This window comes from Cervus canadensis, chromosome 26 (assembly GCF_019320065.1).
Source record: "Cervus canadensis isolate Bull #8, Minnesota chromosome 26, ASM1932006v1, whole genome shotgun sequence".
Lineage (NCBI taxonomy): Eukaryota > Metazoa > Chordata > Mammalia > Artiodactyla > Cervidae > Cervus > Cervus canadensis.
Window position 1 is genome coordinate 22,830,350 of NC_057411.1, and position 72,089 is coordinate 22,902,438.

General features: G+C 37.9%; 1 protein-coding gene and 1 long non-coding RNA gene across 2 annotated transcripts; one reads left to right on the plus strand and one right to left on the minus strand.

The window, feature by feature from the left end:
* Nucleotides 1-4,645: 4,645 nt before the first annotated feature.
* Nucleotides 4,646-40,690, minus strand: LOC122428110. The gene is made up of 5 exons (XR_006265640.1): nt 40,587-40,690; nt 38,932-39,093; nt 38,732-38,814; nt 20,109-20,160; nt 4,646-4,770 (listed from the first exon to the last, which is right to left on the minus strand). It is a non-coding gene; the product is annotated as an uncharacterized LOC122428110 (long non-coding RNA).
* Nucleotides 40,691-41,210: 520 nt separating this feature from the next.
* Nucleotides 41,211-42,538, plus strand: CABS1 (calcium binding protein, spermatid associated 1). Its single transcript, XM_043447863.1, has one exon. It carries the CDS (start codon nt 41,270-41,272, stop codon nt 42,434-42,436), a length of 1,167 nt encoding a protein of 388 aa, XP_043303798.1. The 5' UTR covers nt 41,211-41,269; the 3' UTR covers nt 42,437-42,538.
* The last annotated feature ends 29,551 nt before the right edge of the window (nt 42,539-72,089 follow it).

A 72,089-nucleotide genomic window follows, 5' to 3' on the forward strand; every position in this document is an offset into this window, starting at 1 on the left:
AGATTTCCCCCCAAATTCTGGAAGGTATACCTGGTTTTCTCTCCCTGCTTATGATAATACACAAGGAACAAGAAATAAATCATCAAGTGAGGATAGACTGCGAAAAGGATTTGATTGTTTTGCAAAAACTCTCTACCTCTCCAGACAGCAAGATACTCCAAACTTATGAAATGGCTTCCAAACAAAGTTCAAATTCAAGGAACTGTCAAAAGATATGGTTGAGATTAAAAAGCCAAGGATGCAACTTTTTTGTTAAGACCTCAGGAGGCACAAAAGTACTGCAAGGCACTATTAATTCACACAGTTGTTGTGCAGTTGCTCAGTTGTGTCCAACTCTTTGAGACCCCATGAACTGTACACGCCAGGCTTCCCTGTCCTTCACTATTTCCCAGAGTTTCCTCAAACTCATGTCCACTGGGTCAGTAATGCCACCCAACCATCTCGTCCTCTGTCATCCCCTTCTCCTCCTGCCTTCAATCTTTCCCAGCATCAGGGTCTTTCCCAATGAGTTAGTTCTTCACATCAGGTGTCCAAAGTCTTGGAGTTTCAGCTTCAGCATCAGTCCTTCCAATGAATATTCAGGATTGATTTCCTTTAGGATGAACTGATTGAATCTCCTTGTAGTCCAAGGGACTCTCAAGAATCTTCTCCAGCACCAGAGACTGAAGGCATCAATTCTCCGATGCTCAGCTTTTTTTATTGTACAGTTCTCACATCTGTACATGACTACTGGAAAAAATCATAGCTTTGACTCTACAGACTTTTGTTGGCAAAGTGATGTCTCTGCTTTTTAATACTCTGCCTAGATTTGTCATAGCTTTTCTCCCTAGGAGTAAGCATCTTTTAATTTCATGTCTGCAGTCACTATTTGCAGTGGTTTTGGAGCCAAAAAAAACAAAATCTGTCACTGTGTCCATTGCTTCCTTATCCATCTGTCATGAAGTGATGGGACCGGATGCCATGATCTTAGAATTTTGAATGTTGAGTTTTAAGCCAGCTTTTTCACTCTCCTCTTTCACCTTCATCAAGAGGCTCTTTAGTTCCTCTTCACTTACTACCATAAGGGTGGTGTTATCTGCATATCTGAGGTTATTGATATTTCTCCCCACAATCTTGAATTCAGCTTGAGCTTCATCCAGTCTGGCATTCCACATGATGTGAACTGCATACATAGGGCTTCTCTGCTGGCTCAAAGGGTAAAAACTCTGCCTGCAATGCAGGAGACCGGGGTTAAATTCTTGGGTCAAGAAGATCCCCTGGATAAGGAAATGGCAACCCATTCCAGTACTTTTGCCTGGAGAATTCCATAGACAGAGAAGCCTGGCAGGCTACAGTCCATGGGATCACAAAAATTAACTTTCTTTTTTCACTCTGCATATAAGTTAAATAAGCAGGGTGACAATATATGGCCTTGATGTACTCCTTTCCCAATTTGGAACCAGTCCTTGTTCCATGTCCGGTTCTAACTGTTGCTTCTTGACCTGCATACAGGTTTTGCAGGAGGCAGGTAAGGTGGTCTGGTATTGCCACCTCTTTAAGAAATTTTCCACAGTTTGTAGTGATCCACACAGTCAAAGACTTTAGCATAGTCAATGAAGCAGAAGTAGATGTTTTTTCTGAAATTCTCTAGCTTTTTCTATGATTCAGTGGATGTTGACAATTTGATCTCTGGTTCCCCTGCCTTTTCTAAATCCAACTTGAACATCTGGAAGTTCTCAGTTCATATACTATTGAAGCCTAGCTTGGAGGATTTTGAGCATTACCTTGCTAGCATGTGAAATCAGTGGAATTGTGCTGTAGTTTGAACATTCTTTGGCATTGCCCTTCTTTGGGATTGGAATGAAAACTGACCTTATCCACTCGTGTGGCCACTGCTGTAGTCACCCTTTAAAAGATTAAGCCTATGCCTCACAGATCTTCTCAATCAGGTAGTAAGCCCTCTAGGAAGCTTAAGGGTGTGGTTCCTCAGTGATCTCAGCAGGAAATCAAAAAAGATTGGAGGCAACCTTAAAGAGATGTGAGTATGCTTTTATCTAAAAGAGTGAATCTTAATGAGATTGACAAGAGACTTATAAAGTTTTTGAGAGACTTATATCAGCAAATACACTACTACACTACCATTTGGGCTTCCCTGATGGCTCAGTGGGTAAAGAATCTGCCCGCAACTCAGGAGACCCAGGTTTGATCCCTGGGTCAGGAAGATCTCCTAGAGAAAGGAATGGCAACCCACTCCAGTATTCCTGCCTGGAGAATTCCTTGGATAGAGGAGCCTAGTGGGCTATAGTCCAGGCAGTCACAAAGAGTCAGACTTGACTGAATGACTAACACACTACACAGCAAAACACCATCAGCTTGAATTAGACTCCCATTCTATTCTCAAAGCAATTGTTCAGGTGTAAATGGTGAATGAACTGCCAGCAACTGCTTTAAACAGCAATACTAATAGCAGTCAAATTTTAAGTTATTAGTCACAGTGAGATGAATGAATGAGAAACTCACATTATAAGGTCTAGGATAGGATAGAAAGATCTGCTTAAGTAATTCTGAAATTTTAGTTAAACTAACCACCCTTCCTCTTAATTATTATTAAAAAAAAAAAAAAAAGGAGCATCTTGAGAAGACAGCACTCTTTTTAAAGACTATTATTCTTTACAAAATTTACCTGGGCCAATTTTAGGGAACAGCAAGACTACATTTCTCAGTGATGTCCAAAACCTGTTTGTTGTTGCTGTTGTTAATTAGATCTGTTTTCTAATTCAACTTCGTCCAGATCTCAGGTTCCTCCTATTTTAAAATCCGAAGTGTTCTCTTGTCTGCCCAAGCTGTACATTGGCTGATTGCTGGAACTGAGAAGAGTAATCTCGTTTTTGGATTCTCTAGACTAGCATTGAGGAGGAAGGATATAGGTTCCCCTCAACCACAAAGGGCCCACAGGCTTTTTTGTTCTTGGTAAACTTATCTTCATTCAAATAAAAGCCTGGGAATAATCATTCTGTGTTATGGAATTGGATGTACATCAAAATAACCTGCATTCAAAATTGCACTTTAATGGCTAAGTTAAAGATCTCTCTTGGTAAACATCACATTGCACTTGAAAATATGTGGGTTATTTTCAAATATCTTTTGATACTGATTTCTAACACAATTCCACAGTGATAAGAGAACAGACTCTGAATGATTTAAATACTTTCAGGCCATGAAAATTTTGCACCTTATTTTATATCCCTGGATATGTTCCAATGTGTTCTAGTTTACAGTCTATGGGAACTTGAGTAGAATTTGTATCCTGCTGTTGTGTGAAAATAGTGCAAATCTTAATTATGTTGAATTGGCTCATAGTGCTTTTCAGATCTCCTATATCCTTCTCAGTTCAATTTAGTCAGTCATGTCCAACTCTTTGCGACCCCATGGACTGCAGCATGCCAGGCATCCCTGTCCATCACCAACTCCTGGATCTTGCTCAAATTCATATCCATCAACTTTTTCTTCCAAGGAGCAAGGATCTTTTTGATTTCATGGCTGCAGTCACCATCTGTAGTGATTTTGGAGCCCAGGAAAATAAAGTCTATTGCTGTTTCCCTTGTTGCCCCATCTATTTGCCATGAAATGATGGAACCAGATGCCATAATCTTAGTTTTTTCAATGTTGAGTTTTAATATTAAAAAACTAAGTATAATTAAGGATATACTTAATATCTGTTTTTTAGTATATATATATATATACATATATATATCCTTAAATATACTTAGTTTTTTGAATGTTGAGCTTTAAGCCAGTATATTTAAGTATATTCTTCTTAAAGTATATAGTCTGTACATTCATTCTATTAATTTTTGAGAGTTTGATATTGAGATTCCAACTAAAAGTCTTAATTCATCTACTTAAAAAATAATTGTAATATGTAGTGGAACTATATGTAACCTTGTTCTGTATTTCCTAAGTCTCCTATAAATGTGTTACAATACTTTCATAATTTTTAAAAAATAACCTGGAAATTGCAAGGCCCACACCTGAATTTAACATTGTGCCTCACCTCTTCTTGCCCTCCAGATCCACTCTCCATCTTCTCCAGTCCTTTTTCTGCCCCAGGAGGCTCACCTGTGTAAAGTGACTCTCTTTGTTCCTTGCCTTTATATTTCTTATTGATTCAGCTAATGAGTAAGCACCAGTATGCAAAGGAAAGACACTCATTCCCTGATTATCTCACCAGTTTCAGGTTGAAATAAGAATGGATGTTTGGTTGAATACCCAGCTTTAGAGGGAAGATAAGAAAAGACTATTAGTTGAAAAAACAATTAATATAGAACCAGTGGAAGCTATACAACTCTTCTGTCAAGAGAAATACAACCATACAGGAATTAACACCAAAAAAATGCACTCCAAAGTTTTCTTAAAGGAGGTCTTAAAGAGATCTCTATACTATTCTTTTCACTGGCCACATTATAAGATCATAGAGATTTTGGAAAAAATAGTGGGTTTTTTAATTTTTCTACAAGTAAATTTTACCTTAAGTAAATTTACTTCAACACTGTTGAAGTAAAAGCACAAATAGTTCCAAAACATATATGACTGGAAATATAACGTTTTAGTATTTCAGAAAATGATAATATTGAGAGTTAAATTGTACATGTTTGAATTTTGACTTATTTACTCATTCAACATTTACTTACTTAACTTACAAACTTGGAGGAAATCATGTTTGATCAACTGTCTTGAACAAGCCATTCATAATTTTGAGTTTGATCTTGGTGATAATATTGTGTTGGAGGTCTGAGCAAAGAAAAGAGAATTACAAATCCAAAAGATACCAAAAAATTACACAGAAATTAATTGAAATAAAATTATATTTTTCTTTAATTTGTATGTGCACATATATATCAGAATGAAGATATATCTTCATCTTCATACATTTCATTATTCCTCAAATGACACTATAACTACAAATTCTCTCCTGTTTCTGCATTGCTTCCCAATACTTGAAGTTAACCTAAGACAACAGTCTCTATTAATATTTATCCAACCATTCTTATCCTTTCTTCAAAAATATATGATGTATTTCCTTTTCTTTCAAATCTTCTACCAAGCAATCATTTACAATGCCTTGATCTTCTATACATTATATATGAGGACAGATGCCCAAACTGATCTGAAACTCCCTTCTCTAATTATTGAGTGTGAAAGACATACATTGTCAGCAATTATTCTCCCACTTTTTTCAAAACTACCTAATAGAAATATGTCTGAGGCCATGTTAACACCCAATAATTTGACAGGAATTTGGCCAGGTATTTATTATTTTATTTAATCTTGACTAGTGTTTAAATGTTAAATGATTAGTAATCTTTTTCCTTTATATCAATAACATATTAATAACAGTGTAATGCACCATAGTGATAATCACAGAGCTTGGTCTATTTTTCTAAAACTTCCTAAATACTCTTTAGTTCTCATTGGAGAAGGCATGATTAATTTTTACATAATCATAGAGCTTATAATGTTGTATAATAAAATTTCTGTATAAGAACTTTACTTACAAAATTAAGTATAAACTCAAATTTACGGGATATACAGATCAAAGTCATTAGCTTCCAAAGTCCTTTCCGTAGTATTCCAATATTCAATAAAAATGAAAACCATAAATGTAATGCCTAAAATAATATTAATCTTATAAACAAGAGTGTTTTGATTAGTGTTCCAAAGTAAGGACAAACATAAAAGAGGAGACAAACCTTATTATGAGTCAAATCAATGTATATACTTTTTTATTAAATTTAAAGTGATTATTTCAAGTCTTAGAAAAGACAATACTGTGTGTTTTTATTGCACAGTCCTTATTATGATACTGATTTTCATCCAGGCACCCAGTCATTCAAGTACGGCCAAACCCTGACCTCTGATCTTCACGAGGCTTTCGGATGAAAATGTGAATGGAGAAAGTTTATCCAAAGGAAACAGTTGAATGGAATCACAATTGCTCTGTTAAACTGATACTAGTGGATCAAAGCCACTTTTTTCTGTTTGTGTTACAACCTTTCCAATAAATCCTTGGCCCTTCAAGACAGGAACTGAGTCTGTCTTGCTCCTATCACATCCAATAATAATGTCCAATAAATATATGTTGAGTTAAATCAATTAAATCAAAATTGTCATTTCATACTCAATAATGCTGAGATTTAATTATATCAACTATATCTATAGTTAATGTTATAAAAATTCAATACACAAATAAGTTAAATTATAAACAATATTGTCATATAGTACTATAGAGTTCACAAAGTAAATGAATATTCTAATTTAATTCTAATATATACTCATTCAGGTGAATAAAACAGGGATGATTCTCATCTAATAGATGAGAAAATGGCATTTACAAATAAGTTTACCAAGGTCAAATAGTAATAAAATGACAGAACTAAGTATTAAATCTAGCCTTTTTGATTTCAGGTTCTCTACTACTGTAGAATTGCCTTTAGAAGATTTTTGCATACTTTTTCTCAAATACACTGGTGATTTCTCATAGCTATATTTGTTTTGAAGCAGTTTATTTGACTTTATGGTATGTGGCTCAACATAGATTGAGACATAAAAATGGTAAATGAATCAGTATAAAATTAATTTTTATTAGCATGCTAAATGGCAGTTATCTACATTTCTCACTGCATGATCACAGCAATTGAAAAAGTATTCAGAAATCAGATTACTATCTAATTTAATGTGCTCTCTTAAAAACTGAGGGATTCTAAGTCACAGAGGTTTCAAAGGAATGAAGTGGAGGTGCAATGGGGGGAGGTATTTCACAAATCTCCCTAATGTGGGCCCTTTGAGCTTATGTGCATAAATGTGTTCTAACTCAATGGAATAGAGGTTATTTATATCCTCTTATTATATGCTTTCAGACATTATCTCTTCATGTCTATTAAACTTTAAATATTAAAGCAAATTGCAAAAATGAAGTTTATCAACTTCCAAAAATTTGGGAACACTGGCAATATACAAATAATTTTATAATTTCAAGTAAGAAACTGAAGCATAGTTTTCTTAGAATGAGTGATATACATAAAAGCCATAGTGTTAATTTGTAAATTTTGTCAAATATCAGATTTTATTGTTACCCCTTCCAAGAAAAAGATAAAATAGAGTTCTCATTGTTCCTGGGACAAAAATTCCAAAGGGCAAGTGTTTCAAGATTAAACTGAAATGATACCACGTATGCAATTTTTTTCCTAGCCCCCACTCTCTACCACAACCAATAGGCGAAAAGTAGGAGGTACAAAGGGAATGGTTACCTTATTAGATGGAAGAACCATTCAGTTAGTTCTTTAACATCTGAAGGTATCAAGTCTTGGAGGCATTGACTGGATCAATAAGAAGCAAGTTCTGACCAAGATCCAAAAGAGACACCCCTCTCAAGGTAACTGTGTGGATAATACCAATGCTCCCAGGCTACTCTTCTCCAGATTCTTCTCTTCTGCATTAACTAAAGCCTAGTTTCTTAATCAGAAAGAGGCTGGGGGCACTGATGAGTTAGTTCAGTTTTGGGCAGGCTGTGTTAAAGGTGCAGTGATACTACCAAATGGAGATGTTCATGAAGGAGTTGTATGCACATGGTTCACTCAACAAACTTAGAAGTCAGTCTACAGATATTAACAGATGCTATTTCCAAGTACCTGCAGGAACTCCTACAGGGGCACTGCTATCAAGCGAGGAAAAAATAAGATTGATGCCAGAACCCATATTTGGGTAGAGAAGAAAGAAAATCCATGAACAAACCTCTTAAAAAGAACTTCAGAGAGGTATGAAGAAAGCCAGGGTAGGGTGGTTTCATAAAAACCAAGAGAAGAAGGAAGGACTCATGTCAAACATTAGATAGAATTCCATCTTGTAAGATAAGAATTACACTGCAATGAACACATCATTAACTAACTTAACTGGCAGTGTTCCAATTTCTAGATAGAATAAAAAGACTTACTGCAGTGGATTGTGTTAAAGAATATATAAAGGCCTTTGAGGAAGAAAGGAGTATCATAAGCAATACACACACACACAATGTGAGTGAGACTCACAGAGATGTGACTGAAGAACAGTAACAGGTGGGGTTGCAAAGGACCTTGTAAGCCACTTGAAGAATTTTTTGTTTGTTTGTTTGTTTTGTCTTTAGGATAAAGAGCAATGAGAACCCAGTGAAAAGTTCTAACCAGGGAACTAGGGCGATTAGACTTGTATTTTATGAAAAATATTATGATAACTGTACTTAAATAAAAGCAGGGCAATGGGGTAGTTAACAGACTGTCTTGGAGATCATGAAAATTCCAACAGGTCAGGAAACATTGTACTGCTCTTCCCTATGTCTCCATCTCCTAGAACAATGCATACTACAAAATGAGAAGTCAGTAACCCTGTGTTGAGTCAAGGTGAGGCCCAAGTAAGATGTGATGCTAACTTGGATAGGATGCTGTTGGTGAAGATGAAGAGAGGTGAGCTTATTCAAAACATTGTCTATGAAGTGAAATATAGAGAGGATTTAGTGACTGATGGGCATGAGAGAATGAGAAGGCAAGTTCAAACTAACTCAGGACTCTGGCTTATATTAACTTCCGGATGATAATGCATCACTCACTGAAATGGTGAACAATTGGATGAGACTGTCCCACTGGGAAAGACAATGATTCCAACTGATTCAGTTCAGACTCAGACTGAAACACCAAATGGTTTCAGAATCTGAAGGTAATTCTAGAAGTTGATCTGTTGGCTTAATGGCTAATGAAGCTGAGAAGCCCACTATCATTCTCAAAGGCCACATGCTACTAGACTAGTTCATTTATACTGAGTTTCCCTAAGGTAATGCCTAAGATATGTACAGGCTGTCTTTTCCATTTCCTTCCACAAAATTCTGCTATCAGAAGTCTGTTTTTCTGCATATTCATCTTAATAATCTAGAATGGCGGACACATGGTACACACTCTAACCACACAACTGTCTATATTAGGAAGAACAACATAATATTCTTTACAGTTAGAGTAACGTAGGTCAGAACTGGATTTCATTATTCAATAACTTTAATTGTCAAGTGTACCTCATCTGAATATCATTTATTAACAGGGAAAGTATATAACATTTTACAAAATAATTTCAGAACAGGTATAAAACTCTGTAGACTAATATATATATTAGTAGACTAAAACTCTGTAGACTAATATATATATATATATATATATTCATACACACACACACATATCAGAGAGAGGAGAGCAAAAGTCAAATAGCTTTATAGACTCTCAGGATTTCCTGGAACCTGTCCTTGAAACACAGTAATACATAGAACACCACATCACCCATCAGATGTACAGAAATGTCAGATGTACAGAAACTGAGTCCCATAAAGTTTATATCTCAACTTAATAGCTCTCCATGTACCTTCCCAGAACTCTTTTTATGCCACAGCTCATATAATTTTCCTAAATGATTATGGAATTAGGAAGGAAGGGGTGTGTGTGTGTGCATGCATGCTTATATGTGAGTGCACACGCAGTGACTGAAAAATGAGTAGGTGAAGAATTTATTTTGTATAATTCTTGATAGAAAATGAAGCTCCTCTTATAAGTGCAAATTTTTTAAATAGCAGTCTCATTGGCAAATCAAGTAGAAAAAAACCAGTTTTTCAGTGGTTTCAAAATAATGATAGTGTCTTCAATATATATGTGTACATACATACATACATATTTTAAATTTATATCCACATTTTAAGTTTAATTTTAGGAAAAGAATTTTTTATTCTTAAAATTGCTACTAATAAAACTTTAATTTTTTATTGCTGAGCAGTTTAGTAATCATTTCTTCATTTTCAAGCACATAACAAATCTTTTCTCTTATTTCTCTACTTATAGGGGTTAAAAGGACAAGATGAAGACTTTAACCCTGACTGGGCTCATCCTGGTCTTTGCTATTTGTTTCCCAGTAAGATTTTATATACTTGAAAACTAAAATAACCACCTAAAATTGAAAGTTATATAATGCTAAGATGGGGGTCAGAGTGAGAGTATGTATTTTTAAAAACAGAACAGGGTCACATGAGATGGAAAGAAACAGGAAATTACCTTCTACTTCTAACATCTTTGTAAATAGATCAATTCAAAATCACTTGGAATCTGAGGAGGGGCAAAACAGAAGGAAAAGTAGAAGGGAAGTAGAGAAAAAGAGGGGGAGAGAGCAGAGGAAGGAATGGCTATTTGTTGAAAAGGGTGAAGGATGAGAAAATCTCCAAATAAATTTGAAGGAATAGAACTAGACTGGCAAATAAATCAGCAAGACTCCCACTTGTCTTTAATGTCTACATTCACCCACCACTTCCCTTTTAAGGAGTTTCCCATCTCTCAAGTTTGTTTTTCAGTAATTCTCTGGGTCTATTATTACATTCTCATGATCAAAAGTTGTAAAATGTTCCTCCACTCAAGACATAACTACAGTGAAAAGGAAGAGGGTAAGATGGTCTCCTACTGACATCTAAAATAAACAATTAAATTTCATATATTTGATTTGTCTTATCCATGACTGTGCATATGTATTTCTTATTTATAAGAGCCTGGTTCTCTTGAACTGTATGGCTTTAGATTTTCCTTTTTATATCTCTTGCAGAGAGAGAGGGAAAAAAAGCAAACTTTGCTCTTCTGGTTCAATTACGTGCTGTTCACTAGTTTCTTATATCTCTCTTTGATCAGAGAGTATGAAGTGAAGTGAAGTGAAGTGAAGTCGCTCAGTCGTGTCTGACTCTTTGCGAATCCACGGACTGTAGCCTACCAGGCTCCTCCCTCCATGGGATTCTCCAGGCAAGAATACTGGAGTGGGTTGCCATTTCCTTCTCCAAGGGATCTTCCCGACTCAGAGATCGAACCCAGGTCTCCTGCACTGCAGGCAGACGCTTTAACCTCTGAGCCACCAGGGAAGAATCCACTATTTTTAGAATTACATGTGATCTTCAAATGTCTGTTCAATTTTATTTAACTAACCACACTTCATTCCAGGGAGTCCTTCCTTTTCTGTTATCATTATTATTTCCTTGTAAAATTCTTCCCACAACATTCAATGCCTCAGACAAAGCTTTGGCAGGCAAGAAAAACAGGTTTTACTGCATTTTTTAATATCCAATTTTTTAGCTCAACACCAAATACTGTTCCCTTATATAATTTCAAAACTGGAATATAGCTCTAATACTTTCACTGAGATTCATGTAACACAGCTGCCTATGTGGTTCTTTCATTCATTCCTAAAGGACATGATGATGATTTTTACTCAGCAGTTTTTAAGGGAAAAACAAATTTTCATATTTAGTGGTAGTATTTTACAAAACCAACTAATTGGATTTCCTCCAAATTACATTTCTCTATTTTGTTCAATTTTCCAAGTAAATACACTAGCACTGAAAGTAATACCCAGGTGCTTTCTCTAATCATCCATATAATGTGCCTTGGTATTTTAAAGTTATAGGGTTTCCCTGGTGGCTCAGTGGTACAAAATCCACCTGCAATGCAGGAGACTCAGGTTCAAACCCTGGGTGGGGAAGATCCCCTGGAGAAGGAAATGGCAACCCATTCCGGTATTCTTGCCTGGAGAATCAAGGACAGAGGAGCCTGGCGGGTTACAGCCCATGGGGTTGCAGAGTCAGAGTGTGCATGCATTTTAAGGTTATAGTACAATTTATTCTAAATTTGTCTGACACTCAAAATCAAAGCACCTCCTAACTGAAAGAGCAGACCAGTTTCTAAAATGAAAGGGAGGATATAAAGCAACAATTAACTGACTGTTTCATTTGGAGATATCTTCTATTCTCTCCCCCCATAGTTCAGTGAGAGTCAGCAACCACGGCACCAGGCAACAGGAAAGACAGACAACAGTCAACCCGGGCAAAGTTTCCCCAGGTCATCAAGGAGCAGACCTTCATCCACCCAGGTCGTTAGGAAACCTCAAGCCCCTTCTCGTGCCTCTGTCCTACCTCCACTGATTAACAAAGCAGCCAGTCAATCATCTTCAAATCTGAAGACACTAAGTACAAAGAAAAAGCCATCACAAAGACAAAACCAGAGCAAGCCTTAAAAAAAGCACATTGGCCTCTGCCAAGAAAGGGCTGACCCCCTACTACTCTGGTCTAACAGAACAAAATATTCTACTGAGGTCAAGCAAAACTCTGGAACAGCCTAAAAAAGGTCAAAAGACCACTGGCAAGAAACAGTCAAAAAGGACTTCAGCAGCACCAAAATCATCTTTGACTATAAAGAACAATCGAAATGTATTCAAAAAGCCCCTGTCCTCCTCTAGCAAGAAGCCGTTGAATTTGCCAAGAGTGGCTAAAGCAGCTTCAGAAAGAACTTCAGCTAAAAAGAGTTCACAAAAGTCCAAGAAAATCCAGTCTACACCTGCTAAGAAACAGTTTTAAAAAACCACAATAGGAACAGCTCCAAAAACATCTCTACTTAAGAAGAAATCTAAAGCCTTGTCTATGTTATCCAAAAAACAATCATCTAACTCCACAGCAATAAAGCTTCCCCCAAAACTTCATCAACTCCCCAGAACACACCAGCTAAATCTCACAGAGCTCTGTCTTCACGCACCAAGAAAAACCAGAAGCAAGCAAAAGCAATTAAAACCACTTCCCCAAAAAGTGTAGCCAAAAAGAAAACTCTAAAGAAACAAGATACCAAACTGTCAACTCTGGTCAAAAAAAGACCAACTAAGACAACAGGAATAAGAGCAGCTTCTGAAACCAAAAAGAAAAATCTGACTAAATTTAAAAAGGCAGCATCTCCATCTGCCAAGAAAAAGCTCAATCAACCAAAAGAAGTTGCAACAAAAAGGAAAACCTCTATAGCCGAAAAACCCTGTACCTCACCTGCCAAGAAACAAGTGAATCAGTCTAAAGCACTTAGATTGGCACTAAAAACACAATCAGCCTCAAAGAAAAGACCAAATACATCTAAAAGCTCCTTGTCTAAAACCACCAGGAAGCATTCAACTCAAGCAAAAGAAAGCATATCTCCAGCTCTCAAACAAACTCTGGCTGAGAAGAAAAATCTAAAAAAATCAAACCTTACTGCCAAAAAGCTGTCTAAATCTGCTCAAGTAGGACCAAAAACATCTCTAGCTAAGAAAAAAATTCAAAAAAAAACTACAAAGCAACAGCCCACAGCAGGTAAAAAGACTGCAAAAACAGTTCTTGCAAAGAGTAAATCTATAAAACCATCTAAACAAAGACAGCCCACAACTCTAACAGCAAAGAAAAGGCCAAGGGAGTCCGAAAAGAGACCATCTAAACCTCTTAAGAAAGTTTCAAATCAGCTTACATTCCCTCAAGGAATAAAAAGACAACCTCCCTTAGCCAGCAAAACTGTAAAACAATCTAAAAAAGGGAAATCTACAGTTGTCAAAAAAAGGTTCAAACCATCTAAACCAAAAGGATCTAAATCAATTCAAGCTCCAAGGAAAAAATGTCCACATAACAAAGTCACAACCACTGCAGTTGCCACAACTTCACTCGATGAGGTCACAACTGGTGCAACAGATTCCACAACCTTGGAAACAGACTTCACATCCACGGTTGCTACGACAGCTGGATCCTCAAGCCCAGGACCTGTGGGAACAATCACAACAGCAACAGCCTCCTCAAACCTACAGGTAAATACAGCCACCATTGGTGTCGTCACAACCTCAGCCATCGGCATGACTACTGCTTTTGCTGGCACAACGGTAGCAAGTGCTACTGCTTCAACCCCTGTGACTTCAGCCTCTACTGCTAAACCCAGTGTGTTGACCAGTGTGGGTAAAACCACTGTCCAGGCTTCTGTGGCTCCAGCGCCAGGGAAAGAAGTTATCACTCCATCAGCAGATGACATAACCACTGAAGCTACCACAGTACCTGCAGATGCCACAACCCCCACGGCTGAAAAGCCTACATCCTCAGTAGCAGATTCCACATCTCCAGCTGTAAGTACAATGGTTTCAGCTACAACCACAGTAGCTGGAGGACCTGCCACTGTCACTACAGCAGCCTCTACAACTCCAGGGGTTGGTGCCACCCCAAGTGTTAGCACTGTACCTTCAGTCACTGGCCCCACATGTCTCGAGGCCACCACCACCTCGCTAAGTGCTGCCATCACCACACAAGGTATTTGTACCTCTGCTATTGAATCTAGTACCTTGACCATCAACAGTGGAACCACAAACCCAACCCTCAATGCCACAAGTCCAACTGAAGATGCCACGACTACACCCCCCGATGCCACAACCCCTTCATCTGACTCCACAGCTTTAGGAGCAAGCACCATGTCTGTGGCTACAACAGGAAAAGCTGCTTCAGCTGCAACCACAATCCCCGTAACAGCCACCACTGCACCAGTAGCAGCCTCCACAAGTGTTGCAACCACACCCTCACCCTCAGCCTCAGGTGCCACAACTGTTCCCAGTACAAGTATACTAGGTACCGTGAATCCCACCCCGCTTACTTCTGCCTCTACTGAAGAAACATATTTTCCAACCCCTGAAACTACGAATACAACTCCAGAGAATAAGGAAACTACTGAACCTATAGAGGACACTACCGCTGAAGCTGCCACCACATCGATTTCCATCATTACCGCTGTATCTGAAGATACAACCACTGAATTGGACTACTCTACCAACGAAGAAATGGAAACAACTGCCACTGATGATGAGGTCACTCCTGCCACGAGTTCTTCAGAGTCCACAGATGTCATTACCTCTACACCTCCTTCAACCATCACAACCACAGCAACAACCAACACACCTGAAGCTAATGCCATCACTACTACCCCAGGCACAACTTCCACTACCCCTGGGGTAACCTCCAGTCCCACCAATACGGCCTCCACTGGAACCACCTCTGCTGTGGATAGTGGCATACAATCACCACCTGTTACTCCAACCTCAGCAAATACAGCTATAACCAGCAGTAACCCTTCTTCCCCAACATAAAAGCAATGCAGCAGCACATATCAAGCATATCAGTAACAGGTAAATAATGCATGCAAAGAATGAAATGAGGAAATTCAGTAGAGCTCTATGTAGTTCCAAATAACTTACATTATGGCTAGTTACACCTAATCTGCCCCAATTTTTTGCAATCCTATGAAAAAGAGTAGATCTTCTCCCATTTTACATATAGGATACAGAGTTTTGGGATTTGGACACATTCAGACCACACAATGGTAAAGCCAAGGCTAGAATCCAAATGTCTTAATATTTAAGCCAACAGTCAGAAAACTTAGAATTCTAAAATGGTGATCTCACATTCAGTAGACAGCTGAATCACAATCACTTAGCATCTTTTCAAACTAAAGATTTCTAAGTTCTGCCATTACAGATACTATGTTAGTCCCTCAGTTGTGTCCAATTATTTGTGATCCCATGGACTGTAGGCCTGTCAGGCTCCTCTGTCCATGGAATTCTCCAGGCACGCAAGAATACTGGAGTGGGCTGCCATTCCCTTCTCCAGGGATCTTCCCAACCCAGGGATCAAACCTGGGTCTCCTGCATTGCAGGCAGATCCTTTATCATCTGAACCACTGGAAGTCTCTAAATACTATCTATATATATAATAAAATCTTTGGGGACTTTATTCTGATAAAGTCTGATAAGGTTATGGGTATGAAAACACCCAGACAGTATTTCAGAAAGGGAAATTGGCAGGTATAAATGTTCAAACATGAGAATGAGTATCACAACCAAGAAACTGTTAGCAGCTGTGCTTGACCGAAATCAGGAAGAGTGAAACCTCAATTAAGTTCTTAGTAATGAAGGCATGATGCCATAATTAAAAAAGAAAATCCTTGGAGAAGAAAATAAATCTAGAAAAAATTATATTCATGAAGATATAATACACCAAAAAACTCATCTAGATTGTAGAACCATGATATAAAACTTTCTTTTCTTGATTCAGCATTAGTCCAAAGACTTTTTTTTTAATAGAAGTATAGTTGATTTAAAATGTTGCATTATTTTCAGGTATACAGAAAAGTAACCACAAGTTTGTTTTCTGTGTCTGTGAGTATATTTCTGTTTTGTAAATAAGCATCTGTATCATTTTTTAGAAGAAGCACATCTAGGATAATTTCAGAGAAAAGATTGTTGGAACATAATGATTTATCAAAATTTATATAAGGGCTTTTTTAAGGTGGATGAGACATTCTAGGTAGTAGTAATGATGGATTAGGCCTTAAACACAGCAGCTAGCTAGCTATACTTTACTGTAAACTTAGAACATCTAATTAGATATGTTTTACTCTGAGGTTGAATTATGAGATGATAGGAAAATAAGAGAGTAATACTGGGGGCAGGTGTAGGTAGGTCATTTAAATGGAATTAATTTCACATAAGAAATAGAAAATAGCAATTTCAAAACAGCAAGATGTTATTTGTAGGACAGTAGGAATTAATTTTATATTTCTCTACATTTTTTTAGGTCCTATTCTACCTGAATATTAAATTTCTCACCTTAACTTTCACCAATACTGGCTCAAGAATTGACTGTCATCATACTTCAGACATGAGACCGTTCTAGAAATTCTGCTTCTTTCACCCTCTCTCCTCTTGAATGCATTCATTTTCACTTCTTCAGCTTTTATTCAATAAATCATTTTGAAAACCATTTGTCCCTGTTTTATTTGCATCACTCTCACATGTTTGGATATGAATTAAAAACCTAACAGCTTGTCTCACTGAAAAGCTCCAAATAATGAGCAGTACTTAAATAGAAGGTTGACTGGGCTTCTGGTGGCTCAGATGGTAAAGAATCTGCCTGAAATGCAGGAGACCCAGGTTCAGTCCTTGGGTTGGGAAGATCCTCTGGAGAAGGGAATGGCTACCTACGCCAGTATTCTTGCCTAGAGAATTTCATGAACAGAGGAGCCTGGTGGGTTACAGTCCATGGGATCTCAGAGTCGGACACGATCGAGCAACCAACACTTTTACTTTGACTGAGATCTTAATGTTAGCCTCAGTTTGACTAAACTTTAGACAGGTTTTTCCCTGGCGCTAGATCCCTGGAGTCTTAGAGCATTTCCTTAGAAAAATTTCAATTTTAATCTTTTCCTGTCCGTTCGAGATATTAATCTTTTTTAAGCCTCTCTCCAAGTTTACAACTGAGGAAAGTTCTTCTTAAGGACCTAGGAGCCAAAGGAGACAGTGCCTCTATCTCTTAGTCTCTGTGGGAGGGTAACAGCCTAACTTGATCAAGCCCCAGTTAGCAAACACAGATGGCCTAATCACAGTGGAAGACATTTGCAGACTCGAGAATCATACAATGTGCTTGACACATCCCATTGGTCAGCATGTCATAACACCCTGCAGTACTAGCTCAACCTGGTGCTTACAGACGTCTCACCTTCTGTTCAGTAGAATCAACTATTGCAGTAGTCTTGAATGAAGTCTCCCTTGCCTGTTTAACTTTGTCCTGCAATTTTTGCTTTCTCAAGGTAAATATGTGGACTATAGGAAATACAAACGAATAATGTGTGGGTTAAAACTCCTATGAGCCAAGCTCTACAAGAAGACATCTAAGGGGCGAAAAACAGAGGGTCATGCTCACTAACATAATCTCACATGTCCTCACCATTTTGCCTATTTTTAAGACCATGGAAAATATTCAGTATATATTAACATTTTGAGACAGAAATTCTGAATTAAATGTAATAAATATGCTTCTAAATGTATAGCTGACTTTGGAACAAAATAACAGTAAGGGAACATGTTAGTCACTCAGTCATGTCCGACTCTGAAACCCCATGGACTGTAGCCTGCCAGGCTCCTCTATCCTGAAATTGCCTCTATCCAGGCAAGAACATTGGAATAGGTAGCCATTCCCTTCTCCAGGTGATCTTCCTGACTCAGGGATCAAACCCACTTCTCCTTCATTTCCGGCAGATTCTTTGCCATCTGAGGCACCAGGGAAGCCCCGTACGAAGGGAAATCTCCCAATAGAAAAACAAAATGGAAATGAATCCAGGGAGGAAAAGATGTAACTGAACTCTGAGGCAGCCCTGAAGGATGTGGTTCTTCTTGTTAATCTAGGAGCTTGAATTTTAAAACCCAGATGAGGACAAAGGAACGGACATTGAGCCCATTCCAGACAAATAATTCCAACCAAGTCTCTTCACATGAATCAGAAAGCCACATCCTTCAAGTGGATTCAAACAATTTTGACCACTAGTAAAAGGAAGTGAGAAACAATGTGCTGTACTCACTAGCCATATAGAAGACCTGGGTTCAATCCCTGGCTTGGGAAGATCCCCTGGAGCAGCATGCATATATAAGGTAGCTCATTGGGTAACTTGTCCTACATTACTTAAAGACTCATTCTATAAATCTATTATTTCTGCTATACACTAAAGGCAAGGATTTACTCATAATAAAACCTTGCATGCTTGAGGAAATTTTTTTGGAAACTATTTTTTTAGATAAAAAACATCATGTCTTTGTATATTGCATATTGATGATAATGAGCCAACAAACATATTGTATATTGATAATGAGCAAACAAAGGGAGAAAATAATAATATAGGAGAGAGAGGATTAATGGAATAAAATCTTTGGCTAGGCAAGAGGGGTAAGATCTAGTCTAAAATGGAGGAGTTGGCCTTAAGCTTAGCTTTGGAAAACTGATCCATAGTAATTGCAAGGGAAGACAGAATGTATGGACTCAAATTATAGGGGATAAAGAAATACGGTGGTCCAACTTGTGAATGTCCTCTTTTGATTTCATTTTGTTTTAATGAAATAAGGAATAGGGCCACTTACTAAGAGTGAGGATGAGCAGGAGATATTATAATTTTGAAGGGGAAGAAGCTATTATAAAAAGATATATATATAAATATATACATGAATGGAGAGATTTCTCATGATGAAATGGTTTACATGATTATGGAGACTGAGAAGTCTCATGATAGGACATCTGTAATCTGGGGACCCAGGACAACTGGTGGTGTAATTCCAGACCAAGTCTAGTTCAAGGCCTGTGAACAAGGGTTGCTAAGGTTGTATGTTGTCCAAAAGCAGGAGAAAATTGATATCCAAGCTCAAGCAGGGAGGTAGAAAGGAAATGGGGGCAAATTCCTCCTTTCTCTACCTTTTTTCTTCTATTCAGATTCCCAAAGGATTGGATGTTGCTTTACTGACTTCATGAATTTAAATGCTAATCTCATCCAAAAGAAGCCTCATGCACACACCCAGAAATATTATTTAATCTGCAATCCTTGGCCCAGACAAACTGACACACAAAATTAACCATGACAGATTTTATCTCCTGGTTCGCTATAGCTTATTTCATATCACTCCATTTTCAATTTTGGTGATTTCAGTGTCCACAAAGAAAATTTCTTCAATGTTTTGTTCTCTCAGTTCCTTGACTCCATTTACCTATATGTTTATCTTGTACTCTGTTTTAACCACTCATTCCCATGGCTGTAACTAAAAATACCAATACTAATATTACAAAACTCCCCATCTGCTACCCTGATTTTAACAATTCTTTAACCTCAAAAATACCTACAGATCCCATCAACTTTTAACTCTTCCTTCCTCTCTCTGAATCCTTACTATCCTCTTATCCAACTAGCAGTCCATAAACAATTACTATAATCCCTCCCTTTTAGACACCATTAACTCCCTTATCCTGCACTTGCTTTGGAAAAACATCAATTTGGAGTAAATATATAATCCTTCATCCACTTTGTTCTTGCACCTGGAGAAAAACCACACTTGATTACGACTTCTAGGTGCCTGTTAATGCTGAATGGCAATCATAATAAAGTTCTCTAATACATTCATTTTCTAAATCTTCTTATAGCAGTACAGGTATGTCTTCAGGTTAGAAGAACTAGGTTTTAGATGTTTTGCATATCTTGAGAAATAAAGGGCATAATAAGATTAGTTTTCTTCATGGTGTTGAGTTTCAGACTAGAAAGGGGTTTAAATGTCTTGGAGCCTTGGATTCATTCCTATATATTGAAATTTGAAGATCCAAAAAGGGTCAATCTTACTACAGGTATATGAGAGTCCACCCTGACTCCAGGGAGTATAGTGACATGAAAAGAAGGGAATTTACTCACTTCAGAGTTCTAGGGCTCCTCTAGATCTCCACTGATCTCCTCTTGTCCCAGGCTGTGGATGCAAGAAGTATGAGATCAGACATTTTCTCTTCCCAATCAACCCTGAGAATTCTCATTTCTATGCCATTGTTCATTCCTTTTCCTATACCTAACAAATCTCTGCTAACCCAACTTCAGTCTCAAAACTTACCTAAACTTCAAAGCCAAGAAACTTTCCAAAGACATTTCTCCTCTGCTGAACACCCAAATTATAGTCCTTTGACTGTGTAACTCATTGGGCGGATTTTACCTATCTCCTCCCCATTGTGTCACTCAGGGCCTGGAGCTGGAGCTTAAAGTTTTCAGGTACTCAGTCAATACTTGAATAAATAAATGAATAAATAAATGGCAATAAACATAGTTGTCATGTATATTCCTTTCCTCCTAGAATGGATTATAAATTATTTAGACTCTTGAATGTATTATATCTTCTACTTCTGTTTTTCCACCAGTAGTTTTCATGGACACCCAGTAAGTAGGTGTTGATATTCTGTTATTAAGTATGTGGTATTAATATGCTTGAAGATTCAGTAAAATAAAACAAGCATTCTGTGAAAATCAATTAGCGCCAAGCCAGTAGGCTTCACTTTTGTCATGAAAGAATGTGGACACCAATAATCCATTTTTCAATATGTAGCTCCTCCTTCAATATTATTATTTTAGCATATAGAAAAGCACTGATGTTGGCCCACTTTCACACTACAGAGGACAGCTCCCAGAAATATTAAGTAGATCATAAACTGAAAAGCATGTGGAAAAATAGATGAACTTTTCACCTTGATGAAAGGTGGCAATGGATTAGGACTTCTTAGACTACAAAGGAAAAAAAATTTCAAAGATGACATTTCTTAACAGACAAAGATTTTATTTTACTGTCTCAGGTTCAACTTTGGAAACCACTAGGTGAAAATCTTAGATCTTATAAAGTTGAATTAGTGCCAGCAAAGCATTCTGAGTCTGAGTCTGGCAGCTTACATGAAACGAAAAGACCTGCAAATATAATCTCTAACTGAATGAACATTTCATCTTTAAGTATGTATTACTTCACTAGCTTTCCAACAATTACTTTAACTCAAAGAGCAATGTTTAGGATCTTGGGAATGATATTTCCAAGCTACTGAAGTGATAAGATTATAATTACTCAACTCATGACACATTGCTTTTGATCTGAAGGTAATTATTATGTATGTAGATGCTTAGTGCATCACGCTCTGCCTGATTAAAAAAACAATCTAATGACAGCCTTGGACATAACTTTGGGGACTCAATATTTGTTCCAATACATAATAAAACAATATCAGCTACAGAAAAGTATTAAGCCAGATGATAGGGAAAATTGACAATCCTGATGGGAAAAAAAATGACAAGAGATTTGACTTTGTCTTTCCATCTAGTTAGAAACATATGTCACAATCATTATTGATTTTCTGGGTTATATGATATGAAAGAAGTATGCAGGATAAAAAAAAAATTGTTACCATTAAGCAAAATTTTAGGTGTCTTAAAATGAGAAGAGAATGCAAGCCAATTAAGTGTAGACTGAGTGTCTATACCATTCAATAAAAGTATCACTAATACCATGCCTTGTATAGTATAAACTGAGAGTAACAACATAATTTCAGAATTTTTATGGTGGTTTTAGATTATATACCAAAGAATCACCTCAGCAGGTGACGTAACAGGGATAATGTACTTTGCTGGATTCCATCAAATAGACAATTAGCTCAGAAACTGAACAGCAATATTAGCCAGTGTTGTTTACTGAATGAAGTGGATGTCTGAAAGATCAACGTAATATCTATGTAAATCATGCAAAAAAGGAAAAAAGACTGTCATAGACATGTGATTTTTTAATTTTTTCTTCCATATTATAATCATATTTTTCAGATACTTAAAACCAAACCCAATTCTGTCCTTATGAAAACCACAGTCTTTAAGGTGAATTCCAATGTAAGTTATTAAATGCTGTTATAATGAATCAAAATTCTGCTGTGTAAGAAGAGAAAGGAACAATTAAGAAAAACCAAGAAAGCAGGGAAACAAGAATGGCACAAGAAGCTAGAGAGTTAATTTTTAAAGATTTCATAATATTTAAAATATGAATCTTGCCCCTTTCAATTTGAAGATAAGCTAATAGGTCACTCTGTGCCTGAGAGATGCGTGCACAAAAGCCAACAGACATTTCTTCTCCTTTCTTTTGTTTGGGGATTAGCTCAGAAGCAATCCCTTATATATGAAGCTTTTTCTCTCCTCCACTTAAGTAAAGGAGGAAGAACAAGGAACTCGCAATTATCTCCTAGATTTACACTTTTTCAACATGGATTTCATACTTACATATTGCTGAACCAGGCTCATTTAGTCAAGAGTTAAAACTAGAAGGCAGATGAAAGGAAGATTCCTTAGCAAGGTAAGATATACTTTAAACTCTGGCTGAATATAGATTCAGTAAGTTAGCTTTTGTCTAAAAGGTCCTCAAAAACTGTAATAAATTGATTGTATATATACGATTAACAAGAGACTAAGGATGAATTTTTATGATGAGGTCCTCACTGAAGTACTCTGTCCAAATGTAAGTACTAATTCGAGTGTTTACGCCTTGATTCTCTATAAGCTTTAGAAAAAAACTAAAACTCTTCCTATTGTCATTACTTAGTTAAAATGGTATTGATCTTAGCAAACAGAGTAGTCTTTCTTACTATTATCATTTCTAATAATGCACTAGAATCACTTGGGCACTGTCTTCATCTTATTAATTAAGTCAGCATTTTAGAAAGCATAATAATGATGATTTCTATTTTTTAATTGTTATTTAAACTGTCAATGAATTAACATAACATAGAACAATCTTTTACCTTAGCAGCCCAGAATAACAAGACAAAATGAAGATTCTAGTCCCAACACTGACCATCTTGAATGTTGTGACCTGCTTCCTGGTAAGTTTCAGTATTTTGGATAACAGTATTTCTATGGAACTAAAAATTATATGGTGGTAAAAAATGGATTTAGATTTTCAGCATATGTTTAATGCAAGAAAGAATATCTTGCTAAACAAATCATCATTGTATTTTTAGTATTCTATTTTCTATTTATAAATTTTCTTCTTTTAAAATTAATCATATATACAATGAAGGAAAGATAATAGAAGTTATAATGCATGATAGCATGGGATTTTGAAGAGCTTCTCTGTACTTTTTAATACTATAAGAGATTAGTTACTGAAAGTTTGCCTTAGAATTCCTGGATTAATATTTGCAGAAGGTACATAACCTTAGCATATTAGCTGTTCCTTTTCACATTGACATTGTATATTTCTAAATTGATTAAATGAATGAAGAGAAGAGATCTTGAGAATGTTGCTTTATTTGAACAATTTAGTGCCATGACAATTGATTTCAGGTTTTCAGTAAAATATAATCTGCAAGGGAAACCTCACAAGAATATTGTACTTCTTTCTCTATAGTATAATGGGAGTCAGGAAATAAACAATCAGACAAATCACCACCTATACGCCAGTCTGCCTTGGTCCTCTTCAGACAATCACTCAGCAAGTCAATTCTCATCCATTCTAAGAACAAAAGAAAATTCTCCACCTACATACAATTCTAATAGCTACTCTAAGTCTACTAATAATGGAACAAGGCTCTCTGGATCTCTTTCAAAGAGAAACCACTCAGAGACTCTTCAAACGAGTATATATAACCTTTCCTCATTTGGGAATGACTTACCAAGTAACTCTGCTTATGTTGAGGGTACCGTAGACAACTCTACTCTGGCAAAGGCCCCAGAGGACATTGCTTCACCTTCACCTGCTGCCATGCAGGACACTTCTGCTATCAAGACCACACTTTCCAGACTTTCACCCGACTCCAGAATAACACACAACAGGATGACTGTTTCTGAAGAAAATAGCATCCCAGTATCTGTATCCACGACCACTCCCCAGTATAAGTCCAATTCCACTGTTGCTCCCTACTTTCAGACAGATGCCAAAACGAATCAGAGCCTTGAGCCTGCCTTCCCATCCACTGGAAGGTCGAAACTGCTCTTTGCCCCTAATCCTGCTGCCTTCGTCCCAAATGCTAAGAATGAGTTCAATGCCTCTACAGATGAGAATACCACTGTCGTGTCAAAGGCCAACAACTTCCACCTGGAAGAAGCAAGACCAGACAGTACATACATTGTTGGTACCACGACCCCTGAAAGAAGGCCTATGAAAGAAGGCAATACAGCAAATATTTATGCTGTAGACATTTTAGGAGATTACATGCCTTTGTTTGATGTTCCTGACATGAAGGACAAAAACATAATTGATGCCAGCTACCTGGAAAGATATGACAAAACTATGAGCAACTATCCTAAAATTACACAGAAAGATGATTTTATTGTAATTGATGCCACAGACATGAAGAATCTGGGTACATCTACAGTTAATGCTCAAACACCTAGCATTTTGTCTGCAAATGATGGCAATGACTTTGAACCTATTCCAATTCTGAGTAAGTACGACAATGCTGATACCAAATCCATCACAACTGACACAGACATTGATGAAACCATTTCCAATATTAATCCCATTAATACTAAAAATTCTTTTCTTAATTATAGAATATATAAGAAAATCAATAATGTTATTAGCAATTTGAATGATACCAAAACAATGTTAGATGAAGCTAAAAATACTATGCATTTTGGGGGGGACTTAATTGCCTCCAACACAAGTGATATCACTTCTACAAAGCATTATGCTAATGATATCTCAATGGAACCAAAGGCCAACACCAACATGAACTTTAAAATAACTTGGCCTTTAAAGGAAGGTATGATAGAAGGCATCCAACCTGTTCAGATGGAAAATATCACAACACCTGTCAATAATAATATTGCTAAAACAATTGAATCTAATGTAGACAATTCAAGAATTAAGTATCATTCTAATATTCTTGCAAATGTAAGTCTCCAAACTGATAGAAACAATTTTAAGTCTGTGAGCACTGATGGAATTGAGAATGTTATTATTATGCTCCAAGGAATTGAAAATCTGGACCAAGATGATGGAGGTATAAAGGAAGTCATCTTCTTTCATCTGGACACTTCCACAACATATATTAGAAGAAAAGGTTACTCTTTCAACCCTGATATAGATTATGCCCAAACAGCAGGAAACAAAATCATCCTCCCTTCTGGCATCACTGATATGTTCAACCCCCACGTCAAATATAAAATAAAGCCTTTTACAGTGGACAACACAAACCCCATCAACAGAGGTAACCCAAGAACTCCCATCACAACTACTGCAAATGACGCCAAAGCCAAGACAGATATTGAAAGATCTACTGTGTTTAAAACAGCCAATTTCCAGAGCAATATCCGTCCTGTGGTCTCTGTCACTCATCCTAGCACTGTTGGATCTGCTTATTTTAGTGAAAACAGTGTAGCTGACATGACCTCAGATTCAAAGGTCAACATCACTCTTTCAGATCAATCTACTGACTCTGTGGATGAAAGCATTCATCTCCCTACTAATTACAACCAGGCTGGTGGTGCTGCAGTTCCCAACCTTGAAACAGACTTTCCTATGTACAAAAGATATACTCTTCTGTCAGTAGCTGAGTCATCTACTCCAATGCCCAATGCCCAAAATAATCTAGCGCAGAACTCCCTGCCAATTTATGATGATCTTTTGACTAGTCCTTGGATATCAGATCCTGTGGCTGAAAATCCTCATCTCACTAATGATACCACGACACAAAAATGGCAAATCAATAAATTATCAATAGATCCTTTGAACATTCCACTGGAAGTTGATTTCAGTTCTCCAAACAATGCATACAGTGTCACTGCTCATGCAAGTAAAGGGACCACAAATATGATTAAGAGCTCTGAACTGATGATTAATAAGGCCACCACACCAGAAGGAAGGCCCACTGTAGCCATGACCTCCCTGCCTGCAAAGACAGCTGGTGTTCTTACACTAAGAACAAGATTTGGAAGTTTGATAGACAAGGAAATAGCTAATGAAGAAGAATCAACTCCCGATGTGGAAGTAAAGTCTGTAGTGGAAGAAGATTCTGGTTTTCAGATAGAAAGTCTTCCACCTGCACATAATTCTAAGTACTTTGAATCAGGAGACAGGGGCTTTGAAAGGAATGGATTTGTGTCTGTGGATACCACAAAATCTCTTTCCCCATTAAGTGGTAGTATGCCTACTACTGAAGTAGCAATAAGTGACAGAGACTTTACTTCTCCTAGAGGAGAAAATTATGTTCTATACGTCATAAAACCTGAAAATGACAGAATGCATTTTCAGACATTGGCCACCAAAACAATAGCTAATGGTCTGGGTAAAACTGCAGTTGTGAAACAGAATGTGGAAGCAGCAGATGGCACTGAATTCCTTCTACCTAGCAATTCTATCTCCCAAATTGGAAGAATGGATAAACCCATACTCCATAATTCATACTATGATGTAATCAGTGATAATCCACTTATTATCACCAAAGAGAACCCAAATGTTGTTCAGAGCATCATGAAACATGAACTACCACTCTCCACATTGGATAATGCAGACATTGTTGATTACATTGATGGCTATCAAGCCCCTGCTGCCATCCCTTCAAGCAATGCCAACAGACTTGCCAATAAGGGCAAAATGGCAGGGGCTCAAACAACTAATATTCCTCTTGGCATTAGTACCATATCTGATGATATTTCCTATGTGAATAAAAACACTGAAGTTATAACAGACTTGGCTTCAATAGCTGCCGCCTCACCAGTAAAGAAAGACATTCTTACCACGAGTGAAGTTAACACTCTTAATAATAAGCCTATTAAACTGGGAGATGACTTAACCATTTCCAGAGTAGATCCCAATGTGTCTGGAGATGATGCCATTCTGTTAATAGCTGATCCCTCTACTGTTACGAAGTCTGTTGCCCACTTCAATCATCCTCAAGCGACAAACCCTTCAAAAAAGATCTCTTTGGGAGATATTATAATACCTAAAACTTTTCATAACTTTACTTCAGCAGCTTTGACTGATGCTGAAGGAAGTGTTGACACCAAGTTTTATATCTCAAGATATGAACCTGAAAACTCTTTCAAGGAAGATATAACACTGAACTATGAAGCAGACCCTCCAGAAGACATACACATTGCAGTAGAGGAAGAAAACACACAGAAAGAAGACAATGTGAAGGATCATATTTATGTTATACCTGTTTCAGATGATAATGCTCCTGCAGGCAACAACCTGGCAGATAAACATTATTCTAATTCTGATGTGTATAGCTCCATCAGATTCAAAGGAAAAACCCAAACCACAGCTGACCAACTTGAATTTGAGAACCCTGCATCAACCTATATGACTGAAGTCTCAAAACCTCTCCTTGAAGAATTTACTTCTGAGTCTCAAGGAAAAGTGATGGTAGCAAATAGTAATAGTGGAGATGACAATGGTGAATTCTTTGGTGGTGATATTCGTTATCCAATGTTGAAAGAAAATGTCCCAAAAGGATATACTTCTCCCCCTGAAAGAAGATCTACAGTTACAACACCAAGTTTTAGGATTCCAGTGAAAGATAATATAGTCCCTGCTCCAGAAGGCAGTGTCTTATTAAGAAAAGGAACTTCTAGAAAACATTTTACACCCTATACTGATGAGCAAACTGATTCAGGAACAGAAAAAGACCAAACTGCTATAGGTAGCATAACCAATTCTCATACAAGCATTGTACCTATGACCTTCTCCACTACTGTCTCCTCTGAAAATATGAACGTGGGGAATTATAACCAAGTGTCTGGAATAGGAACTCCTCTATCACTGGAATATCCAAATACATTGAGAGGTGATGAGTCCATTATTCTTTGGCATGGGACTACCGCGGCAAAGGAAAATGATCTAAATGCTATGGACTTGATCGTCACTGAATCTGATAAAAGTGATTCAGAATATATTTCAAATAAGCATGCCTCTGAACTAGAGAAGGGAGAAAATCACCTTAGTACAAAACCTAGTGAATACACACGTGGATCAAATGGATTTGTATCTCAAACACCATCCTCTAAAGGTGAGGTCTCAAAGAGTCTTCTATATAGAATAATTTACCCTGAGTTTGACGCTAAAGACAAATACCAAGCCACTTTTCTCAAAGAAGGAAATACTGACTTTGATTCTGCTGCCACTTCTTTCAAAGATTACACCCAAGATTTTAACACTCAGCATCTGAAAACCGTGGTGCCCTCCCTAATTGAGGCAGGCAAGACTTTTTCCCCTCAGTTTCTAAAAAGATCATCTGCAGAAAAGGGCACTTGGCCTGAAGATGATGATGTCATCATTCTCCCTCAAGTTTCTGGTTTGGGAAATACAGAAAGCAAAGATTTCTTTCTACTACCCACAGAAACAACTGCTACTATGGGAGAGAAAAGAACATTTGACACTCTCCCTGTTGATCATGCTGCAGTCATCACGTCCATAAAAAGTCAAAGTCATTTCTACAGGAAAGGCATTTCATCCAATGTTAGTAACATAGCTGCTCCAGAGTTGGCAAACACAAGCACATCAGGAAACTCTAAAATCAATGAAAATAAAATGGACTTAGCTGAAGTGAAGCCTTCAGAGGATCACAGTAATCCCTTGGTTAAAGGTACTGCCTCCAAGTCTGAGAACATCTCTGGTGGTGAAATCAGCAAAAGCACAATCAAAACTGCCTCAATAGCTTCTATTAATCACATTAATGTCGCCAAAATGCCAACAAATGCTACCACCATTTCACCTAATGTCTCTACCTTTGACTCTAAGGAAAGCAATGAAAATGGTGACTCCATCATGCCTGAGGTAGATGGTGTTCTATCCATAAAATTAAATTCACTATTAATCCCCAATTGGAAAAGACCTGGAACTGCAGTAGCCCTTAATAAAAATGATGATTCTTTTTCAAATAAACCTGTGACAGTAGAGTTATCAGAGCCATTGGGTGAACACTCTCTTATCAAGGACCCGAACTGGAAGATTACCAAGGTACAAAGTGAATTTCATCCCCTCTCCATGGTCTCCTCTGTTCCTCTCAAAGATCCCACTGCTTTTTCAGAGAATTCTATCAATGTTGTTACTGACATACTTAGCACTGAAAATGGAGTCCTTAATGATAAAACTGATACCATGGAAAAAGAAACTACCACTTCAGGAACAGAGGCTAATGCATCTTTCAGTAAAGATAAAGCTATTGTAGAGGATGAGCCCTTTATTTCTGAAGCCAAAATTCCAGTGAATTTAAGAAAGGTAAATTCAGCAAATGTTAATCCATTCCTTCTTAAGCTGGATGTTGCTTCTGCTAAACAGAAAGTGCCTGGAACTTTCAAAGAAACTAACCCTGTTTCCTCAATAAGAACAATACAGCTGGCAAAGGCCAGGGCTGGGGGCTCAAGTTCTCTTGATAATGATAACTTAGAGAGGTCTATCACAACCTCTTATGGCCAGTTACATCATCTACCCCAGAAACCAACTATTCCTCTTACTGCTTTTGTTGCTGATTTTGTCAAAATCAATAATTCTGAACTTGATCCTGCACCCATTATCAGAGGGAGTGACCTAAAAATAACTGATGAGTCTATTACATCTAATGATAGAATTGTCCTAACTGACAAAAACATCATTTCACCTGACAACATTAGCTTTACTTATGACAATAGGAACATAATAAATGGGAAAAGATATTTAAATTCTGAAGAAAAAGATAGTGCAACTCAATATGAAGTAATTCCTATTAGAAAGGACTTTTCAACAGAGTCAGATGTGGTTTTTCCGACAGAAGAAGATCATCTAGACAATAAGAATCTAATGACCATGAGGCTTGATGACAATGATCATAAGTATTTATCAGAGGAAAATTCCTTTTATATCGGAGAAGAAAAGAGTCCCACAACAAAAATGCCTGCCCTCACCCAAAGGCTCTATAAATTTGGAACTCATGCTCCTTTCCCCACACATGTTACTGAGAGTCTATCAAATGAAAATCCTGCAGAACTCAAAACTAAAAAATATCAACTGTTGACCTCCCGAAAAGGAAACCCTGATTCTGACAAAGTTGGCTCCTTTCTCAAAGATTATACTATCAATTTCAAAAGTAAGTTACCCAGAACCATGACTTACTCCCTAACAGATGAAGATAGAATTTTTTCTCCAGAATCTCCAGATGATTTCTCTCTGGAAAGAGGCATCCAGAGTGAAAATGACATCATTATCAATCTTCCAGAAGACAAATGGATTGAGCCTATCAATACTCCAGACACAGAATCAGTGGAAATTGCAGAAGAAAGCAGGGCCTTCTCAGATGGAGTCACTGATCCCACCAGGAGCACAAATCCAATAATGAGCAAAGACTGGCTTCACAAGATACACACAGTCCCTCACACAGCACTGTATGACCAGAGGGTACCCAGTATGTCACTCAAGTTGAAATATAATCAAGACACAGCTTCCAAGGCAGAGAGTTACCAGTCACAGGATACCACTGCTCCTTCAGTTAGTGTCAACCCTGATACTGAACTTTCCTTTGTCGTTGAAGATTCTGAGAATAAAAAAAACAGGGTTCCACCTTATTTTTCACCTATGAAGACACCTCACACTATGGCTGATACCACTGCTATTTCCCTTGAGAACAGTTATGAAGGAGGCGAGTCTACACAACCCAATGAAAATAACATTAGATCTAAAGAATCCCCAACTCTACAAACAAGAGAAGGTATCATTCTCATGCCTCAAGCCCTAACTGAGGATTCTGCTCTAATAAGTGATGGGTCTTTGACTGACTCTTCAAAGACAGTATCATTAATACCAGAGAGAGTGACTAAATACCTTGATCTTATTCATGGAACTGATATTTCAGAAAATCAGATCATTAAAACCCAAACAGACCTTCAGCCCCATTCCTTGGACTCAGTTATTCCCCCTGCTAATTCAGTAACTTTTACCAGGAATTCCATAGATGATGGACCTGATTTGCCATCCACTGTGGAGAGAAACACTGTTAATATTTCTAAAATTAAAACAGATATTCGACCTTTGGATACAACAATGGAAGTCCTTTCACCTACACAAATAAGTTTTTTCCCTTCTGAAATAAGGAAAATGGCCAGACTCTCTGTTGAGGAAGACACCAACGCTAAATTTGATTTAAGTCACATTACAAATGCAACAGTTCTCATTCCAACTTTGGAGAAAACACTTCTCTCAGCCCCCGAGCCCAGTACTCTCTCCAAGAGCAATAGTAACAAGGAGGAGGAACTCATTGTTTCCAAAGCAGGCAATTTCACCTTAGGAGATTCAAGAACATTGAGAGAGAACCCTTTCATTGGTAGATTTAATATTTCTGCTAGACCTCAAGCTCCTCCCAGTTTAAAAGGAATACTTTCAGCTGATTCCACCCTGTCTCATGAAAAGACTTTAAAGCCTAAGGAGAAAAGTTCTGCTCTGTCTGATGCAGATCCTATAGGTTTGTTTCATAATGCTCCTGCTGGATCCTATGAGCAACTGTGGAAATCAACTCTTTTTCCTTTTGATTTTACAACTGCTGTGAGTTCATCAAGATATTCTGAACTTGATCCAGCTTTCAAAATGAAAAAAGATACTACAACAAAGACTAATACTCCATTTCAGCAAAGAAATTCTCCGTCTAACAAAGACATCATTTCCCCTAGTACTAATACTTCAACAAAAGACATGTTAAACATTATTTTTACTAACAGATCTGTGCAAAGAAATTTTGTAGGGAAAGATATAAACACTGAAAGTGAAGTAGCTTTTATTACAGAAAACATCTCAAACATTACTTCAGATGGTGAAAAGGTTCCCAATGATGAGGATGTAATAAGTACTGTGTTTGATGACACAGTTTTTGAGGATGTTATAAAGAAATATGTCCTTGAACCACAGGAGGAGAATAACAATCCAGTTACTAAAGAACCTGCTCTCATTTATGATCCCAAAGTAGTTGGGTCTCACCCACTCTACGCCAGTGCTGATGCATACAAACATTTATTTCAAGGAGCCCCAACATAATCAAAAGCTAAGGAAATGCTGCAAAATTTGATATCGAGAGAGGAACACTTCAGTTCTGGCCTTGATAATATTCTCAACTCCACTGACAATTTGAATTATAAAGTTCCCAGATCAATGACTTACCCACCAACTCACACAAGTGAGAATCTTCACAAGTTTCTAGGTAAAATACCTCTAAAAGGAGGCACTTTAAAAGAGGATGACACCAGCATTATCTTCCCTGAAGACAAAAGAATGGACTATACCCTTGCTTCAAATTCAGAAATAACAGTCAATATGGTGAATGGAAGGAAGTTCCTAGATGGACCCATTGATTCCTTGGTGATCAACTCTCCACTAGAAAATAAGAATCAATTCTACAGTAAAGTCATTCCATCTGCTACTTATAACACTGATTTCCAAGGTAAAGCAGAAAATATTTTACTACCCAATGTTAAAGAAAAAACTAATATGGCAGAGATGCCACACTCATGGGACAGTATTATTCCTTCAGCTGATTTCAGTGTCATCACTGATGGCAAACTTTCTTTTATCAATGAAGAGATTAAAATTTTAAACAGTGAGGCATCAATCTCTTCCTCACCTACAAATACAGGCCACACTGTGGATGATACCACTACTCTCTCCATTGAAAATACTGATGACAGAGGTGATTCCATGTCTCCAGAGGAAAATATTAGGTCTAAAGAATTCTTAGCTCTACAAATTCCAGGAAAGCCCATATTCATTTCTAATGCCCCAACTAAAAATCTTGAAACCTTTGACCCAGTGATAAATAACCCTTTGGCTACTTCAACTGCATGGTCAAATATGTTTGAGACAATGGTGGAATACCCTAATTCTGCTAATGATGGTGATGATCCCATTACTAATAAAACTGATGTGAAGCCCTACTCTTCGACCTCCACTAAGCTTCCCATTGGTTCCACTGCTTTTGCAGACAATCCTATATACAAGGAGTCTGATTCACTTCCCTCAATAAACAGAGGAACTATTGACATTTCTAAAATTAAACCAGATGAAATATATTCAGAACCTCATAGAACAATCATAAAAGCCACTTATCCTATAAAAGTCTCTCAAAATAGAGTCTATGAAGAAGGAAAAATAGCTAATTTTCCTGATCAAGAAGATCCAGCTACTAAATTTAATGCAGGTCACATTACAAATGCAATTGTTCTCAGTCCAACTGGAGAGAAAATTCTTTCCTCAGTAACTGGGTCTAATTCTCTGCCCAAGAGTGACAACAATATGGAAGAGGAAGTCAATATTTCTGAAATGGGCAATTTTCTTCTAAGAGATGCAAATACACTGAAAGAGAATTCTTTCACTGTTAAATCTGATGTTTCTTCTACTAACCCTCAAGCACACTCCAGTGTAAAAGGAATCTCTTCAGTTGACTCCACATTAACTCTTCCAGAAGCATCTAGGTCTAATGATCCAAGTTCTTCTACTAAATTAGCTATTGGAGGAGGGACCATTGTAAACTCTCCCACTGGAACATACAGATTATCATCATGGAAACCAACTCCTCGTCCTTCTGATCTCACAACATTCAGTAGTTCTTCTAAGTATTACAAAGCTGCTCCAGTTGTCAAAATGAAAAAAGGCATCATAACAAAGGCTAATAATAATATTCCATCTGGAGAAAGCAATACCCCCTCTGTTAAAGCCAATATTTCCCCCACTACCATTATTTCAACAAAAGGCACTGAAAACGTTATTGATAACAATAAATTTGGAGAAAACACTTTTATGGAGAAAGACACAGCCTTCATGGAAGAAGCTTCTTTTACAGAAAATATTTCAGAAGAGACACATGATACCTTTTTGGCAGGTCAAAATCTTCTAAATAGTAATGATATAGTAACTATTATACCTGTTGACAATGCTCTTGAATATGCTACAAATAACTACATCCTTGAACTAGTGAAGGAAGAAAACGGTCCCCTTATAGGAAAGGGCACATATACTAATGACTTCAATGTATCTGAGTCTTATGCACCCTCTTCCAGTGCAGCAATCTCTGAATATTTAACCCGAGGATATCCAGTTGATATCAAATCTGACAGGAAACAGCAAAACTTGGTCCCCAGAGAGGACATTCGTAATTCTGACAATGATCTTACTGCTCTCAAAAGTTCTATTGTCCATTTTAATACAAAGTCTCCCAGGTCCATGACTTATTCTCCAACTGACTCAAATTGGACCTCCTCACCCAAGTTTCCAGTTGAAACAGTTATAGAATATAGTTCTCCAACTAGAGATAACACAATTATCACTCTCCCTAAAGGCAAAATAATGGAATACCCATTTGTTTCAGACCCAGAACTCATGACAAGAATGGAAAAGGACAGAATAATCACAGCTGACTCCATAGATCCTGCTGTGATCAGCAAGCCTGTAGAATATACAGACCAATTCAATAGGAAAGGTGTCTCATCTGTTTTGAATAATAATGTTGCCCCAGATGGTGCAAAACCCTCTATATCAGCCAGATTCGATGTAAATAGACATAACTCAAACTTGGAGGATATGCCCCATTCACAGAACAACATTATTCCTTTAGCTGAGTTCAGTGTCACTCCTGATGATGACCTTCCCTTCATCAGTAAAAATACTGAGGACGCAAACAAAGCTTCAACCTTTTCCTCGTCTCTGAATAAGGCATCCAGCACTGTGGCTGACTACATTGTTCTTTCCACTGAAGATAGTTATGAAGGAGATGATTCCACATTAACTGGAGAAGATAAAGTTGAGTCTAGAGGACTCTCATCTCTATTAACATCTGCCATGTTCATTCCTACTTCCTTAGCTGAAAATTCTGAAATTTCTGGCCTAATGACAGATAACTCCTTGTCTGAATCTTTACTACCTGGGTTGGAAATGTTAAAGAGATCAACTGAATATGGTGACGCCATTAATGAAAGTGATGTTCCAGAGGGGCAGGCCATAATCACGCAAGCGGACATTCATTCCCATCCATTGGCCTCAAATGTTCTTCTAACTGAATCACCTATTTTTTCAGATATTCCCATTAATGGTGAAATTGACTCATTTTTCTCTCTGGATAGAGATACTCCTGACAATTATAAGACTAAGACAGACACACTATATTCCAAGTCTCAAAGAACTATGATGAAAGCCTTTTCCCCCAGAGAAGACTCTCAAAATAGTGTCCATGAGAGAAGGAAAATAACTAATCTCTTTTATCAAGAAGATCCAGCTGCTAAATCTGAATTAAGTCACTTTAGAAATACAACAGTTCTCATCCCAGCTGTGGGGGAAATCCTTCCATCTGGAATCAAGCCCAATCCTCTCTCCAAGAGCAACAAGAATAGGGAAGATCTTTTCACTGTTAAATTTGATGCTACATCCTTCAGACCTCAAACACAGTCTAATTTTAAAAAGATATTTTTAGCTGATTCTACATTAACTCTTCCAGAAGTATCTAGGCCTGCCTCTCCTGATAAATTCACTGACACCGGAGGAGCCATCACAAGCTCTCCACTTGAAATAGATGGCCTACGATATAGGTCAACTTTTCCTCCTTATTTCACAACATTCCTGGAAACTTCCAAATATTCTGAACTTGTTCCTGTTACTACTGTGGGAAAATATACCAACAAAAAGACTGATTATAACATTCCATTTGACGAGATAATTATCCCATCCGAAGAAGTTATCATTTTCCCTAATACCATTACCTCTGAAAAGGATATGGCAAGTACCTTTAAAGGGAATATATTTGACCCCAAAGATTTTATAGAGAGAGAACCAACTGCTGAATATGAAAACATCTATTTTACAGAAGACATTCCAGAAATGGTTGAGGACATTTTTTCTGCAGGCAAAATCACTCCAGCATATGAGAACTCTATAACTATTGTATCTGATGACAGTGGTTCTGAATATGTCTCAGATAACTATGGCTTTGAATTAGAGGACAGAGCAACTAATTCTCTTATAAAAACAAGTTTAGCCATGTAAGCTCCAAAGACACATGTGCCTCATGTACCACACCCCACAGTTGCTGCTTTAGACAGTCTATCTAAGGCAACATCCTCAGAGTTCAAAGCTGGAGAAAATTATCAAGCTATAATTCCTAGACAGGAAAACAAGAACTTTGATCCCATTGTTCTCAAAGATTCTAATGTCAATGTCAATACCAACAAGCCCATAACTCATTTCCTAACTGATTCAAGTAAAACTTTTCCTTCTAGTTTTTCTGACAAATCATCTGTGCAAAAAAGCACCGTAAATGGTATTGATGGTCCTGTAATTCTCTCTGAAGGCTCTGACTTGGGAAATAAAATAATTGATTACTCTCTTTTTCTAGACACAAGACCCATAACTGACAGCAGAACATTCACAACTGATACTAACCCTGCTTTAAAAAACAGTGATGATTTCCTCAGGAAAAACATATCACCTACCATTTATAAGGTAGCTACACCCAGGAGAGGAGACACCACCACATCCAGGAAACCCGATTTTACTGAAGGTAGATCAGGTACAGCTGCAGTGCATGACTCAAGGTTTAGTAATTTTCCTTTAGCTCATCATTCTAGTAGAGACATCTCCAATGTGGATGAAGACACAGAAAGTACAATTAACACAGCTCTTAATTTCTTTTATCTTTTGAAAAAGCTGTCCACCAATATGCCAAATGTCCCTACCTCTACTGCAAACAAAAATACCGTTGGCCATTATAGTCTTCCATCATCAGATAGTACCATGTCTCTAAGACTTTCATCTACAGGATTACCTGAAACTCTCATCCTAACTTCTAATGCTCCTACTAAAGAAACTTCAGCCCCCAGACTTACAAAAGATGCAAACTTGTATCACCCAACAGTGCTAACATCAGAGACATTGAAGCCTGTGTCTACGGACACCGCTTACTTTAATGAAGGCATTGTCTCAGAAGGGCAAAGTATTAAAGGTCAAAGGATCCCAAAGGCTGTACACATATTCTATGCTGTTCTCCCAGCTGATGTCACTGGTTCTTCAGACAATATGGTAGATGTCAAGCCAAAGACATCTGCTACTATCGTCACTAAGAACAAAATTTTTGCTATTGATGCTTCTGGTGATCAAAATTCAGAATGCAAGGAAACGGCCATCAAGTTTTCTACTCTTTTGCCTAACAAATACAGTAAACCAAATTCCTATTCCATGAGGGAGATAACTAAAGCTTCTGCGGTGAAAGATGTAGCTACTGAATTTAACGAAAATCACCTTACAGATGCAAATAAAAGAGGGAATAATCCAGCTATTCAGGTGGGAGCAAACTTTCTAAAAGATGCATATCTGAGGCATTATCTTGTGAATAAAAATGTCATCACTGATAATAAACTAGTCAATAAGAATTATTATAGTGCCCCTGGAGCAGCTTACTCAAGCTTTCACTTGAGTAAGGATCCTTACTCAAGGATTCACTTCTAGATGGATCTGTTCCTCAGGAAACCCATTTCATGGCTGAGAACTCATATCTACCCACAGAAGTAATTATCACTATTCCTAATGATGAAGAATCTTCATTTAACATGGATATATAATTTCCACGGTAAAAGGAAATTCTCAGTTGGAATTTAATGTAACTAATCTCAAGGCAACAGATATTGAATTTCAAACTTAAGGAAGAAGAAATACTACACATGGATCTATTGTTGAGATAGAAAAAATATTACCAAATTTGAAAGAATTTCTACTGTACCACAATCTAACAAGGAGGCTAAAATAGATACTTTAAGACTGACATTCTTCAGTCACAGATAGAAACTATTAACCCAATGTATATCCATGAAAAACCTACAAACAAAGCAACAAAGCAGATATGAGGGTCATGACTGCCCCTGCTGTACATACCATCTTCTCAGGAGACAGAGAAACAGTGATCCCACAGGACAACACATCCTTCAGTTACAAGTTCCCTACTCAAGTACCCAACATTCCGATCACTGAAGGAAAGAGAAAAAAGTGGACCCTGATACCATCAAATCTCAAAATGTAACTGCTCCTCTCAGTTCCTTCACTGTTTCTGAAGGTGGGAATTCTTTTGTTAATGAAGATTCTATGACCACAGTAGCTACATTCTGATTATAATCCTGTCGATCAAGGTTAAGAACTCTATTTTTTCCAGTAAATTTGTAAAATCTAAAGATATATAGACTTTTTCTAAAATGAGAATTCTGCCTCAGTTGATTCTTTTAAAACTTCACATGACATTTCTTCTGATAAATAGCAAGATATTCTTGATACAAAGAAAGTCTCAATGGTGGACATCACTATGGCATCAGCCTTTTCAAAGTCTATACCTGAGGATTCTTCCTAGTTATGTATTCCTGAAAATCATAAAGGTGGAAAATGACCTTCCTGGAGATTTACTGTAAAGTCTATCCCTTTGGTTAGCAGTTCCTACTTTTTCACTAAAAAGAGAAATAGGCTTCAAAAAAATTGCTATCTTAAAGGATACATAATCACCAAGCCAAACACTATGAGCAAATGAAACATAAAAAAATGTTACCCAAGCAAACTTGCTGCAGCTGCCCAAATAAGGAAGATATATACCCCAGGAGACATGTGAGTAGATATAAATTTGAAATTTTTCTGGAAAAAGACAAAATGTTCTCATTAGTGTGATATATGTCAAAACAATGGAAGAAACTACTATTCAGATAAAATGAAACTTACAGTCTGATCCTCTGTTCTTATGTCAGATAATACCTTTGGTAGGAATGCTCCGTTGGTCAAATAAATTATGTTCCTTGTAGCAGATGAATCCAGTTCCATTCTCAAGATTGCTAACATTCCAACAGTCCCACCAGGACTTTCTCCATATGCTTCCTAGTTTTTGATGGATGACACACACTCTCAATCCAAAGTGTCCTTTTTGAGATCAACAATATAAAATACACATATAATAATAAAATTATTCTCCATAGAGAGAAAAGCATTTTTATGCTAAAATCAATGTGATTCCACCTCATGCTGGGAGAGTAGATATGATCATGGAAGTAATCTCTCAAATGAAAGACTATTTGACTATTATTATTTGTGAAGCTGTTATCATTTTACCTGACCTTTCTAACCAGGGAATAAATGCTCATAAGAATGAATATTTTGTGCCTTAGTTTTTACTCTATTCAACATAACAAATACCAAATACTCTAAGATAACTTCTAGCAGTTATAGACCTAACACTTACATTATTTTTATTTAGAACTTTTTTTTTAATGTGCCTATAACTAACCTGAGACTTCCTTCTTTGTCCTTGATGCTGACAGCATTCCCTATGTCAATAAAGATATTGGAGCCCTCAATAGTAATGGTATCACCCTGAAGCAAAAACATTTCTGGAAAGCTGCCTATATATTTGAAGTGAAAATTGTCCATCTTAAAACCTATCTGATATTTCCACAGAAAGTAGTGATACATTTGTCCCAGACCAATCAACTAAGAGAAAACACTGTAAACTTTGAGGTTGAGTGATGCATGCTTAGTCACTGACTCATGCCCAATTCTGTGACCCTATGGACTGCTCGGCATCTCTTTCCATGGGATTCCCAGGTAAGAATACTGGAGTGGGTAGCCATTCCCTTCTCCAGGGGATCTTCCTGATTCAGGGATCAAACCTGCATCTCCTGCATTACAGGCAGATTCTTTACCATTGAGCCACCAGGGAAGCCCAAACTCTGAGGCTGAGTCCATATTTAATGAAGAATAAGCATTTGTCTTTGAGATGGAAACTACTGGGCTGGCTGATGCCACTACCTTTTTTTCAGATTTAGTTCTGCCTGAGTCTGAAAGTTCTCCTTCTTTTAACAACATTAAGAAAAATTAACATCAGACTACAATCCCTTTTCACCTAACTAGCTAAAGCTTAAGGATGATACAAAGTAATGATGACTAACATCATTTAAAAAAAAAAAAAAAGATACTCCCTCTGAAATTGAGGATATAATCATTAAGGCTGAAAAGTTATTCACACGCTGATCTTGTTTCCGGGTGAATTTTGATGTATAATGTCAACTCTCTGCCAGAAAAGTCTTTGTATGTTTGGGGTTGAAATAACACTGTCTACAGAAAAACATTCCTAAATAATTTGACCTACAAGATCTGACAATCTCACTGTTATTCAAGTTAATGCAATAAAATCAACTACAATGAAGAAGAAAACTAGCAAGACCCTAACAGACCAGTAACTTATTTTTACTGTTTTTTTTTTTTACTGTTCAGGATTAACTAAAATCTCTACTACCTAATTAATTACCTTCTGAAGCTACATTCACTCCCAAAAATGTCACTAATTTGTTTTAGACATTTAAATACTATGAATCTGAAGAGAAGATGCTTTATTTCCAAAAGACACCGCTACTTACTTGAGAAACAGGTAACCTGAAGCTGATGCTGACAATCCATGGCTCCTGGAATTTCCCTCATTGACACCAAACCGATTAAGTACACGGCAGACTCTGCTATATCTGTTTCAAGTGACACAAGACACATGTTGGAAGGTATAGCACTTATAAAGAGACATGGTAAATCTCAAGTTCCCTGCAATTATATTATTTGGCTGTTAATGTTGATTTCATAAACAGAGAGGGCTCTATTATCTCTTCATTTAGTGCTGCTGACAAGTGTTCAGTCACGCCCAACTCTGCAACCACATGGACTGCAGCCTGCCAGGCTCCTCTGTCCATGGGATTTTCCCAGGCTAGACTACTGGAGTGGGTTGCCATTTCCTTCTCCAGTGTATCTTCCCAACCCAAGTCTCTTTTGTCTGCTGCACTGGCAGGCAGATTCTTTACCACTAGGTAAAGGCAGATTCTTTACCACTAGGTCCACCTGGGAAGTTCTTTCATCTAATGTCAGTACTCATAACTCAGTGCCCAATCAGAGCACAGAAACAGCCTCCAAGGAGAGCCAGGGCCACTGGCCCTGTGGTTGATGCAACAATCACCATGATGACAAATGCTTCAGTCACTATAATGAACACCACTCTCCTGCCTAGGGATGCCACTGCACCCAGGGAAAGACCTTTGAGTGGGTGCCACTTTGTCCCATGGCTGAAGATGGTTTGCCAAAAATTTATTCTCATCCTCCAGCAGAAAGCACCAAGACAGCAACTGAGGCAACCATCTTCTTTGGAGCTGACAACACTATTCCTAAATCAGAAACAACTATCACATCAGAAGGAGACCACATTACTTCAGTAAACGACTATATGCTAGAAAATGATTTTTCAACAACGACAGGCAACAAGCTTGTACCACCAAAGGAAAGACTGAAATCAGAAGATGATGTTGAATCCCACCTGGAGAAAGAATTTGCCACTCTGGTGGACACTAAAAACCCAGTGGCTAATGAGTCTATCACTGAAAACTTCTTGCCAGTGAAAATTGGTAATATCTCATCAACAGATGCCGTTTCCTTAATAGATTTTTCCACTGACATAGCAAAAGCAGATATTCTCTTGGATACCATTGACCCAGGGGATGAAGATGTGTCACTAACTTCTGAAGCCTCTGGCACACCAAAGGAAAGCACAGCTGGCATTGCTGACACCCCAATCCTTCCAACTACAATGGGTAAATCTGATGTAAGCAATTATAGTTCCTCAGCTAAGTTCAAAGTCGCTGCTGATGGGAATGCCCATATTACTGAGTCCTCTGTCCCTGAGGCTGAAATCACTCCAGCTACTGAAAAAAACCTCACCACTCTTCCAGACATAAGTGACCTTACAGAAGAGAAAATAACAGAAATTGACTTAATTCTTCCAGAAAATGACCCCAATGTTGTGCCTAAACTAACTGATTCTGATGAGGAAAAGTTTATCACCGTGTTTGAACTCACTACCACTGCTGAAAGAGACAAAGATAACCCAGAAGATACTCTGCTAACTGATGAAGAGTCTACAGATGGAGTCAGTGTTTGGATGGAGAGGGATATGGCAAATGAAGAAGAGAGCCATTCTGTTTTGCTTACTGCTGTAGAATCCAGATATGACTTCGTCATCCCTGCATCAGTAGCTATGAACCTCATGGAAGATTCACTTACAGAAGAAGATTTGCCTGAAAATAATAGAATGGAATCTGTAACTAAGAATACTGACGAGTTGTTAGGAACTACTCCTGACCTAGATACATTCAACCATAAAGAAGACAATTTCACAACTGAAACGGGTGTCTTTAAACTACTGAAAGAAGAACCAGATGAGTTCCTGATTTGAAAGCAACAACAGAAATGCCACAAAGTCTTGTGCAGTAGCCTAGGCAGCTAGTTTTAACATCTAAGGAGTTTGTCCAACAAGCAATAAATCTTAATAAATGAAAGAATGTGAGCATTCAAGGCAAGTACAAAACTTAGAAAATGCACGGGTTTAAGAATAGTGGTCATGCAGCAGAATAGATTTGGGGAAACTTTAAAAAGTCAGCAATACAAGAGTTCCCCTACTATCACAAAGTTTAATTGAGTTATTCAATAATTACTTATTTTAATATAAGATCTTTAATCCCAGCCTTCAGGGATATTAAGAGAGAGCAGTAAAGCAAGCTCACTCCCCACTGTGTCTAATCATATACATCATTTTAGTTAATCCTCAATAGCATATTTTAATGTGAGTTAGAGACAAAGAGAATCAAATTAACAACATATCTCAAAAACAACTGTAGTATTAAAAGACCTTAAGTGATTATTCTAAACAGATATTATATTAGTATGCAACCAATGATTCACTACTGAAAAATATATTTGAAACCCACACTCAAAATAAGGCTGTTTAGTAATTTTTAGCACATGTATGAAATATAAAAAATATTACAGGGTTCCTGGCTCATGCTGAATACAAACTAAGGCAAAATGATATTTTACAAATGTGTACATCTGTCAAAAACAATATTGTATGTAAACATATGAATTAATTTAATTTTTTTCTTTAAAATCTCTTTCCTGAATTTTTGTTAATTTTTTTCAGGTCTTAAGCATTGATACTGCACTCTTCTTATGCTTTGGGTTAGCAATTCAAGGACATACATCTTCATTCTTTTTTGACACCAACTGTTAAAATGGGCTTGTTTTCACTTTGCTGAATTCTCTTCAATAAATCTTTTTGACAGCAACTGATTTACTGTGTGTAAGTGTGATTGATATTCTAGACCAGAATTCTCAAATTAGGAGAGATATGAGTGAAAAAAATGAAAATTCATTGTTTAAAGAATAACTTAGCTCTAGATATCAAGTAGAATTATCCTATAAGGACTCATAATTTTATTATATTTTATAAAGAAAAACAAAGCCAAACAAAGCACTAGTTGAAAGTTAAAGGTACCTATATGGGAGGTGGGTGAAGAGGGATAGGAATTTACACCACTAGATAGATTATAGACTTTGTTGTTTAGTTGCTAAATCATATCTCTTTTGTGACCCCATGGACTGTATGTAGCCTATCAGCCTCCTCTGTCCATGGGGCTTTCCAGGCAAGAATACTAGAGTGGGTTGCCAGTTCCTTCTCCAGGGAATCTTCCCAACCTAGGGATTAAACCCATGTCTCCTGCACTGGCAGGAGGATTTTTTACTGCTGAGTCACCAAGAAAGCCCAGACTACAGACTAGAATAATGTTAGTGAAGTGAAGTAGCTCAGTCGTGTCCGACTCTTTGAGACCCCGTGGACTGTAGCCTACCAGACTTGTCCCTCCAAGGGATTCTCCAAGCAAGAACACTGGAGTGGGTTGCCATTTCCTTCTCCAGGGGATCTTCCCGACCCAGGGATCAAACCTGGGTCTCCCGCATTGCAGGCAGACGCTTTAACCTCTGAGCCACCAGGGAAGCCCAGAATAATGTTAATGCCTAACTACAGATTATGTGGGATATATAAGCAAATATAATAAGAGACTACAGCTTCAACTTCACACAAATTCAGCTCCAGGGAAGTTGTGTCTGAAAAAGTGAGATTTAAACTAAAGATTGAAAAATGTAGAGAATTGGGGGTATAACCTGTCCAAAGCCCTGAGGCAAGAAATACCTCAAATTATTCAAGAAAATGAACTGAGCATGTGGTTGAAAACATGTCATTGGTTGGAAAATGACACAAATTGAAATGGGAAAGTAGGCAGGAGAAAAATTATGTGGTGTTTGTTGAACATTCTGGATTTTATCCAGAATATATTTGAGAGCCATTAAAGGTTTTAATCACTTTATCCTCATATCAACCTTAGTACTGAACTAGGAAGCAAGCTGAAAAGCATCATTATTTTCAAAATCCAACTACAGTTTCTTCCAGGAACTTTGCTTAGGAAGGAGGGTCTTTCCTTGCTCCTTCCTAGTTGGTTGCTAGCAATCGTTTACATTCTTTGGCTGACAGACAGTCACTATAATCCCTACCCCTTCACCACACAATGCTCTCTGTGTGTGTCTCCATGTCTGGATTTCCCCTTCTCATATGGACACAGGTCATTGGATTAGGCCCCTCAATCCTGCGTGACCTCATCGGGGTTACATCTGCAAAGATCTCAAGTCTGAATAAGGTCACATTCACAGGTTCTGGGAGTTAGAACTCCATCATACTTGTGAGTGGGAGGGAAGACACAATCCAACACGTAACCCCTGTGATATAATGTTATCTTCCCTACCAGTTTATACGTTGGGTAATTAAGATGATCACATAATACATCATCAATACCAGAACACTTTTGAGACTGAAAGAAGGCATTATTAATAATGACTCCAAAACCAGGGCCATAAACTAGAGTTTCCTAAGTAAACAGAGCTAGTCGCCCCACCCTAAGAGAAGAGATCATATCCCCCTTGTCTATTGCTCGATTCTGAGAGTTTTGAACACAGTAGAACCTCAGTAAACATCTGTTAAATGAATGAATGAAATTAAATAGTGAATGATGATGTACTAGGTGATGAATGCTCTCAGAGGAAGGATGGTATAAAATGGATCCTTATGGATGAATATGAGTTTACTGGTACTGAAAGGGTATCACTGAGGGAAAGGCAAGAACAAAGATCCAGAAGCATAAAAATACTTAGTGTGCTCAATACCATTGAAGAAAATTTAAAGCACAGTGGATCTGAGAGAGAATGGAACAGATGCATCAAATGATCGACATATCCTTTTAAAGGGGAAAATAATCAAACTGTCAGATCATTAATATGTCAGAGTTCCCCCAAAGAAACAGAACCGATGATGATAGATGATAGAGAATTTTAAGAAATTGGACTATTATTATTGCAGAGACTGACAAGTTTGAAATCTATGGCATAAGTCGATAGTCTGAAAATTAAGAGTTGATATTGCCGTTTTGAATCCAAAACCCACAGGGCAAGTCCCCAAGCTAGAAACTCAGACAGTTTCTATGTTTCAGTCTTAAGGCAAAATTTCTAATTTTTTAAGAAATTTCAGTCTTTGCTTTCATTGATTAGATGAGGCTAATTCACATTATGAAAATACATTTTATCTAAAGTTAACTTACTGTTAATCACATCTACAAAACACCTTCACAGCAACATCTAGACTAGTGTTTGACTAAACAACAAGGCGTCACAGTCTAACCAAATTAACAGATAACATTACGCATCACACCATGTGTATAGCTATTTAGGGTTAAAATTTCATATAACTAACAGCTTATATTTTCTGAGTTAGTTTCACCAAAATTAATAGGGATTTTCACAAGAGCTAAAAAGTTTTTCATGGTAAAATGCACTAATAATGTGGGGTCATATGCTCTGATGTCTTCAAATGAGAGTAGGTATATGAAGTGCTCATGTGTGCATGCATGCTCAGTTGCTCAGTCGTGTCCAATTCTTTGCCACCCTTAACTATAGCCTGCCAGGTTCCTCTGTCAGCAGGATTTTCCAGGAAAAAATACTGGAGTGGGTTGCCATTTCCTCCTCTAGGGGATCTTCCTAACCCAGGCATTGCACCCACATCTCCCGCGTCTCCTGCATTGGCAGGTGATTCCTTACCATTGAGCCATCTGGGAAGCCCCCAATATATGAAGGGTTCAGGGAGGTATATTTTTCACAGAGTCCCAGTAAATTGCACTAGTAACTAATGCTCTGTGTAATATTTTGAGAAATGCTAATGTGAAAATGAGAGGTGTCTAAAGTTCTAAGAAAGGGATTAATATGTTAATTGTGTTTTAGAAAGACTATTTTGATGAAACAGTTAAAGTTAGATTTGGGAATGATAGAGGAAGCAAGAGGCAGAGAGACAAACTATAGCAGAGACCAATAAGAATATATATGCCAATACTCAGTACATTCCAATATTTATCAGCATATTTCATTTACCCTACTAAATTAGTAAGAAGCAGAAGCTGAACTAGATAACCTATGTGACATGAAAATTTTATGTAAAAATCTGAACATTCCAGTATCAGCCCCAGGCATTTGTTGTTCTAGCCAAGTTGGCTGCTTCTTTATAATGAGAATAAATCTTGTGAGTTGGAATCCTCACATTTTCTCTAATTCTATAGAGTTTTAGATTAGATATAACTTACAACAAAGTCAGAAAAGAAAAGGGAATTCATATATATTAATGTGGTGTGGTGGTGGTTTAGTCGCTAAGTCATGTCTGACTCTTGCAACCCCATTGACTGTAACTCACCAGGATCCTCAGTCCAGCGGGATTTCAGGCAATAATACTAGAGTGGGTTGCCCTTTCCTTCTCCAGACGATCTTCCTGACCCATCAATTGAACCCCGGTACACTGCATTACATGCGGGTTCTTTACCAACTGAGTCGCCAGGGAAGCCACTAATGTGGTAAAAGCATTATTTGTCACCTAAATTTATTCCAGGAAATCAATTAGTTGATAGTCACAAAAATGCCTGAGACAGAGTCTAACTACAATTTGTTCACTGTAAGAATTAATAAAAAATTTTCTTAACAGTAATTAGACATACTTAAAGGCGGCACTAGTGGTAATGAACCCACCAGCCAATGCAGGAGATGCAGGAGACTCAGGTTGGATCCCTGGATCGAGAAGATCCCCTGGAGAAGGAAACGGCAACCCACTCCAGTATTCTTGCCTGAAGAATCCCATGGACGGAGGAGCCTGGCGGGCTACGGTTCAGCTCAGTTCAGTTCAGTCACTCAGTCATCTTTGCCTCTTCGCAACCCCATGAATCGCAGCACGCCAGGCCTCCCTGTCCGTCACCAACTCCTGGAGTCCACCCAAGCCCATGTCCATCTAGTTGATGATGCCATCCAACCATCTCATCCTCTGTTGTCCCCTTCTCCTCCTGCCCTCAATCTTTCCCAGCATCAGGGTCTTTTCCAATGAGTCAGCTCTTCACATCAGGTGGTCAAAGTATTGGAGTTTCAGCTTCAACATCAGTCCTTCCAATGAACACCCAGGACTGATTTCCTTTAGGATGGACTGGTTGGATCTCCTTGCAGTCCAAGGGACTCTCAAGAGTCTTCAACACCACAGCTCAAAAACATCAATTCTTCTGTGTTCAGCTTTCCTTATAGTCCAACTCTCATAGGGTCACAAAGAGTTGGAAAGGACTGAAGTGACTTAGCATGCATACAAAAATATTTTGGTGCAAAGGAAAGACAAAAATAAAGTGAAATCACTCAGTATTGTCCAACTATTTCTAACCCCATGGACTGTAGCCTGCCAGGTTCCTCTGTCCATAGGATTTTCCAGGCAAGGATACTGGAGTGGGTTTCCATTCCCTTCTCCAGGGGATCTTCCCAACCCAGGGATTGAACCCAGGTCTCCTGTATTGCAGGCAGATTCTTGACCATCTGAGCCATCAGGGAAGCCCATAGAGATAAATAGATCTGGGTTAAAATACTAGGATGTGAATCTGTGAACTAGTTCTTTTGTAAAGTTTCAGTCTCTTTGTGTACAAAGTTACTTTCTATGTAAAAGCACAGAGATCTAAGGCTGCACCTTGATCTTGATTTTAGGTTGTCATCACTGCAATAAGTTATCTTAAAAAATTTAAGACATGAACAACAATGAAAACAATATCCGAGGAGATATTATGTCCAGTGACCTCAAATTGACCTTAAGCACTAAAAGTCTGGAAGTCCTCATCTGATCTTCAAGTCATCACTGGGGAATTAATGCCAGGATGTGCTGTGCTGAGTAGTTCAGTCATGTCCGACTCTTTCTGACCCCATGTACTGTAGCCCACCAGATTCCTCTATCTGTGGGGATTCTCCAGGCAAGAATACTGGAGTGGGTTGTCATGCCCTCCTCAACACCAAGATACACCATTGTTAACAGCTAACTTGAAAGAAAAGCATCACAAATTCAATTATGCACCAATAAACTTCCCACCTGTAAGTATATGCTATTTTTCCATCTTTCTGGTGATGAATGACATTTTCATGGAAAGTAACACCTATGGACATCAAAGCAAATGTCAAACTACTACAATGCTCACATTTTCAACAGCTCAATAATTGGCACATTTCTTCTAAGCAAGACAACTACTGTCATGCACAACATAACTTCTGTTAAAATTTGAAGGATTATTAGTCTAGTGGTAAAAAGCATAGTAAGTGGTATCAAATGGCTCACTACTCACCTTTTTCTCATTTTTATGTACAAAAGAAAGCAAGACATGGATGTAACATTTGCAGCTGCCCTCCAGCTACTTAATGTTTCAGTTGAGCTAACTTCATAATCTCTGAAAACTAAGTTTCAGTTCAGTTCAGTCACTCAGTCATGTCCGACTCTTTGTGACCCCATGAACCACAGCACTCCAGGCCTCCCTGTCCATCACCAACTCCCGGAGTCCACCCAAACTCATGTCCATTGAGTCGGTGATGCCATCCAACCATCTCATCCTCTATCACCCCCTTCTCCTCCTGCCCTCAATTTTTTCCCGCATCAAAGTCTTTTCAAATGAGTCAGCTCTTCGCATCAGGTGGCCAAATATTGGAGTTTCAGTTACTTTATCTTAAAAAGTTAAAGATGAACAAAAAAGCTATCATCTTCTAATACTTTCTGCCACCTCAGATTCCACAACATTAACACATAGCAGCAAGGCAAACATTGTAAATAGCAATCTTTACTTATGAAAATGTGCATTAGACCTAGGGTTTGCAGTCAAGTTTCATTAATTATTGCTAGTTGGTAAAAAGTCAAGTTGTTTAACAAACCACCCACAATAAAGGAAAGAAATCAACTTACAGTATTATTTTTAAATTATAAAGAATAAGCCTTCGCTTTTTCTAATCCATAGATAATTAGCCATGATGCTTTCTCAGGAAAAATGAAAAGGACAGATGTCAATGTTTACAAATTATAACACTCTTTTTTGTTGCTTCAGGAAACAGTTTGGATTAGCCCAGAAGCAAATGCTAACATAATAATTACAAGAAAATTTTACTTAACAATAGGAACAAAATAGAAAGGATTCTGTTTTCCTTTAAGGAAAAAGAATCCTTTATAAGGCATGAATCACCTATACTCTTTCTCTGAGCTTCCAGACCTCAGAAGCTAAGGCAAGGCTGACATTACTGGATGACCAGAGAGAGAATCCTTTATTACGGTATCATTTTTTAAATTTCAAAAACTTAAAACAACTTTCTTTAGACTTTGACTTTATACTGTTTCTAACTAGTGTAATTATTATGAGATTGCAAACTCTTATTTTCAAAGAGTTCAAGTGGATAATGCATTTGAAGGAAAACATAAATACAAAAAATGGAAATGCTTTAACAAATTTATCAATGTATAAGTTCTATGTACTTTTGTTAGTGAAATGTTAATACTTTCTGTAAACCTGATAATAATTAAGAAAATAGCTTCCTCTGGAATCCCAAATAGCTTTAAAGTGGCCCTTTTTAGGCATAAATTGAATGACCTATATGGGAAAAGAATCCAAAAAAGAATGGATACATGTATATGTATAACTGAATCACTTTTCTGTATAGCAAAAACTAACACACATTGTAAATCAACTATACTCCAATAATTTTTTTTTTAGTTTTGCACCTATAAAAATGAAAATGTTTTCAGGTGCAGAAATATCTGTTTTGCTAAATTACACAAGAAATCAATGGGCCTGGCTTTTTAAATTAATTGAATGTTTCCATTCTGTTTATTATTTCTTTTATTACAAATGGAAATATATATATATATATATAATGTGTTATATTTTGCTTGAGATTGTGACTTTTTTACATGATGGAGATATACTTTTTATCTTGGCTTTCTATACCTGGAGTATTGGGCTGTGACAATTTTATCAAATAGATTAATTGTTTTACTTTAAAATTAGAAGAATAAGCCTTAGATAGGTTAAGTTATGTGACCATAATTTGATAACTGAAATTCAGCTCCTGTGATTATCGATCCAGTGTTCTGTTAAAATCACAAGGAGATGCCCTAATGAATAAAGTCATTGTTAAAAGATAATAATTCTACATCAGTAAAGTTGTAGTTATCATGTTTTTAATGTTGCAACTTAAAAATGAGAAAAGAAGCCACGTTTGACATTGAGATTTTGTAAGTGTAAGTAATTAGCCTTTAATTCCTATACATGGCTACTTTTCTTTGGGAGAGGAGTTAGTTAAGTGAATAGAGAATCCCCCCAAATTGATTCATTACTGAAGTATAATATATGAATGCAGAATTATGAAAAGGATGATTTTATAATAGATCTCAAAGGACTGCAATTCCAGAAATTCAGATTTTTGCTTGATTTTTTTTTTTGGATGAATCTAGCAATAATGAGCATATCAAAAGAAAGAAAAAGTTTAACAGAATCGTCAAGTTTCTAAAAGTTATTTACATATGATAAAATAATAAATATGACAAGATTAATATAAATATTTCATATTTCTAATGATACACATTTTTAAGTTGTAAATAAATATTTAAACTTTTTTGTCTAATGTCTTAAATATGTAAAGGTCAAAACCAGAGCCAGAAGACCATTTTAATGGCAATTTCTTAATTTCTTTTTGTGTTTAAATTATAAAATCAACAAAACACAGTAAGTTTTTAATAACAGAAAACCTGCATATAAATTAAGCCATCATACCACCTTTATTTAATTCTTGCTTACATTTTCCAGTTCTTATCTACTTGGATAATTTACTCGAAGTATGGTATTTAAACTTTTCACTTATCATGATAACATAAGCATTTTTCAAATTTCTATAGTCATCAATATCAGTATTCATATTTTTAAATGATAAGTAGCACTGGAATGAACATTTAAACTTTTTTCTATTGGTTAATTTATCAATAAAAATCCTCAAGACTGAGATTCTTTAAGTTAAAGGTATAGACATTTTCATGTTTCTTTTGTATATTGCCATTCTGCTTTCAAAAAGGTTATCTCAAGTAATAGAATCAACGGCTGCATTCAAGGATGTCAACCTTACCTCAATCTTGACCATATTTTGATTTAACCTTTTAAAATAACTCCCTAGTAATTGTAAAATAGTAGGTCAAATAGAAAGTTCTATATGTTTTCTTGACAACAAAGCAAGGACTTCTGCCCACATTTTTATCTACTACTCACATTGTTATTGGAATTCATTATTTTTAATCTTTGCATGTATCTGTTGGATTCGATATTTTTCTTATAAATTTGACAAGTTCTTTTTATGCCATAGATACAATATATGCCATGGATGTACCATAATATGCATAAATGTTTTTTCTTTGGTTAAAATTTAGCAAAAACAAATCAGTATTTGTTTTGTTTTCCTTCCACCAATGAAGCGTCTCTTGCTACCCACTTTTGGAAGACCCTAGGACAAGATGAAAGCTCTGATTTTGATTGCTATCCTCTTGACTTTCACTGCTTGCTTCTCGGTAAATATCAAATATCTTCATATGTAATTTTCTTATTTAGTTTTTAATCATAAAGTATATGTTCACTTCATTGTTTAATGTCAACATAACTTTATACTACACATACCTTGTTTTAATTTTATTTTTGCCTGAGACCTTAATTTAACTTTCCTCTGTGATCTCTTGTTGACCTTGAAATACAATCAATATTTTTCATTTGTTTTGGTGGTCTTTAGAATTCCCAATATGTGTATATAGAACCTTGTAGTATCATGATTTGAAATTATTGACTATGAATTTACCTCTGTAGTATCATTCCTGGATAACATTTAATCTTTGTTGTCTCCTCAAAAAGAAAGATGTGAGAAGAAGAGAACTGATTATAAGGAAAACCATAAATCTGCAACCATATAAGAGATTTCACATGAATCAACTAAATTAAAATGTTCTAGACATAAAATATAAATTCCCATCAAGAGTATGGGCTTAGTATCCTCTTATATTTTTAGATGTTTACCTAATGCTTGCACCGAAGTTACATTATCTAAAAGGTGATGAGCCCCTTGTCTTAGGCTTATTGCAACAAATATAATTCAGTATCATATCATAAACAATCAAAGTCTTATGGGCATTCCTAACTATGGGAACTGCCTCTTCCCTCCTTGTCCCATGCTAAAATGCTGATTTATCTTTACATCGAATTCATGAGGGATTCCCGGGTTTCCCTGGTGGCCGGTAAAGAATCCACCTGCAATTCGGGAGACCAGAGTTCAATCCATGGGTTGGGAAGATACCCTGGAGAAGGGAACAGCTACCCACTCCAGTATTCTGGCCTTGAGAATTCCATGGACTGTAGAGTCCATGGGGTCTCAAAGAGTTGGACACGACTAAGTGACTTTCACTTTCACTTTTAAATTCATGAAGACATTGACTTCATAATGGTCTCCAGTTTCAGCACCTGAGTTAATGATAGTCATTCTGATTTAAAAAAAAAAAAAAAGCCAAACCTAGCACTACCTGGACACTGAAGACTGTTTGGCAACACCATTATGAGAATATGAGATGAGAGGAATTCTTTTGGAATTCTTTTGCTTAAAGACCTCCAAAAATTTGATCATCCTTGTCCCATGAACTATGTACTCTCTGAACTTTCAGAAGGCCCCTCATGTTTAATGATGACACCCAAAATTCTAAAATTGCATTCCATTTTATTCGCCCTAACTCAACCACATTTTACCCTCATGAAGAAATTATAATCAGTATTCTTAAAAATGTCATATATGCTCTAGGTCTCATTAATTTTTACTATATTTTCATTTCTATCTCATTTTAGTCAGCTGGTACACAAAAGAAAAAACACCGCAAAGAAGTAAGTTTTATTTACGATTCTGTTTAGCATTTTACATTTTCACTCATAGTCAAAAGTTTACTTATGCCTGAGGAGTTGATAAGGTACATGTATTTTCTTTTATTCTCAACCCAAGAGAATATTAAGAGAGAGAGAGTCACCCAATTACCAAATTTAGAAATCCAATGGGAGTAGTTCTGTGAACAGCACAACCTAGCTTCCAGTTGCTGACCATGTAGGTACGTATTCATCTACTATGAGAGTAGGACTATTTAGCCCATGAAAAGCAAAGTTTATCCAACCTTCAGTACCAAAAACTATCTACATTTGTTTGGTCAGTGTAAATGCCTTTCTCCTTATAAATACTGATGGCTTTTTCCTATGATCCCACAAAGAAAGCAAAAACTAGTTTCTTTTCTCAAAATCAATGATTTTCAATGGGTAAAGAAAGGAAATTCAAAAACATAAGGAAAGACTTTTCAAAATGACAAATTTCTGTCTTTACTCTCTGCCATTTCTTTTTTAATGTAATCTGATAAGTGTTTAATGAAGAGAATCTTTAAACTGTGTGAGCAGAAGAGAAACCCCGAGGGAAAGTGAGGAAGTCTATCCACCTGTCCCTGTTATGCCACAGCAACTCTAACTTGCCTATTTCCATGTGTTTTGATCTGCCATTTGTAATTCTCACAATTTCCGCTCCAGATGAGAATGGAGGTGGGTTGCCCAAAAGGGCATATTACCTGAAAATACTTGTCACATCATCCTATTTCATCCTCCTGCTCTCTTTTCCCCATTCGAAGACAAGAATTCTAAATGAATCCTTTAAAACAAAAAAGTTATCCTGCTTCCAATGCTATAGGATAGGTGTTGTCTAGGTTTAGTGATCCAAGCTGTGCTGATATTTAGAAAAAAAAATCTCAAGCTCACCTTGAAAGTTTATGACAATTTTTGGCAACTTATTCCTTCTTCATCTTGAAGTCCAGTATTTGATTGTTTCTCTGAATTTATTCACTTTAAGAATGAATCCTGCATGAAGAGGCAATAGGAGTGTCATATTTAGAATCTCAGTGATTAACTTCCACCACTGAAGATGAAATAAGAGACAAGGGCCGAAACTGAAATCCTAAGGAATGCCATATAAAAATCCATGTAACTAAAGCCAGTAAAATTGCCCATAGCATAGCTGAAATGAAGGCTTTCATTGGGAAGATATACAGTGACTAATCTAAGACATTTCTAGCTTTTACTGTCTATGATTCTGTGCAAATACCAGCCATATGGATTCATGGAATGCTCTGTCAATCTCATATTAGGATCTACAATAGGAGTAACACAAAGCTCCTATAATTTCCCTTTATTCTATTTATTCAGAGCAGTAAAATACACTATGCTGTTTTCCAGGATGGAAATTAGAAGAGCATATCCCAAAATGTTCTCCGTGAAACCCTAAAACACTAGAATGAAGAAATGCTACACATATTCACACACACAACATTTCCGTGGTGAAATAAATTTGGGAAATATTGCATGTCCTTTGGATATGCTAAATAGCCATTGACATATTACATTAACAATTCCAACAAGTCTTGTATTAAAGAAAAGTATTTTACTTTTCCATAGTTATTTGACTACCAAAATCTTTTTAATACAGTGTTTACTGTGGAACACATTTGGGGAAATTTTGTAATAAAATTATTAGGTGTTGATTAGCAGAAATCCAGTTTACATTTCACCAAAGTTCATAATTCGCTCTTCTTGGTGGGTACATGCATCAAATTACTTATGAAATAAAGTCAGAATACTTACACAAATTTGAGTAATAACATGGACACATATTAAAACCTGATTACAAGTTAGTTAATGCATGTCGTTTGCATAAAAATAATTGTTTTGTGTTATCTTAAGTTTGGTGAAAGTTCCAAAGAGCATCTTAAACCGTCTAAACAACCACACCCTCATAAGACAAGAGAGCAGTTTGCAAAATTTGGACAAGCTTCTGCAAATCCACACGGTAACCGTCATCATCATGGATCCCCAAGACACCTCCACAATCTCCTCTTCACCCACCGCCCACATGGTCCATCACCCAGACGTACTCCAACATCTAAGAATGTTATCAACCCCAGTTCTCAAGCTCCACTAGCCACTTCTAGTGCTCCCCCAACAGCAAACACCAAGGCTTCCGCCGCCTCTACCAGCAAAACTGCAGGCTTTGCATCCAGCACCACAGCTCCCAGCACCCTCCAACCCAAGGCCACCACATATGCTGCAGCAGCTGGCACTGCCCCTGCCCCTGATGCCGGCACTGCCCCTGCCCCTGATGCCGACTCTGCCCCTCCCCCTGATGCCGGCTCTGCCCCTGCCCCTGATGCCGGCTCTGCCCATGCCCCTGATGCTGGCACTACCCCTCCCCCTGATGCCAGCACTGCCCCTGCCCCTGATGCCAGCACTGCCCCTGCCCTTGATGCCGGCACTGTCCCTCCCCCTGATGCCAGCACTGCCCCTGCCCCTGATGCCAGCACTGTCCCTCCCCCTGATGCCGGCACTGCCCCTGCCCCTGATGCCGGCACTGCCCCTCCCCCTGATGCCGGCACTGCCCCTCCCCCTGATGCCGGTTCTGGCACTGCCCCTGATGCTGGCACTGTCCCTCCCCCTGATGCCGGCACTGTCCCTCCCCCTGATGCCGGCACTGCCCCTGCCCCTGATGCCGGCTCTGCCCCTCCCCCTGATGCCAGCACTGCCCCTGCCTCTGATGCCGGCTCTGCCCCTGCCCCTGATGCCGGCTCTGGCACTGCCCCTGATACCGGCTCTGCCCCTGCCCCCTGATGGCCGGCACGTCCCTCCCCCGATGCCGGGCAACTGCCCCGTGCCCCTGATGCCGGACTGCCCTGCCTGACATGCCGGCTCTGCCCCTGCCCACTGATGCCGCACTGCCCCTCCCCTGATGCCGGCACTGCCCCTCCCCACCTGAAATGCCGGCTCTGGGTGGCACTCGCCCCTGAAATGCCGGCACTGCCCCTGCCCCTGATGCCGGCACTGTCCCTCCCCCTGATGCCGGCACTGCCCCTGCCCCTGATGCCGGCACTGTCCCTCCCCCTGATGCCGGCTCTGGCACTGCCCCTGATGCCGGCACTGCCCCTGCCCCTGATGCCGGCACTGCCCCTCCCCCTGATGCCGGCACTGCCCCTCCCCCTGATGCCGGTTCTGGCACTGCCCCTGATGCTGGCACTGTCCCTCCCCCTGATGCCGGCACTGTCCCTCCCCCTGATGCCGGCACTGCCCCTGCCCCTGATGCCGGCTCTGCCCCTCCCCCTGATGCCGGCACTGCCCCTGCCCCTGATGCAGGCTCTGGCACTGACCCTGATGCCGGCTCTGCCCCTGCCCCTGATGCCAGCACTGTCCCTCCCCCTGATGCCGGCTCTGCCCCTGCCCCTGATGCCGGCACTGTCCCTCCCCCTGGTGCCGGCTCTGCCCCTGCCCCTGGTGCCGGCTCTGCCCCTGCCCCTGGTGCCGGCACTGCCCCTGCCCCTGGTGCCAGCTCTGCCCCTGCCCCTGATGCCAGCACTGCCCCTGCCCCTGATGCCAGCACTGTCCCTCCCCCTGATGCCAGCTCTGCCCCTGCCCCTGATGCCAGCTCTGCCCCTGCCCCTGATGCCGGCTCTGCCCCTGCCCCTGATGCTGGCACTGTCCCTCCCCCTGATGCCGGCTCTGCCCCTCCCCCTGATGCTGACAACCAGCAACAACAGATTCTATAAATTCTAGAACTAAGATGACAAATGTACCAATCACAAGAAGACAAAGGCAAATCAAGGTAAACCACATTTTCCAAAATATTTTCTAACCAAATAAGTGATTCAGGTTTGTGTGCATGTGCGCATGGTGTGTGTGTGTGTTTGCCACATCAAAGAGAAAGATAAATAGTTTCAAAATCTGCCATATGCATCAGCCCGCCATGTAGCGTAATGGATAAAGGATCTGGTTCCGAAATCTGCCATAGGATTAGAAACTCTTATTTCTCTTTATTTCAGAAATTAAGTCTGGTCTCCTTGAGTGGATAGGTTAGAACTATAACCCAAAGCTAGCAGATTCCTATAAAATAAAAGAACTAAAGTTTCACCAAATGTGTATGTATTTCGACCATCTTCCCCCATTGCTAAAATGTTTTATTTTCCAGGAAAAAAAATCACTTTTAACTAGGGCCTTAGTAAATAAAAGTTAGTGTATACTTTAAAGTTTACAAAATCCCACAAGTGTGTATTTGATATAGAGGAGTGCTCCTCTCGCTCTTTCAGGACCTCCTGGTCCTGAAGTGAAAAAAAAAAAAAAAAGAAAAAGGATGAAATATTTTAGTAAATATTGTGATTAAATTTAGAATGAAATATAAACTAAACCACAACCCATAGAAGACCTCTCTTGCTATAAACATTAACTGAAACACACATCATGATATAACATGATTCTTAAGACAGAATATTAAAGAAGTAAGAGAATATCATATATAACTCCTATTTCTGAATATTGGTACTCCCAATTCTGAATTATAAATAAGGAGAATTATCCCAATTATATAGTATAAAAATCACAAAGACAAATGCCAATTGTAGAACACTTAGAAAAATTCTGACACTATTACTGCATCAAATACTCCTTGTACTGAATTTCATTTAATAATCAGAGTCTCCCTATAAAGGAAGATTATCATTGTCTCCTTTTTTTTTTCATTTATTTTTATTAGTTGGAGGCGAATTACTTTACAATATTGTAGTGGTTTTCGTCATACATTGAAATGAATCAGCCATGGATTTACATGTATTCCCCATCCCGATCCTCCCTCCCACCTCCCTCTCCACCCGATTCCTCTGGGTCTTCCCAGTGCACCAGGCCCGAGCACTTGTCTCATGCAAAACAGAAAAAGAGACACAGATGTACAGAACAGAATTTTGGACTCTGTGGGAGAAGGCGAGGGTGGGATGTTTAGAGAGAACAGCATCGAAACATGTACATTGTCTACTTTTTAAAGCTGAGGAAATTGAGGCTATGAGAATTTATGTGACTTTCCAAAGATCACAAGTATAAATGGTGGACCAGTTTTCAAAATTACATCCATTTAACTTCCTGGTCCCAGCTTCAAATGTCCCACCCAGCAATGGGCTATTTTAAAACACTTGAGGATTGAAGAACTTGTGTGCTTTTAATTAATGGTTTGTGGTATTTTGTATTGTTTTGTTTTCACAGATCCTGAAAAACAGAATACTGCTGTATTTATGATCATCATCATCTCTCACTGTTTTAGCGTTAACAAAAATATAGAAAAATATACTAAAATATATGGATATGGGTTCTTATTGCTTTTCTTTAGTTTCACTATACTGTAAAAACTATCAAAGATAACTTGATTTATGCATTTGATCACATGTGTATTGGTCTCTTCTTTACTTCTCTGCAGAACACCACCAGTATTACTAGCACCTTTACACTTTCAGTTGGTTCTATAACACCAAAGTACGTGCCCAGAAAAAACAAAATTTGAAGTCACCCCATATAACACTATGTTAAAATATTATAAAGTTGAGAAATTACTTTTGATATAAAATACCAGTGTATTTAGCCATGACCAATTACATATATATAATTCACATAAAATATAATTCTATACATACATATATATGTATACATAAAATTACAACCATGATAAAAAGTACAAAGAAGAGTTGTAAATATAGCCCTGCACTCTAAGAGATCATGGTCCAGTAGGATATATTTTCAAAAAGCATAGAAAGAATAAACAAGTTAAAGTTCTCCAGATGTACAGGTATTCTTTTTCTGAAATCTCCAACATTATTACTTCTTCCAAAGGGGCAGTTTCTCCAGAGACTGTTCAACAGAAACTTTGTACCATTCTGTGAATCATTTCATCTGATAACATAGTAAATCAATTCCTAGTTGATAAATCATTCAACTGATTTAGTAAAAATTTACCTAGATCTAAGTCAGAGAACAGAAGAATAAAAATACAAATATAAGTAACTCAATCACTATTCCTCAAAGATTCAAGTGACAAATAACTAAATAACTACCCAAGGAATCTGTAGTAAATACTGTATGTAAAGGCACAAACAGTAATGAGCAAACAGGGGAAGAGATATTTATTCCCCTTTAAGGAGAGCAAACATTTGTGGAAAAACAATTACAGGAGACACAGATTATCAAAAAATCTTGGTATCAAAGGATTGAAAGTGACTTCAGTAGCTATTGAGGCACAACCTACTCCTGAAGGAGTAGGGAGAAAAGTTCAGCTAACTAACTTTGGCCCTATGATTAGGGCCACAAACAATAATCCACAGAATGTAGTATGGAGTTTCACTGAGAAGATCAAAGAAAGAAGTTTCCTGATAAACATGAAAAGGAAAGGAATAATTTTAACCGGGAGAAAATAGGCAGGAGGATCACAGCTGGATAAAAACACGACAAGCTCATGGAGTTAAGAGAGCAAATGGGGGACTTTCTTGGTGGTCCAGTGGTTGAGACTTTGACTTCCAATGCAAGAGGTGAGGGTCTGATTCCTGGTTGGGGAGCTAAGCTCCCACATGCCTCCTGGCCAAAAAACCAAAACATAAAGCAAAAGTAATACTGCAACAAATTCAAAACGACTTTAAAAAATGGTCCACATCAAAAAAAAAAAGTTTAAGAGATAAAATGACATTTACGTTCATGTCCTCCAAATATTTATTATGTGTACACAACATCCCAGGACTGTGAGGAATAAAAGCATACCACACTGTCAAGCCAGAAGTCAGCCATGAACATAAGACATACTTAGAAAAATGGATATCAAAACAGGAAGTTATAATCATATTATCAAGGACCAGGATTGTTAATTTGTTTAGTTCTATAGAAAAGGGGAAAAAAATCAATGAAGGTTTTACTGCAGAAGATTATTGCAGAAAATACACCTTATGAATAATGAAACGATTTGATTTCTTACACAAGCCAAACTCTGTTCTAAGAACTTGACGTAAAACTACTTAATACTCACCATAACCTCATAAAATAATTCCCATTATTATTGACACTCTAGAGACAGGGAAGGCTTCCCAGGTGGCTCAATGGTAAAGAACCCACGCGTCAATGCAAGAGACACAGGAGATACAGGTTCGATCCCTGGGTCAGGAAGATCACCTGGAGAAAGAAATGTCAGCCCACTCTAGTATTCTTGCCTGGAGAATCCCAAAGACAGAGGAGCCTGTCATGCTACAGTCTGTGAAGGTCGCACAGAGTCAGACATGACCTAGAGACTGAATGACAGAGACGGGGAAACAGAGGCACACAGGGGTTAATCAAGGAAAGGTGGTAGGTGAATAACAAGCAGGCACTAGCTTGGCTAACACAGCCCAGGACTTTCACTTCTCCCACTGGAAGTGCCTAGCACACTCTTACGGAGAAACAATTTTAAAATCTATTGTGATGGGCAAGTTTCTTTGTGTTCTGCTTATCCTGGAGTTTTATAAGATAAAGTTTCTTTCAACCTGGAGTCCACAAACTCCACATCAGTGTAGTTCATATTGTCCTTATCATCAGCAATAACTCAGAGCACATTTTCAAAACAAATTTTCCTGTATATTTATTACCTTACTGTTTTTTTTTAAAAAAGAGTAAGAAAGATGAAGAGAGATGAATAACAAAGGTGGGAGGGGTGCGATGGGGTTAGACTTGAGAGAGAAAAGCAGGAGGAGGAGGAGGGAAGATTAGGAGAGGATCACAAGGGAAGCCCATACTTAGACCAGAAGAAGGAGAAACAAGGAAAGCAGATAGAAAGAGAGCAATCAGAGGTGAGAGAACTATGAAACATTTCATAAAAGCCAAGGGGAGGAAAAGGTTTAAGAAAGCTTTAAACACTTCTGAGAAGGAAAAAAATGAGAAATACAGGAGCACACAAACAAAATGTTTGGAAATAAGAGTCTCACCATGGTTCAAATAATAAAAAATAAAATAGTTCAGGGGTGAAAAGTTAGTAAACAAAAAAAGAGATTTTAAATTAAAAAGTTCAAAAAGAGACAGGCTATGGCTTGAATGATGCAATCAGTAGCATAATTTGGTATTATGAAAGGTGAATCAAAAGTTATATCCAGTTGAAATGAGAGATTGAATGTTTAATTCTAAAAAGGTGATAATTACCTATGTGGAGATCAAGATCACTCCCATGAGAAGAAGAGAGTTAGTCTACCACTCCAAGCCATTACTGCTTGTCTTTGGTAGAGATGAGCATTTTCTAAATTGGGGGCCCAAATGAGGGAAACTGTCCTTTGAATTCTACCCCTGGTCCTGACTGGGGTGAATCACAGAGGAAATGCGGTTTGGGCTTTTTTTTCCAGGCAGGAAACCCTCTTTCTTCTTCTTTGCACACTCCATTCATTCGGAGACCATCATTGGCATAGTCCTTTCCATCTTGACAATTATATGCCATTGTCAAGAGATCCAACTTCAGGAACCTCCATTAGATCTCTCTTCCACCCATGGATGAGATCTTTCAAGTCTTTCTAGTCCGATGGATGGTAGCATTTCTCAATGATCCTAAAAAATCACAGATGAGGTCTAGAGTGGCTAAGGGCTTCCATGGTGGTGCAGCAGTTAAGTCTCCCCACTTCCACTGCAGGGAACATGGGGTTCAATACCAGGTGGGAGCAAATCCCATGTGCCAATGCAGGAGACATAAGAGATGCAGGTTCAATCCCTAGGCCGGGAAGGTCCTCTGGAGTCAGAAAAGGCTACCCACTCCAGTATTCTTACCTGGAGAATCCCATGGAGAGAGGAACCTGGCAGGCTACAGTCCATGTTGTTGCAAAGAGTCAGACATGACTGAAGCAACTTAACACAAATGCACATGCATTTAATAATGACTTCCAATTTTAATTCTAGATCACTCTCCAAAATCCTGTCTAGATTAGGTCAGCATTTGAATTCTAAATAATTTGACTTTTTAATTTCCCACATAATTTATTTAAATTTTAGATAAAATAGGAAATATGATGATGAGAGCAACACATAGCAAAAGATGGCTCATTAAAATTATCTGAAATAATTTTAATTATTTAAAATTAAATAATTTTTTCTTTAAAATAGGCAGATGATGGTGCACTCCAAGCTGCAGATTAATCTACCAAAGTGAAAGGACACTGAACTCAAGGTATATGTTTCCTCAGGAAATACCAAATATTGAATGATTCAGTTCAGTCACTCAGTCACATCTGACTCTTTGTGACCTCTGGACTGTAGTATGCCAGGCCTCCCTGTCCAGCACCAGCTCCCAGAGTTTGCTCAAACTCATGTACATCAAGTTGGTGATGCCATCCAACCATCCCATCCTCTGTTGTCCCCTTCTCCTGCTCTCACTCTTTCCCAGCATCAGGGTCTTTTCCAGTGCGTCAGTTCTTCACATCAGGTGACCAAAATAATGGCGTTTCAGCTTCAACATCAGTCCTTCCAATGAATATTCAGGACTGATTTCCTTTAGGATAGACTGGTTTGATTGCCTTGCAATTCAAGAGACTCTCAAGAGTCTTCTCCAGCACCGCAATTCAAAGGCATCAATTCTTTGGCGCTCAGCTTTCTTTATAGTCCAACTCTCACATCCATACATGACTACTGGAAAAACCATAGCTTTGACTAGATGGACCTTTGTTGGCAAAGTAATGTCCCTGCTTTTTAATATGCTGTCTACGTTGGTCATAGCTTTTCTTCCAAGAAGCAAGCATCTTTTAATTTCATGGCTGCAGTCCCCATCTACAGTGATGTTGGAGCCAAAAAATAAATAAATAAAGTCTCTCACTGTTTCCATTGATTCCCCATCTATTTGCCATGAAGTGATAGAACCAGATGTCATACTGTGGTGTAATGTTCACTTCATAAATGGCAGCCTTCTAAGGGTGCCCCTCCACATGGGTTATGCTCTACCGTGATGCCATCCATCACTGTCAATCACAAACAATATGGCTATAGAAATATCAAGACGGACGATGCTTCAGAATGAACTGAAGGTGCCATTGAAGAATCATATGATTAAAATTTGTGGTTTAAGAAATTCACAAATATCCAGAAAATCCTGCATGAACAGAGATAAAAGAGTCCTTTACAAAAATATTTAAAGTGTCATTTCAAAGGAATGTACAACCTTTAGGATAATCCATAAAGGGAAGAGAAAAGTTTAATTTGTGAAAAGAATTCAGATGATAGCAGGAACTCTAAGGTGCCAGAGAAGAAGCCATTTCCCTCTTCTTTCCCTCTTTTGAATTCTCAACTAGATTACATCTCCCAGCCTTCCCTGCATTTAGATTTGGCCATGTACCTGAATTTCAGCCAATGAGTGAGAACAGAAATGGACAAGGTCACGTCTAAACACAGTCATAAATTCTTCCTGTGTGTTCCTTCAGGATTTCCCTTCCTGGTTCTAGAATGCTGATCCCCAGGCAAACCTTTATATTAATCATGAGTTGAGGATAACAGAGCTGACATCATCCTTGTTCTCTAAATGGCTTCCTGCAAACAAGTCTCCCCAGTTTTAACCCTTACAACCTATGATGTCAATAAACCATTATATAAGCAAAAATTAACTTCTGTTGTTCTGAGCTATGATGGTTTTGGTATATTCCTTCAGCCTTGCCTATTCTAACAAATTTGTATCCTATTTTGAAGTTGGGTAATACACTGACAAAGGAGAGTGAGGGGGAGGTAAGCAATGATTTACTAAACATTGGTAAGGTGAGGATAAAAAGAATGAGAGCATATGAGGCAGTGAAAAATTAGGTAAAACACATTTGCAATAACTTGGAAGACAAACCTTCCATGTGCCCACTGAGCCTATAACTCTAAGGTAGTAGATGAAAAAAGCTAGTGCTTCCTTTCCCAACTCCTTTGCATCAGTTAAATGAGTGTCAGATCATTTATTTTTTAAGTATATTTTTCTTGTATTTTGTGAGTTTTTATAAACTTTGCTAAATTCCAAGTTCCTAGACAGGTACAAATGTAGGGAGGGAGGGAGGTAAGTAAATAAATTCTAAAATGTACATATATATTATTTTCTGAATCCCCCTTCATATTTGTTAAACAATCAGAACTATATATATCAACAATTGATTGCATTGTTTTCTTCACACTACAGCAGATTCTGAAGGGTGCTCCCCTTTTATTTTACATCAGGGAATATATTCTCCATCCCAAAGAGAAGGATTTTGATAAAATATATATTACAGTATGAGATAGTCTAGGATAAAATGGAATGGGATGGACTGGATAGGACACTGAGAACGTTGCACTTTGTAACTCCTTATTCTGTTAAATATGTGTGTGTAGGTACATACTGGGACATACTGTACTGGGCCAATAGTGTATTTCTTACTGCTATGCACCATCATAAATTTTCAAAACAATGACAGCATATCTGAAAGAATATTACTTTTATGTTCTGCCATTAACTCTATACTGACTTCCAAGAGAAGGGACAGAGTTGGTAGATTTCAAGAAAGACAAAAGCTCACTGGACTTGCATTCCAACTGAGATACAAGTGGGAATACTTGGGTAGAAAAGCTTAAAAGAGGGTGTTTGTGGTTCTTCCCTGCCAAGTAAGACATCTGAATGGATGACTTAGAAGCAGAATACATCAGGTTAATAGCAATCCTAAATGTGACACTTCAAGTAGACAAGAGAAAGGTAATTGGAAATGAGAGATAAGACAGACAGAGATAAGAAGAGACTATAACAGAATGCCCTGAGCACGGCCCTTACCAGGCTGCAATTGCTGTGCATCATTACTCCCATTCCTGTTGCCAGGAAATAGGTATTGCTCAGCCATTGGTTGGCATCTCAGTTGGCTCCACCCACAAGCAATGAACTGTCAATGAGGGACCATTAGACAAGTGATTCAGCCAATGGTGGGCAGTGTGTTGGTCATCAGGTAGAGAGTGAGGTAAGAGGCAGATTCAGGCCTTCTCCCAGAGACTCTCCAGCTCACCCAGCCCTGGGCCAGTGGGTGAGCTAGAGGGCTTAGAGAACAGACTGGGCTATGGACTCCAAGACTCTAGAGCCCTCATCAGGGCCATACACTCAGCTTGGCAGCAGGCCTTGAGGCAGCGGTGAACCTCTGTCCCATCCCCATCTCTGCTACCTAATAGCAGTAGCAGGTAGCCTGGCTGCAGTCGGTGGGACTTGGTTTTCCCCCTATCCCATTTCGGTGGCCTTAGGAGCCTGAGGGCCAGTTGGGTTAGCCACCTGACTACCTCAGTGAGGACAGCTGGGCAGGGTCTAGGAACTGGCCCTGAGGGAGCTGCCAACTGAGATCTGCTTCTTAGCCAGGACTGGGACCTTGGGGAGTGAAAGTTGTGCCTTAGGACGTTGCCCTTTCTTGTCAGGATAGAGAATAACATTCGTTTAGTAGAGATTTATAAGAACATTGTTGCCTGACCATGACCTGACTTCAAGAACAAAAGATCTGACACCAAGAAGTCTGTAACAACTAGCCATGTGCCTCCCTCACATTTACTATAAAAAGGCTTTGCTGAAAGCTTTTGAGAAATTTGGGGTTTTTTAAGAAATGAGTTGCCCATCTCCTTGCATGGCCCTGTAATAAACCTTTCTCTGTTCCAAACTCCAATGTTTTAGTGTTGTTTGGTCTCACTCTGCATTAGGCACACAGACTTGTGTTTTCAGTAACACACTACATGGATAGGACTCTCAGTTGAGTATTTAAGTCACCAAGAATAACTTCAGCCATGTGACAGTGTCATTGACAAAAGAAATGACTACAAAAAGCAAAGTGTGTGGAATTGAATGGAATTAGCTTTAAATGAGCATATATAACAGAAGAAGCTAAAGGATTCAGTTCAGTTCAGTCGCTCAGTTGTGTCTGCCTCTTGGTGACCCCATGGACTACAGCATGCCAGGCTCACCAACTCCTGGAGTTTACTCAAACTCATGTCCGTTGAGTCAGTGATGCCATCCAACCATCTTATCCTCTGTTGTCCCCTTCTCCTCCTGCCTTCAATCTTTCCCAGCAGCAGGGTCTTTCCCAGCTAAAGGATTAATATTTTCCAAATATGAATTTTAGCCTTGATTCTCAGACTTCTGGCTATGAGGGCATAACAAGAGAGATCATATTTACAAGTGACATGTTGCCACAGTTTAGGCTGGCCATAGTATTCCCACAAAAACATTTCTGAACCACCAGAACACCCAACCACAACTCATTAACTCACAAATTCCTCTGAAATCAGTATAGTCTTAAGACTTGTCTAAAAGTTTTTCCATTCACATTCAGACTGCTTTCTCATGATCACACATTTCCCAGGTTCAGAATAACTGGGACATAGGAAGCAGAACCAAAATTTCACCAAATCCCCACCAGGATATTACCATATGCTATATTGCTACTTGTTTTGTATAGTTTTTAAGTCAACTTGATACTTGCTGAAGAATATTTTGTCCTATAGGTTTGAACATCATTCTCAACCCAAGACCACTGCTGCCAGAAGAGCAGAGTAGGTGTCACAGCCATTTAGTCACTCAGCGGTCAGGTCACTCAGTCCTGTCAGAAGACACCAGTTATTTTTCATGGAATTTAATGTAAGTATCATTAACTGGACATTATGAATTCTTACTGTGTAACTGAAGAGGCAAAATGAGAAGACCAAGGTACCAAGCAGATAGCGACTGAAAAAAAAAAAAAAGCCAGTATTCCTTGGGTCAAGGGAAGAAAGGGTAAGTTTGAAATTATTAAAACTTAGAATCTTGCAGGAAGGATCCTGCAGTATGAAATGCCAAGCTATGGAGAAGCAAAACTTGGCTGGTGCTGGTTTCTCTGAGTTTTAGAAACAGAGTCCTTTGAGTCCAAGACCTGGTCCAATACAGTGGGGTGCTGGAAGGTGGGAACCAGCATCTGAGATGATTTAATGATGTCCTTTCTGTGCTTCAGACTGTTGTGTCCTCACAGTCTCCTGTAAGATGGTCTTGGGGTGGCAGCAGGTATTTAGGAAATATTTTTGCATTCTTTGTCTTAGAATCAATCCCAAACTTGTATAAACTTTAGGTTCCTAAAAGCCTAGATCTGCCTATAATTAGAATAATAGAGATTTATTCAATTTTATTTTATATTTTTACAAAGAAAGCTTTGAGAGGTTAAAGAGCTTTATCGCAAGATAATATTATGCATAAATGGCAAAGTCAATACTGGAACTAAGGTCTTTTGAATTTCAGAACACAATACACCGTTTTCCCCCTAATTTGAAAGTTGTTTAAGAATTTGTACTAGTTTTCAGGCAATGACACATGTAACTGTCATTATTTTTTAATATACTTAATTTTTTAGTTCTTATTTTTTAAGCAACATCCTTATCAACAGCCTATGAATAATTTTTTTAGGAAAAAAACATTGTTGAACATGCCTAGTAAGATCTTAGTACTAACTACCACTCAGTTGCTTCATCATAAAAGCTAGATGTTAATTTCTTCATGACAATGTCCTAGAGTTATTTTGCATAGTAAATTTTAAAATAAAACATTATTTATACACTAACAAATCTCACATTTATAGTTTAAATTTTTATAAGTATTGGGTCTAGTTTACAGAGAAAACTTGTACACAGATTTCTTAATAAAGTGAAACTGTGACAAAGAAAATATATATATTGGATATTAAGATGAAGCTAGAAATAATGCCCAAGAGAGATCTCAAGTGGGAAACTGATATCTTTGATTCATATTGATTGGTACTGTTTGCTTAACTCCAAATAAACAAAGCTTACTGCTCCGCAGGAGGGCAACAGACTTCAAATATAATTCTGCTAAATCTATTATATCAGGGAGATAGTGTCCATCTGTCCAAATAAGTCTCTGCAGTAACAATAGTGTGACACTACTTTCACCTTGACTTTCTTGTGACTAGAGACATTAGCTCACTTAGGTACTGTTCTAGAGACCATTCATTCAGGAACTCTTCAAGCCATGATTGATTGAAGTTTAACTTGAGTGACAGTCTCTATTTCTTAACAGACGTGTGCTTCTTTGACTTGTCTTGTTCTAATACTTTGTTAGTCACAGCCCCCTCAGAAACTGTCTTTCAGTTTTGCCAGTGTTCATTCTAAGTCCTTCAGAGTCAGTGATCCATTCCAACATAGATCACCCCTGGATTTGAAACATTTGGCTAATAAATATATTGGCATCTAAACAAGAGAGAAAGGATACTCATCTTCTGACAAGCTAGATTACTGTCAGAGAAAAAAGAGGTTTATTGAACTTTCCATGTAAACCTAGAAGTAGAACCATCTTCATTGTTTGGGCATGTTATTGTTCAATGCTGACTAGAGGCTAAAACTAGCAAAACAATATACTCCATTATGTCACTAGAATTTTTAAGGCAATTAAGACAAAGCAAATGAAATGAATTATGGTGATTTAAAACTAAGATCAACTCTGAACATGGGATTTCTTTGTCCCCACACCACCTGCAAGTTCCAAAATATTTTTAAGGACAAATATTTCAATATTCTGTGACTTTAACAATTAGCATTATGTCAAAAACCCAGTAGGGATTCAACAACTGGTGAATGAGCAAATGAATGAACAAAAGAAAACCTAAACTCCATGACATGAAAATTATAAATACCAACATTCTTCAACTGCAAAAACTGAGGCAAATGAGGTTAAATAGCTAGTCTGGTATAAGCCAAGAAATAAAGGCTGATGTTGGGAATTGAGGTAAAAGTATCTAACTGTAAATTCACTTGATTAATCTCTGCAGCACACTATGACATGTAATTTCATGAAGTTGATGAAGGTTATGTAGATTGAGGAACCAACATGAAATCCTTGTTAACTCAGTATTCAGGCCTTGAAGTGAGCAGACTTTGGTTCAGTAGTGCCTACATGTAAAACAGAGATGATAAGAGAACTCAATTCACCCTACCCTGTCTTGTGATTTCCCAACTTAATAACGGTGAGCAGCACATGACCTTTTAGAATATTCTCTCAGAAAACTATTTTAGTTCTTTAAGGATCAAAGGAAGCTTCCTTTAAAATGTCCATTTAAGTCTTTTAAATAACATAAGTATCATGAAGTAATTACAGGCACAGAGAATTAAAATAGAGTTCAAATTTAGCAACTACACAAATCTGGCCTCTTCCACCACCAGATTTCTCTCTCTTGCTATTTCCAAAACTTAGATCAAAATCCTATTCAAAGCATTCACTTTTCTCATCTTTCAAAAAACTGATTCAACTAAACCAATGTTACATAAATGATAAAAATATATATATATAGATTTAAACATGTAGAAATGCCCAAGGATAAAATAGTTATAGTTTCATAATTTCAACTGAAAAACAACAGAAACATAAACACATCAGATAGTCCAAAAGTCAAGTTCCAACAGTCAAGAAACAGATTGGAGATGCTCTGAATCTAACTGGCCATGGTAATGTGTTTGCTATTTAGCAACATCTATTTAATAATGACTTCTGATTTTAATTCTAGATCATTCCCCCAAACTCTCTCTAGATCAAGTTAAAGTTTAATTTTAAAATAATTTTATTTTTTAACTTCCCACATAGTCTATTTAAATTTTAGATAACATAGTAAACATAATGATAGTGTGTGCATGTGCGTGCCAAGTCCTTTCAGTCATGTCCAGCTCTTTGCAACCCTATGGACTATAGCCTGCCAGGCTCTTCTGTCCATGGGATTTTCCAGGCAAGAATACTGGAGTGGATGGCCATGCCCTCCTCCATGGAATTTTCTAGACCCAAGGATTTAACCCGCGTCCCTTTGTCTCCTGCCTGGACAGGCAGGTTCTTTACCACTAGCGCCACCTAGGAAGTCGTTATAGTCTGAAATACTGGAGTGGGTAGCCATTCCCCTTGCCAGGGAAATCTTCCCAACCCAGGGATGAAACCCCGGTCTCCCACATTGCAGGTGGATTCTTTACCATCTGAGCCAGCAGGGAAGCCCAAGAATACTGGAGTGGGTAGCCTATCCCTTCTCCAGTGGATCTTCCCAACCCAGGAATCAAACGAGACAGATTTGATGCATTGCAAACAGGTTCTTTACCACCCAAGCTACCAGGAAAGTGGTCATGATAGTATACATAATCAAAAATGACTCATTAAAATTACTTGAAATACAACACTTTCTGCTTCTCTTTAAAATAAAGGAGCAGTGGTTCACTTGAAGCTCCAGACTATTTTGTTGAAACAAAAGGGCATTGTGACTCATTATATAATATATGTTTCCTTAGGAAACACCAAATATTGGATGGATCAAAGCTCATCCTCAGAAATGAAAAAAAAATACTTGCCGGAAAAGATTGCCAAATTGGCAATGACAATTTCCTACCTTTGTTTAAAGAACATCAACCAAATCTTTCAACTAGGTTTTTCCTTGTTATCACTATGTATCCCTTGCATCTATATAACAGCTGAGATTTTTTATTCTTTCTCTACTTCATTTGTCATCTTTCAAAAAGTCCCTGGCAGGACTAATTTGACCAGCGGGATAATCAGCCCTGAGAAGGCTCTCATACAACGGTAAGTACATAAAAATATAAACTAAAGGATTTTTACTTTGAAATCAAAATTTTTCTCAGACTTTCAAAGACATAATTTTTATGGGGTTTTTTTAGCATGTTCAACAAAAAAATAATAGGGGGCTTATATAATATCTAGTTACCATAAAGCATATTAAATTTTGAGAAATTCCATATGTCAAAAAATAGCATTTATTTTGGGCCCCTGGGACAATTAAACCATCCAATTACACAATCAGTCAACCTTCCCCTCTGAGGTACCTTAATGATTTTTGACCTTCATAATGACCAAAATACTGTCAGATGTACTCTGAGAGAATAATTGCACAATATGTTTTTATTATTTGCTTGGCTTTCCTTTCCAGAGATTTTAAGAATGTGTCATAGGAGAAATGATGCTTAAAAATATAACCATATGCATATATATTCAAGGAATTATTTTTCCATAGATCATTTTAAGACTCAGATTGTTCAGCCAACACACTTAATTGATGGGCAGAGATAACTGTCCAAAAGCTATACTGCACAAAGGTGCATGGCGTTGCTTTCCCACAACTCAAGCTCATGTACTTCAAATATATTGTCAATTTCAAGCCAACTGAGAGTAAAATACCTGGACACCTCCCTTTTCTATGCACAGGTCTTTAACATACCACGTGAGGATTTTTGAAGTTTTTTGTGACCACTCATCACAGACTGAAACACTTTAGGAGAATGTTGTTAAAACTAGGGAAGGATTTATAGTATGTGATAATTTTCCTTTAAACTGTATCTAGTAGGGTGATACTGTTGCTTTCCTTATTTCTGAGTTGTACCAAGAAATTAAATTTAAAACATAGGATCTAGTTAAGAAATTAATATCTGAAATACAAGTGTGTAGAAATCTACAAAGCCCTATAATCACTATTTAAAAACACCAAGATACCCAAATCCAAATAAGTTGTCCATTTCAAAGTTCAACTTCTGAAATCCAAAACCTTACTTATAAAAGTTTCTATGGTACAAATGCTTTCTGAACAACTTTTTTGCCATTCACAAGTCAAAAGTTAAAACTAATTTCATCATTCTGAAGTTAAATGTTTCTACAGCCTACTGACATTAATAGTGAGCCCAAAATAATATTAGACAAAATTCTTAAAATGCTGCAGTAGTATTCCTATATGAGTCATATACAAGTGTTGGGATGTT

Bases quoted from the DNA above. Each gene is read 5' to 3' on its own strand.
- CABS1 (XM_043447863.1), top strand. From the start codon at position 41,270: ATGGCTGAAGATGGTTTGCCAAAAATTTATTCTCATCCTCCAGCAGAA.